The 60,948-nt window shown below is 40.8% G+C and overlaps 4 protein-coding genes and 3 pseudogenes across 4 annotated transcripts; all 7 read left to right on the top strand.

Moving 5' to 3' along the window:
• LOC100516093 (olfactory receptor 52N4) lies at window positions 3,034-3,993 on the top strand. The gene has a single exon (XM_003129444.1). It carries the CDS (start codon window positions 3,034-3,036, stop codon window positions 3,991-3,993), a length of 960 nt encoding a protein of 319 aa, XP_003129492.1.
• On the top strand, window positions 13,433-14,403 carry LOC100523456 (annotated as a pseudogene).
• Window positions 19,663-20,676, top strand: LOC110255334 (olfactory receptor 52N4-like). Its single transcript, XM_021062221.1, has one exon. It carries the CDS (start codon window positions 19,705-19,707, stop codon window positions 20,674-20,676), a length of 972 nt encoding a protein of 323 aa, XP_020917880.1. The 5' UTR covers window positions 19,663-19,704.
• On the top strand, window positions 25,951-26,964 carry LOC100523266 (olfactory receptor 52N4-like). The gene has a single exon (XM_003129483.4). The coding sequence runs from the start codon at window positions 25,993-25,995 to the stop codon at window positions 26,962-26,964; it is 972 nt and encodes a 323-aa protein (XP_003129531.1). The 5' UTR covers window positions 25,951-25,992.
• On the top strand, window positions 32,235-33,247 carry LOC100515910 (annotated as a pseudogene).
• Window positions 38,119-39,081, top strand: LOC100523079 (putative olfactory receptor 56B2). The gene has a single exon (XM_003129482.3). It carries the CDS (start codon window positions 38,122-38,124, stop codon window positions 39,079-39,081), a length of 960 nt encoding a protein of 319 aa, XP_003129530.1. The 5' UTR covers window positions 38,119-38,121.
• On the top strand, window positions 47,725-48,685 carry LOC100522886 (annotated as a pseudogene).

The raw sequence follows: 60,948 nt of genomic DNA, 5'->3' as shown, positions 1-60,948 counted from the left end.
TGACCCAGCAATATTTATGGAGAATACTGTGTTTCCTGCACAATTATAGTATTTCCTTTGTCATAACTTAGGTAGCTTAATGTATGCTTCAGAATTTGGTTTCTGGGCTCTGTACTTCCTACAACAGTATTTTTATCCATTTTTAAAAGGATGGATAATTTTCTTTTTAAAGTTACAACTTTGGCAACACGCCTGTCTTTAGAAATTGGAAAGACAGGGTTAGAGTCCACATTTATCACGAAGATTCTGCTCTTGTTTTCCTCACATGACCTTGGAGAAATTAAGAGGTCCAAAAACCTTGAAGAGATGAAGTGAATTACACAAATCAGTTCGAGATTCCAGGTTCTGTCTTACAAATTGGTGGGATTTCTACCATAGTAATTGACAATATGTCTATGAAAAATCCAATATACCATTGTGTATTCTTGGTAATTACAGGGTTAGTGGGAAGGTGTTTAATAGAAGCCAATTTTTTGGCTTAATCACAGAAGTATTTTCATTATACTACGTAATCGTGGGGGCTTTGGAGCCCACTGTCTAAATTACTGTCTGTGGTGCAATCAGCTTTAATATCCTATGATGCTTCTTTTACTCACCTGCTGAGCAGAGATTACAATAGCTCCATGATTTTTCCTTCCTCATCCTGACCTCACTCCTGGAGAATGCAGAAAATAGTTCTCAGAGTTCCCATCATGGCTCAATGGTTAATGAACCCAACTAGTATCCAAGGGGACATGGGTTCGATTCCCGGCCCCGCTCAGTGGGTTAAGCGTCCGGCATTGCCATGAGCTGTGGTGTAGGTCACAGACGTGGCTCAGATCCCACGTTGCTGTGGCTGTGGTGTAGGCTCTGATTCGACCCCTAGCCTGGGAACCTCCATATGCCGAGGGTGCAGCCCTAAAAGGACAAAAAGCCAAAAAAAAAAAAAAAAAAGAAGAAGAAGAAGAAGAAAGCAAATATTTCTTAAGGGAGGGATAGGAGAGATTCTGGCTTCTTCACTTCCCGAGGCAAGCACCATGGGGTTAATTCATGATCTCTGATTCTTGTGAATTACTATCACACATTCCTCAACACTGGTGAAAACCCTATTATCCAGTAGTCATAAGATTCTTTACGATCTAGCTCCTGGCCAAATGTCTAGCTTGTCCCTTTTCCCCTCCCCACCAGCAATGTCTCACAGCCTTGATGGCTTTGATTTCCATACTTTCACTCCTGGATTCTTCGCTCCGGAATTCCTTTTACAAACGTGCCTCCCTCACGAGGTGCCCTTCTTCAGACTATGCATCAGACAGCGTCTCTTCAACACAGGCTTTCTTTATCATCACCCCTTCCTACTCCCAACTCTCCACCGACAGCCGTGCACATGCCCTTCAACAGCCTAGTGCTCACTTAGGACAATGCCACATACGTCTATTTTAGTTCTTGTTACAATTTGCTGTGATTCTTTGTAGGCGTCTTGGTCTATACACTAACTCTGTGGTCTCTTAACAGGTGAAACTGTCTTGTTCTCCCTACTGTCACATTGCAGATGCTCAACACTTATATGTGAAAAGGTAGGAGATGAATTAAAGAATGAGGTAACCATGTATTCTTCCCAAATATTTAAATTGAAAATGAGGGCTAGGCCTGAGCACAGAACTTTGAATTAATTAATTTTTCCCTTGGAGGAGAAATACAATTGATGTGTGGTGAGAAATATCAAACATAAATGTGAGAGTTTCTGTTGTGGCTCAGTGGTAACGAATCTGACTCGTGTCCCCGAGGATGCAGGTTTGATCCCTGGCCTCACTCAGTGGGTTAAGTATCCAACATTGCGGTGAGCTGTGGTGTGGTTCACAGACAGGGCTTGGATGGTGCATTCCTGTGTCTGTGATGTAGGCCCGCAGCTGCAGCTCCAAGTTGACCCCTAGCCTGGGAACTTTCATCTGCTTCATGTGCAGCCCTAAAAAGCAAATAAATTTGTATATATATACAAAGTTGCATTTATATTGGCTCCCACTAGAACTCAACTAACACAGGTTCCATTGTGAAACATTTAAAAATGCAAACCTGAAAGGTCAAAGAAAACAGATGAGAAAACAATACAAACTGGAGATGTCTATATTACTAATGAAGAATATTACTGGAGAAACTAGCATAACTAAAGCAAAGTATAACAATGCCTGTAGTCAGATATAGGAGCGTGAAAGTAGTTTGTTTTCCTTTTGTATTTATTTTTTGCTGCGGACACCAGATCATCTCAGAAGGCAATGTTTAAAGGTAAAATGGAAAAATTGGTGGAAATACAGAAATAAAATACATGATTGATTATCATTGGTAAATGTATCATTCTAAGCAAAGTTAGCTGCTTCTTAGTTATTACTGGAAGTTTATTCTGAGTAGAAATTTAAAATCATTCTTATAAATGCATATAGACCATTATAAGAAATGATGAAATGAGGCAATTTTATAAGAAGACCAAATCAAAAATTTTACTGATTTGCGAGACTCTAATCTCCATTGAGAAATAAATGATTTAATATTTCCAAAAGGCTTAGAATGGTGCCTTAATAATTAAATTATAATGACTAGTTATTAACTAAGATTAAGAATCTTTAAAGTCCTCATACTTTTTGGGTCTTTGGTACATTGATCAAGGGACTCTACAATCATATCCATAGGGGGATGCGTATATTCATTAACAAATGAATTTAATGAAAATATCTTTTAGAAGGTAAAACAGAACTACATTTTATTATAAATCTATGAGGATAGGAAACATGTTTATTTAAAAAAAACTGAATCAGTGTCTGTGATGAGAACTCGAATTGCTTAATAAAAATTTATGAATGGAAAAGATGAATTAATCAATTAATAACAAATTAACAGAAGAACTACTCCACGTCACTCAGAAAATTTGGTTGTTTGATCATTAAAATGCACTACAGAATTTTAAAATACAGGGAGGAGAAAAAGTACCCATGAAGTATATATTCTCTCCTCTTTATCTTACTCTAGGAAAAAATCATACAAAGTTTAAGCCTGACTACTCTAATGCTGAATAAAACAGACCTGGTCCCATGCTCATTTGTTCTGGATGGAGTCCCAGGACTGGAGGACCTGCACCTCTGGATTTCCTTCCCTTTCTGCTCCATGTATGTCGTGGCTGTGGTGGGCAACTGCGGGCTCCTCTACCTCATCTGCTGTGAGGACTCCCTGCACAGGTCCATGTATTACTTCTTGGCCATGCTCTCCCTGACCGACCTTGTCATGTGCTCCAGTACAATCCCTAAAGCCCTCAGCATCTTCTGGTTCCATCTCAAGGAAATCAGCTTTGAAGAATGCCTGGTCCAAATGTTCTTCATTCACACCTTCACGGGGATGGAGTCCGGGGTGCTCATGCTCATGGCCCTGGACCGCTATGTGGCCATCTGCCACCCCCTGCACTATGCCACCATCCTCACCAATCCCGTCATCGCCAAGGCTGGGCTCTCCACCTTCCTCAGAGGGGTCTTCCTCATCATTCCCTTCACGCTCCTCGTCAAGCGCCTGCCCTTCTGCAGAGGCAATGTCATACCCCACACCTACTGTGACCACATGTCCGTGGCCAAGTTATCCTGTGGCAACATCAAAGTCAATGTTATCTATGGCCTGATGGTGGCCCTCCTGATCGGGGGCTTCGACATCCTGTGCATCACTGTCTCCTACACCATGATCCTCCGGGCGGTGGTCAGCCTCTCCTCGGCAGAAGCTCGGCAGAAGGCCTTCAGCACCTGCACTGCCCACATCTGTGCCATCGTCTTCTCCTACAGCCCAGCTTTCTTCTCCTTCTTTTCCCACCGCTTTGGGAGCCACACCATCCCTCCATCGTGTCACATCATTGTGGCCAATATCTACCTGCTCTTGCCTCCAACTATGAATCCTGTTGTCTATGGGGTGAAAACCAAGCAGATACGAGACTGTGTCATAAGGATCCTTTCAGGTTCTAAGAACATAAAATCCCATAGCGTATAAGTGGACATTCCCAGGAAAGAGAGGAGAAAGTTTTCTTCTAGTTGCCTGTTTAGGCGGGAGCTGATAAAATCTTCCTGCAAATGCGATTTTGGCCATGAAAATGGAGCTTATTGTCTAGTAGTGCATTGCCAAATATATGTCCTTGTGTGAGAATCTCAACGTTAACCACACACCCAACAATCTTGCTATGCATTTCTTTGCTTCTCGTTGCTGTGAAGGATTAGTCTAATAATTAACCCAATTTTCCTGAACAAAACCAAATTAGAAAATTTTTCATGAAAAAGTGAATAAAATGGAAGGAGATAATTCTCTTTCTAAATAGTGATTTTAATTTCTAGATAGAGAGACTTTCTCCTGGAAAATATGTGCTTTCTATTTTTAATCACTACAAAAATAACTTTTTCCCCACAATACAATATGGAGGGTGAGATAGGTAAATTTCTTAACTAAATGTGAAAAACAGCAAATTTTTTTTATAAGAACTGCATGACAGGGAATCAAAATTGACATGTTTCTTCTTATTTCCAATTTTAAATCTAATAAAATTAAACTTTCTGAACGTTAGGATTCTCCTTAATTAATAAACAAGAGAAAGACTGAAGGAAATGGTACTTTTTACCAGTGTTTCCTGAACTAAGCCAATTATATACAAGGAATTTAGAGAAAACTGAATTTTTATTCTCATCTCTCTATCCAACTGAAAAATAAATATGCGTTTTCTCTCCCCAGTTCAGTTAGTTATACCCAACAAATTGCATGCAATTATTTAATTGGTTCTTTTTTTTACCAGCTTGCAAAATCCTGCAAAACAATTTCACCCCCTAAACGGTAATTACCCTCCATGTATCACTCCCTTTCTTGGCTTACCTTAAGTTCAAAACTTCTAGAACAAGTTGTCAACATTCTCTCCCTATCCTTTTTCAGTGGGAGATCACTCTTTCCTAAGACTGTCCTTCCATCATGGCAGGCATTACCTGAAATTGCTTTTGTCTGTTTTGCTAGTGACTTCCCTGTTACCAAATTAAATAGGCTTCTTTTTGAGTTCATCCAATACTGTATCTCAGAAATACAGAATGCAGTTCTGCATTCCCAATATCTGAAACATTGCCTTTTTTTTTTTTTTACTTAAAACACATCATACATTTTCTTCATTCCTTTTTAACAGTAAGACATGCAAATGGCCAACAGATAAATAAGAAGACACTCGACAGCATTACTCATCAGAAAAATGCAACTAAAACTGCAGTGAGATGTTATCTCACACCCTGTTAGGATGGCAATAATAAAAACAAACAGATATCATTAGTGAGGATGTGGAGAAACTGGAACTCTGGAGCGCTGTCTGTGAGTATGTAAAATTATACAGCCACTATGGGAAGAGCATGGAGGCTCTTCAAACAATTGAAAATGAAATGACACTACAATCCCAGTTCTGGTTATTTACTCCCCAAAATTGAAAATAGGATCAGCGAGAGTCGCTCATGTTCACTGCAGCATTATTCACAATACCTAAGATACGGAAGCACCCTGTCTGTGCACGGATGGTTGGACCAGTAAAGAAGTGCGATGTGTACATATGAAGAAGTATTATTCAGGCATAAAAATAAGAAATCCTGTCATATATTACTTCATGGATAAAATCTGAAGACATTATGCTAAGTGAAATAAGCCAGTTACAGAAGGACAAAAACAATTCCACTTATATGAAGCATCTAATGTAGTCAAACTTACAGATGCTAAAAGCAGAATGGTTGCTATGCTTATATATTATTATAATATAATAATGTGTGTATTATATATTATTAAATGTAATAGAATTACATATGCCAGTGAAACAAATTATAAATATTCCAATTAAATGAGTACAGTGTTCACAGGAGGGGAGATGATCAATTCTCCTGAAACTGATATGCAAGTATGACGCAATTCCTATAAAAAAATCTCAGCAAGGTTTTTTTTGTTGATATAGACAAGATTACTTGAAAATTTGTTTGGAACATCAAAGGAATCATAATATCTGAAATAACTGAGAATGCATAAGAAGGTGAGAGAGACTCTTCAATTTCAAGATTTACTTGAACTGTAACCAAGACTGGTATTGCCACCAGAGAATAGCTCACCATTCAATGGAACCAAATAGAGAACCCGGAAACAGACTCACACAAATATGCCCAAATGCTATTTGATAAAAATGGGAGGCCAATTCAATTAAAGAAACACAGACTTTCCAAAAAAAAAAGCTGTTGGTATATTTTGGAATCTATAGGCAAACTCCTGACCTAAATCTCTAGGATCAAGGATGAGTAAGAGTTCTTAGACTTGACACCAAAACACAATTCATAAAAAAAAAAAGAAATGAAAAATTAGACTACATAAAAATATAAATAAAATATTTGCAAAAGACCCTACTAAGAAGGTGAAAACATAAGCAGTGGACTGGGAGAATAAATAAAAAGATGTAGCCAACATACATACAAAGACACATATTCACAAGGAACAGTAACAAAACAAAACAAAACACTGATTTGTACATTTTAAAATTGTTAAAATGATTAATGGTAATGTTATGACAGCTTCAAAAATAAAACTGAAAAGTTGAGCTAAAAGTTTTCTCTATACGTATATTTAATGTATCATTTCATGTACAGTAATAAAACAGCTGCCTAAGAAAACAGCATGTTTATGTTTTAATACCTTGTTGTCCAAGATTTTTGTCAAAAACTCATATGGCTAATGTATATTAAGAAATTTGATGAAGATTTATCAGAAAAGAAATATCTCAAGTTGCCTCTACATTATAGAATCTAATGGTGCTTTTAATCTCCTTCTAAAGTCATTTTTATTTTTAAAATTAATCAAAATACATGGTTATTCCTTTTGTTATATATTGAAGGAATTGTAAACTTAAAATTCGTTGTTGAATTCTGTTATTCCTACTATTATAATCACCCTCACTATTACATCAAGGTTGGGACATCCGGGCATCTGTCTAACTCAATATGCACGACAAGCCTGAACTTCCATAACATTCATTATCTACTTCAGTTGAAAGTAAACTGCTTGAAAACAAAGGGCCGTGGTATCTGATTTTGCATAGCTCCCGGCATGATTTGGGGTGTACTAAGGCTTCAGTGTAGTTATTTAGAGAAGTGGAAAAATAAACAAATGAAAGAAAAAATTGATGTGTCTAATCATTGAAACAGTCTGCATTTAAGTGCTTTCAAATTGTCTCCCAATGCCTTCCTTAGAAAAAAAATATTCTGCGATATATCCTAAAATCATTCACTTTTATTAAAATCATTTTAATTCCTGTTCACTGAACACATGCTCAAACATAAGCACATGCATAGATGCCAATATGTAGAATAAGTCACTTATTTATTTATTATTACTATTTTTAATCTTTTTTTTTTCTTTTCTAGGGCAGCTCCCGTAGCATATGGAGGTTCCCAGGCTAGGGGTCTAATTGGAGCTGTAGCCGCCGGTCTACACCACAGCCACAACAACGTGGGATCTGAGCTGCATCTGCAACCTACACCCCATCTCACGGCAACGCTGGATCCTTAACCCACTGAGCAAGGCCAGGGATCGAACGCACAACCTCATGGTTCCTAGGCAGGTTCGTTAACCACTGCGCCACGACGGGAACTCCAATAATTCACTTCTTTAAATATCATCATTAAGCAATAGGAATGGAAAGCTGCTACCCATTTTCTTCCAACCATAGTGGTAATCTTGACTGTTACCCAAGCCTCTGTTTCTCTAATGTTCTGAAATATCCCTCTGAGACCTATAGCACACGTTTTTCTTAAATAGTCAGCTCAGCAGTAGAGACATCAAGGGATTAGAAGTTGAAGGCTGTGCCTTGCGCATATTGTAGAGCCATGAGGTTTCCACCAAGATCCCGAGCACCTGGCAGACCACATTCCGCATGTGGCCCTCCCATCCAGAGCTAAGGTATTAACGGGAATAAACAGTGAGGGGAGGGACAGCATCTTTCAGGACAGTAAGATAAAGTGGAGGAAGATTTTGAACACAGAATTGTTTATAATATTTTCAGGAAAAGCAGCTTTGAGTCCATTCACTGTGTGTGAAAGCAGAAATATACAGGGAGGTCGGGAGTCTGGAAAATGTTTATTTCTCCAAGTCTCAGATTGCAATTCAGTGTAAACCTCCATCCTGATTACGAATAGCTATGTTGCTTCCCTAACCAAGAGGAATCTTTGGTTCAGCGGTGGTAGAAGCCAGGTATGGTTCACTCCCATGACAAGAAGAAAGAAGGACAGGCTGAGAACATTCCTCCATCACGGTCAGGACATTCTTGCTTTTTATCTGCCTTCCTACTGTTCTCAGAATCAGTCTAATTTTTCGTGGTTCCTTTCTAGAGAGACTTAGTTGCAAATATATGTCATTTATTTTAGGTAATAATGCTTGCCCTGGAGGAACCCATTGTCACTTGGAGAGAAAAACATGGGTCTTAAAGACCGAGGACCTCCTGGTGAGAAAACAAACTAATTGTCTCCAGGGTTTGGGGAGGGGAAGAGACAACAGATTATTCATGTGCAAATGTTACTATTCGAATAGATCTGTCCACATTCACAGCATAATATCAGTTGCCTTCCCCCGCAAGAAAAAATAACTTCTGATGTACTGAAGTCATTCTAAACTTGTTTTGGAAAATGTTTATTTATTTTGTGGTTCATACTATATTGCCTTGGTATAAGCATGGATCTCTGACAGTGCTGCAAATATACTGAAGATGGAAGTTTTGGTAATTAAAATATATATCTATGAAGCAAGCACAAGAGCTATAAACATGATATGTGTCTAATATTTAGGAAAGATATCCTTCACAATATAGCAACAGTAAATCAGTAATATGTGGTCTATTTTAAAATTATTGATACTTATACTTTTCCAGAATTCTCTACTGTTCAAATATATTAAGAAAGATAGATGAGTAATGATATTTTTAAACAATTTATGGCAGTTTGGCATACGCTAGTCAAATATTTATCAAAACAAATTTCAATGTCTATTTTATTTCAATGGAAATTTTACATATATCCTTAAAACGTATCCTTATATATGTACATATTTATGATTTTTTTATAGAATTACTATTTCTTTTAGTAACAGCTGTGAAAGTAATCTGAAAAAAATGTATTCAAACATAAATTGTACCTTTATAAGCCTGACAGGAAGAAAGTTTATGGAAATTTTGGTATTTGTGGGAACACAACTCTTTATTTTAAATCTATAGTATTCTTTATTTCTAAAGTTGTAATATTTTGTTAGCATTGCTATTAATAGTTTAAGGCAACACCAATGATGTTAAAATAGAAATTGAGGATCAACCAATAAGCCATGTTATGATTTAAGCAATTGCCCAGTTTTTTTAAATTTCAACTGAGGAGCAACAAAATGAGTAAGAGACCTTATTTCAGTACATTCTAATTTTTTGGTTATAGAGAATCCTTGCAAAACCTAAAAATGGAAACATTTGGCACTTTAACTTAAATTGCATTGCATCGTCTTCACTTATTTTCCTCAAAAGTGATATTTATCCAGAATTTTCTTGCTTTTATTTCTGTATTATCTGACATTAGTGTTTTCTCCCAAAATTTTTGGTGTGCTTCTGTTATTTTGGTGTTTTCTATCTACTATAAAAAGCTTTGTGCCTACTTTGAGTATGTTCTTTCTGATAGGCCTCCTTTTTTTAAATATATGCGTTTTTAAAAAATGGCTCTGAATTAAGATCAATTTGTTCTGTAATTTATTTTTATTTATTTATTTATTTGTTCTTTTCTTTTTCTGCCTTTTTGTCTTTTCTACGGTCGCACCTGCAACATATGGAGGTTCCCAGGCTAGGGGTCCAATCGGAGCCACAGCCAATGGCCTACACCAGAGCTCATGGCAACACTGGATCCTTAACCCACTGAGCAAGGCCAGGCATCAAACCCGCAACCTTGTGGTTCCTAGTCGGATCCGTTAACCCCTGAGCCATGACGGGAACGCCATGTTCTGTAATTTAAATGATCCTATTTCCAAACCAATATATTTATTTTGTCTACCTCATTATTTTTCTCGTTTCTTGGGATTTATTTTGTTTTCTCTTACTTTATTATGGGGTTTTTTGACATGTATAATTTCTGGTGATCTATGAGATGGACTTTATGATTTTTTTTCTTCTAGTGGTTCCTTTATATTTTCTTAGTAATAATGTTTATTTTTTATATTTTATTTATTTATTTATTTATTTATTTTTAGGGCTGCAGGTGTGGCATGTGGAAGTTCCCAGGCTAGGGGTCAAATCAGAGCTACTGCTGCTGGCCTATACCACAGCCACAGCAATGTGGGATCTGGGCTGCATCTGCAACCTACAAGACAACTCACCGCAACGCCAGATCCCCAACCTACTGAGTGAAGCCAGGGATCAAACTCACATCCTCATGGATACTAGCCAGGTTCATTTCTGCTGCTCCACAAAGGGAACTCCCTAAGTAAATATGTTTATATTACATCATTTAGTTTAATAATGCTTAAAGTCAAGTGTCAAAAGTATAAATCATTAATCTGTTCACTTGTTCAAAATATTTTATTGACACCTAATATGTACTAAGTGTCTTGCTATATATTGCAGGTATAAAGTGAAATCTATGCCAGTACTAAGGGTTTTATTAAATTGTGGATGATTCCAGAAGATAATAAGATTTTTGCAGTACCATGATGTTAAACTAGTGGAAAAAAATGATTTCATCAACAAATCTATTCCTTGACTATAAGCCTGGTATTTAGCTAATTATGTCATATCCAGAGGCTTTAGAGGTTGGCAGTCTCACCTCTCTGAGAGTTGAATCTTCCTGGAAATATCATTCTGGAGGCTATTTTGGTGGGGACAGGGAGAGTGCAAAAAGTGAGAGGATTGCCTATTCACAAAGCAAAAAATGTCAGTATGATTTGGGTGGGAAACAGAAACCAGCAACAAGAGAACATTACTCTGCCCATTTTGGTCTGTCAAAGATCTAAGCAAGTCTCAGGTCTAAGAAAATTGTCCGTTTTCTTAGAAAACGGTCATGATCTAACTCAAAATTTACTCAGTTGTCATTTCTATCTGCTCACATATGGCGCTAAGATTTTTGTAACGGCATGAAAAGAATACTTTAAAGGGTGCTTTTATGAACATGTTTATCTTTTGTTTTACTATTTCCAAAAATGTTTACTTTGCTTTATTATTTCCAAAAATGATTCCTTTTGCAGTCTTTACCCTGTCGTCCTAGGTGCAAACACATGAAGATAAAACCAAGATGTAGGTAGAAAAACTAAGGAACAATTTGGTATTTCTGATATATTCACCATTTTAAACAATATTACTTTCCTCTTGTAATGACTGGAAATTATTCCAGGAAGAAACTTTCTCAATACTATGAATGCATATATATCAGGTGTTGACAATGCCATCATTAAATATGATGGTTGAATCCAATATTCATAATTTAAGTGTGAGATTTTCTGTATCCTACTACTTAACTCCAAGATCATTGGCAGCCAATTATATAATCCTAGGACGTAGATTAATGGAATTTGTTCTTGAAAAATTGAAAGTCCCTGAGGGAAAAAAAGCTATGAACTTGATAACTAAGAATATCTCTAATGAAGCAGAGGTCCCTGCTTGAGCACACGAAGTAAATGCCAATTGATGGATTCATTCATCACTGGATTTTAGAATTAGAAATTTTATATAGCCTTTTTTTTAATTGTAAATTAGTAGTCAAGGGTTATCATATATTTAGGAACACCTCCAAATTAAAAGCCAAAATAAATCTATAAAAGAAACACATTGAGATTTAGACAATATGGAAATAATACATATGAAGCATATATATGTATAACATACACATTTATACATGAGTATACTATGCATTTATATAAATACTGTTGTCAGATTCACAAAATACAGAAAATGACTTGTTTATAATATTAGTCAAAAAGAACAAAAAAAATGCTGAGATATTCCGAAGATATAGTTGAGGAACTTTCTAGAAAATGGGTCCAAAAAATAAATTGGTGCAGTCTAAGAAAAATTTTCAAACAAAAAGAAGAGAAAAAGCCCAGAAGATCCAATATCTAGGAAAATAACAAGGTCCATGTTTGGGAAGAAATTATTCAAAGTTAATACGAGAACATTTCCTGGGAGTTCCCATCGTGGCTCAGCTGAAATGACTATGACTAGCATCCATGAGGACACAGGTTCAACCCTTGGCATCACTCAGTGGGTTAAGGATCTGGTGTTGCCGTGAGCTGTGGTGTAGGTTGCAGACATGGCTTGGACCTGGTTTTTCTGTGTCTGTGGTGTAAGCCAGCGGCTACAGCTCCAATTCAACCCCTAGCCTGGGAACCTCCACATGCCAGGAGTGCAGCCCTAAAAAGCAAAAAAAAAAAAAAAAGAAAAAAAGAAAGAAAATTTCCGAAAGCAAAGATCATAGATTTCCAGATTCAAAATGCCCAGTACGTGCCTTTACAATAAAAGATATAAATGCACGCACACACCTCTGTCGTCACCATTGTCAGCCTTAAACTTGAAAGCATGGACACCATAAAAATTTCCTAAATACTTCACAGCCAAAAAAATAAATAAATGAAAAAAGGCAGAAGAATAACGGTTAGTGTAAAAAGGATCAAAATCCTCTTAATGTTCATATCTGGATTTAGGAGACTGAGAAAAACTTTGAGATTTATATATGAAGAAGCCCCATCTACATAGAGTGCCTATTTATTCAATTATAAAGTACAGATTAATAAAAAATACTTCCCGAGCTTTAGTGAGGATTATATGAGGTAATAGCTATAAAATTCTAGAACTCTGCCTGGTGTATAGTAAGCATGAATATATGGAACCTTAATTAAGAATAAGTGCAATATTGAACACATCCTAACCACATCTGCTGTGTTACTGGTATCAATGAGATTTCCCTTAAGAAAACCCAAGGGGAGATATTCAAATAAGATATTACAGCAAAAGTCAATCAGAGAGATCGGAACCAATTACATAATTAAAATTGATAAGGATTTATTTATTTTGAGATTTTTATCTATTCATATATTATAAGCATTTTTCCCTTAAAATAATGTAGACCGTATTTGGGATAGGGTTTTGCATGTAGTAGGTGATAAATACATATTTGTTGAAAGAATTGATAAAGTAATGAGTTAAAGACTATATACTTAGTTTAAATTATGTATAAATAAAATTTCCTGGCATTAAAATTTTTGGTTCTTCGATTTAAACTGCAATATTTAACAGAGAGAAGAGACAGAGGGAAAGAAGAACCACGACTGAGACTTCTTTTTCTGTTTTTCCAAGTCTAGGAGGGTCACAAAACAAAGCAAAACAAAAATAAAACTAAAATGCTGCAAGCTTCTTAATGATTATACCAGAATGATCATGAAAATGCTGAACAAAACAGACCTGACACCAGCTTCCTTCCTTCTCACTGGGATCCCAGGACTGGAGGACCTGCACCTCTGGATTTCCTTCCCTTTCTGCTCCATGTATGTCGTGGCTGTGGTGGGCAACTGCGGGCTCCTCTACCTCATCTGCTGTGAGGACTCCCTGCACAGGCCATGTATTACTTCTTGGCCATGCTCTCCCTGACCGACCTTGTCATGTGCTCCAGTACAATCCCTAAAGCCCTCAGCATCTTCTGGTTCCATCTCAAGGAAATCAGCTTTGAAGAATGCCTGGTCCAGATGTTCTTCATCTATACCTTCACGGGGATGGAGTCCGGGGTGCTCATGCTCATGGCCCTGGACCGCTATGTGGCCATCTGCCACCCCCTGCGCTACGCCACCATCCTCACCAATCCCGTCATCGCCAAGGCTGGGCTTGCCACTTTCTTGAGAGGTGTGTTGCTTGTCATTCCCTTGATTTTCTTCACCAAGAGACTACCCTACTGCAGAGGCAATATCATACATCATACCTATTGCGATCAGCTATCTGTGGCCAAGCTCTCCTGTGGCAACATCAAGGCCAATGTTGTCTATGGCCTGATGGTGGCCCTCCTGATCGGGGGCTTCGACATCCTGTGCATCACCGTCTCCTACACCATGATCCTCCGGGCGGTGGTCAGCCTCTCCTCGGCAGAAGCTCGGCAGAAGGCCTTCAGCACCTGCACTGCCCACATCTGTGCCATCGTCTTCTCCTACAGCCCAGCTTTCTTCTGCTTCTTTTTTAATCGCTTTGGGAGCCACACCATCCCTCCATCGTGTCACATCATCGTGGCCAATATCTACCTGCTCTTGCCTCCAACTATGAACCCTATCGTCTATGGGGTGAAAACCAAGCAGATACGAGACTGTGTCATAAGGATCCTTTCAGGTTCTAAGGATACAAAATCCTATAGCACATGAAAGGTATGTTTTCAGAGAAGAGATGAACGGGAAAGGGAAAAAAAAGAAAGTGGTACATCTGATGGCTATGTGGTCATGATCTAAAAATGTCTTTCTAAAGGTACCATTTTGGCCACAAAAATGAAGGTGATGAGAGGGGCATTAAATGCCTTCAGAGTCCCCAAATCATTGACATGCGCCCACCCTACACACACTTTGTCAATGAAATTTTCACCTTCTCATCTCTGCAGAGGACTAGTATCATCATGAAGCCGAGTTCCTAGAAACAAAAGCACGGTGGGAAACTTAGCAATTCTCAAAAGAAATTAATAATTAAGAAAGTGCTATCTGCGGCCAGACACTAGCTTGTCTTGTTTTCAAAGAGTTATTGAAAATTTCAGGTGAAATAACTTAAAAATAATAATAATAAATTTGGCTACATGTATGAGCATAAAAAAAAAAAAGAAAATTTCAAGTGGAAACCTGAATGTTATCTCTCAACAACTGACGGAACAGTGATACAGAAAACCAGCAGTTACGTAGAACTCAACAAAACTTTAATCAACAGTATCTAATTGACCTTTATAAAACAATTTCCCTGACAGTACCAGAATATACATTCTTTTTCATGGGTACATGGAACATGTACCTATAATAAGACCTACCCTGTGGCGTAAAATAAACCTAAAATTTTCAAAAGAATCAAAAGCATGTGCTGTGTGTTTTCCAACTGCAAGAGAATCAGACAATAAATCAATAACAAAACAAGCTACAGGAAAATATACAAACACTTGGAAACTACGCAAGACACTTCTAGATAACACATGGTCAAAGAGAAAGTCTCAAGGGAAATTTAAAATATACGTTGACTAAATAAAATTACGATTCAATGTAGCAAAATTTCTGGAACACACTAAAATATTGTTGAAAGAGTAATTTAGAGCACTCAACACATACATTAGATAAGAGGAAAAATCTCCAAGTTATAATCAATTCTCTTGCCTCAGACGTCTAGAAAAAGAATGGCACTGTAACTCCAATACAAGTAGAAGGAAGGACATGATAAGGATGAGAGCTGGATTCAATAAAATTGAAAGCAGAAAAATAAAGAGAAAATCAATGAAGCACAGAGCTTGTTACTTGAAAAAAAATCATTAAATTTGACAAAATTCTATCAATATTGACAAAGAAAAAACAGAGAAGAAACAAATACCAGGAATGGAATGGAATATCATGTTAGACCCTGAAAATATGAAAGGGTCATAAGGGAATGCTACAAACAACTCTAAACAAATAAACTTGACAACTTAGATGAAATGAACCAGTTTATCAGAAAACACACCCTTACTCAAATATGAAAAACAGAATTTGAAAAGTCCTGTAACGATTAAGGACATTGAATTTTTACTTTAAAAAAAGGAATCTCCGACGCTTGATATTTCCATTGGAGAATTCTACCAAACGTTTAAGGAAGAATTGACACCAGTTTTATGGAATATCTCCTAGAAAATGGAATCGAAGGGAACCCTTCACATTTATTCTTATACAGTTAGTGTTATTCTGATACTCAAATCAGAGAAAGATAACAAAATCTGCAAAAACATTTCTCATGTATATAGATGCAAAAATCCCTTTAATGTATAACAAATAAAATTCAAAAATATATAAAAATCATATATGTTGTTAACATATTAGTCAAAAAAGGTTTTTATTCTCAGGGTGCAAGACTGCTTCCGTATTCCATATCCGACCACATTAGCAGGCTTATCAATTGATAAGGAAAAGGGATCTGACAAAATTCCAATCTATTATTTTATTATCGTGGTAAAAAAAGACATAACATAAAAATGACCATTTTAACAATTTTTCAGTTTATAGTGTGGTGATATTAACGTTATGCACATCGAAGGGTCACTCGCGTCTAGAATTTTTTATCTTGCATCCACCCTATATGTCCATTGAACCACTCCCCTTCCTCCTCCACATCAAAATTATGTATATATACACATCTATGAAATGTATCATAAGTTGCCTCTACATTATACAATTTAAGAACGATAATTATCTCACTACAAACTTATTTTTATTTTTCAAAAGCAGTCAAAACATAAAGCATAGCTTCCGTTATTATTATTGCTATTGCTACCACCACCATTGCTACCATATCAAGCTTTGGGCATCTAAGTGGTCTTAACCTAAGATATATGCATAACAAGCCTGTATTGTTGGTGTCTTTCAAGGATGCCGCAGCATTCCCCATCTACTTCAATTGAAACCAAACGTCTTGAAAACTAGGGGCCAATGCGCTCTGATTTTGCATAGTTCCTAGGATGATTTGGGGGATACTAAATCCGCAGCGATGTTATTTAGGGAGATGAAAAAATAAACAAACAAAAGGAAAAAGAGATGGATATGTGGATGATCAGAACATTCTGCACTTAAGTGATTTCAACTTGCGTCCCACGAGGCCTCCCAGAGAAATAACACTCTGCAATAAATATTAAAATCATTCTTTTTCACTTATAAAGTGTGTTTCTTCTTATGCCTCTCCCCTTTACATATGCTTCCACACAAAAAAATATGCATGCACGCGTACAAAATTATTTGCTTATTTAAGCACCATCATATCGGTAGTTAGAAGAGAAAGCTTCCATTAATGTCCATCTCCCCATGGGGTAAGCTTGATACTCACAAGAGCTCCTGTGTCGCTAATATTTTGAAATATCCCCTTGAGATTTACAACACATATTTTCCTTTAAAGACTCATTTCCAAAGTACGGAGAACGAAGGTTTAAGGTGTTGAGGAAGGTACGTGTACCTCTATCGTAGGTGTTTTTTGACCAAACTCTCGAACACCTGGAACAGACTGCAAGCAGCATATACTGTTTTCCTCACCAGAAATGAAGGTATTAAAGACATACACAAGTGGGAGTAGATATATATATATATATATATATATATTTTTTTTTTTTTTTTTTTTTTTTTTACTTTGTAAGCAGTAAAAACAAAAACAAAAACAAAAAAAACGTGGAGAGTTTGGGGATATCTATGAATTGATCCTTAGATTCTTACAACTTGAGGTTTCATTCCCTCTACCGAGCTGAAGGCAGAAATGATGTAAAAGATTGAGTTTTCCTGAAAATGTTTATTTCCCCACTTCTCAGATTGCAGTTCAGTCTAACTTACTATGAATTGCTAGTTATTTTCCTAAGCAAATAGGAATCTTTGGTTCTGTGATAGTGGAGTCAGGTACACCTTACTCCTGTGACAAGGAAAATGCGAGAATAACTAGAGAACAGTCCTTCGTGGTCACAGTCCTCTTGCTTCTTACCTGTCCTTCCATTCTTCTCAGAATGAGCATCTTAATTTACCTGTTTCCCTTCCAGAGGCACTTATCGGTCACTGGAGTTCATCCCTTTTAGATGGCAAAGCCTACTTGGAGGAATCCACTGTCACACCGAGAGGACAGCAGCTATAAAACAGAGGACAGTCTAGTTAAGGAAACAAAGTTATTGTGTGTGGAGACTGGGAACAAGAATATATGACAAACTGTATAAAACTGTACTAGATAAGGGGTGATATTCATGTACTGAAGTTACTACTTATCTATTTCTGTATAGTGTGGCTACACCTGCCCACCTACAACACAATAGGACTCTATGTTCCTCATAGAACAGTTAAGCTTAATGAATCAAAATCAGTTTAAATATAATATGGAAAAAAATCTAATTTAATTTGTGGTTATTATTTTGTTACTTGGTATAAGCTTTGATTTTTAATTAAGAGTTTTACAAATTTACAGAAAATAGGACCTTAACTCTTCACATAATGATAAAGTAGTTTCATTAATTGACACTAGAACTGTAGAATGAAAATACAAAGGACATAAATAGGATATTTATCTCATATTTAAGAATTATATTCTTAATAATAGAACACAAGTAATTTCAGAACATTTTCTATTTTCAATTTATGGATATCTATGCTTTTCCTAAATTTTTGAGATATCTACATCAAAGAGTAAGCCGCATGAAGGAAATTATCAACAAAAGGCAAAATATCAAATGGGGAAGAAAATATAATTGCCATTCATGTGACTTAACAAGCAATAATACCATAACAAACATTAAACCCAATTGTTTTTTTTTTGTTTTTTTTTTTTTGCTTTTTAGGGCCACATTCCCAGTATATGGAGATTCCCAGGCTAGGGGTCGAATCAGAACTACATTGCAGGATCTGAGCCACGTCTGTGACCTACACCACAGCTCATGGCAACGCCGGATCCTTAACCCACTGAGAGAGGCCAGAGGCATCCTCATGGTTCCTAGTTGGAAATGTTTCTGCTGTGCCTCGGTGGGAACTCCCCCTAATTAACAATTTTAACAGAGACAATTTTAAGGGAAAAAGGAAGAAAAAGGAAACTAGACAAATTTACAAATGCAAAGGTCAAGGCTACTGGAGATCTGAAATACAGGAAGGTTAACTTCAACAATCAAAATGATGGAGCTGGATACTTTTTATTTTCATTATTATCCTATGGAACTATTTTCTTTTTTTCTGACACACATTTCTTTGTCAAAATTTGGAAGAAATAAATTACTAAGAAGTGGTCAGAGAAGGCTCAATTTGGGAATTGAATGCACAGTAATTCAGATATAGTGCCTCCATTTGCTCAATTATAAAGTGTAGATTAATAAAAATATGTGCTGTGATTATAGTGAGGATTAGTGGGTTAATATTGGTAGAATTATTACAACATCATTTAGTGTAGCAGAAATATGACATTAAATAATAACAATAAAAACAATCTTATCATATCTGTTAGGTCATTGGACAGGTGATCAAAAAAAATTTGCCTTAAGAAAATACTCAAAAGGAGATGTGTATGGCAATTAACGTTTAAATAAGATACACTAACAAAAACCTCATTAGAAAGATCATAACATAATTACTTTTAATTATAAATTTCTGAGGATTTAAGCTCTGTCATGTTTTAGTTTTAAAACTGTATGGAAACAATACATTTGAAAGAACCTGGGAACATAGTGAGTGCTAAACATGTGTTGAATAAATTGATAAATTAACGAACCTAACTAACCATACATACGTGATTTTAACTTTAAGCATTCTATTACATTTAAATGGTTTGGTTGTTTGATATTAAAATGCACATTTGACAGAGATGGAAAAGGAGAGTAAGAGAGAGAGAGCGCAACTAAGATTTTTCTCCTCTTTTCCTCCTCCCTAATCCTGGAGGATCTGAAAACAAAAAAACAAAGAAACAGAGAAAAGTCCTATCAGCTGTTTAATGATTATACCAGAATGATCATGAAAATGCTGAACAAAACAGACCTGACACCAGCTTCCTTCCTTCTCACTGGGATCCCAGGACTGGAGGACCTGCACCTCTGGATTTCCTTCCCTTTCTGCTCCATGTATGTCGTGGCTGTGGTGGGCAACTGCGGGCTCCTCTACCTCATCTGCTGTGAGGACTCCCTGCACAGGCCCATGTATTACTTCTTGGCCATGCTCTCCCTGACCGACCTTGTCATGTGCTCCAGTACAATCCCTAAAGCCCTCAGCATCTTCTGGTTCCATCTCAAGGAAATCAGCTTTGAAGAATGCCTGGTCCAGATGTTCTTCATCTATACCTTCACGGGGATGGAGTCCGGGGTGCTCATGCTCATGGCCCTGGACCGCTATGTGGCCATCTGCCACCCCCTGCGCTACGCCACCATCCTCACCAATCCCGTCATCGCCAAGGCTGGGCTTGCCACTTTCTTGAGAGGTGTGTTGCTTGTCATTCCCTTGATTTTCTTCACCAAGAGACTACCCTACTGCAGAGGCAATATCATACATCATACCTATTGCGATCAGCTATCTGTGGCCAAGCTCTCCTGTGGCAACATCAAGGCCAATGTTGTCTATGGCCTGATGGTGGCCCTCCTGATCGGGGGCTTCGACATCCTGTGCATCACCGTCTCCTACACCATGATCCTCCGGGCGGTGGTCAGCCTCTCCTCGGCAGAAGCTCGGCAGAAGGCCTTCAGCACCTGCACTGCCCACATCTGTGCCATCGTCTTCTCCTACAGCCCAGCTTTCTTCTGCTTCTTTTTTAATCGCTTTGGGAGCCACACCATCCCTCCATCGTGTCACATCATCGTGGCCAATATCTACCTGCTCTTGCCTCCAACTATGAACCCTATCGTCTATGGGGTGAAAACCAAGCAGATACGAGACTGTGTCATAAGGATCCTTTCAGGTTCTAAGGATACAAAATCCTATAGCACATGAAAGGTATGTTTTCAGAGAAGAGATGAACGGGAAAGGGAAAAAAAAGAAAGTGGTACATCTGATGGCTATGTGGTCATGATCTAAAAATGTCTTTCTAAAGGTACCATTTTGGCCACAAAAATGAAGGTGATGAGAGGGGCATTAAATGCCTTCAGAGTCCCCAAATCATTGACATGCGCCCACCCTACACACACTTTGTCAATGAAATTTTCACCTTCTCATCTCTGCAGAGGACTAGTATCATCATGAAGCCGAGTTCCTAGAAACAAAAGCACGGTGGGAAACTTAGCAATTCTCAAAAGAAATTAATAATTAAGAAAGTGCTATCTGCGGCCAGACACTAGCTTGTCTTGTTTTCAAAGAGTTATTGAAAATTTCAGGTGAAATAACTTAAAAATAATAATAATAAATTTGGCTACATGTATGAGCATAAAAAAAAAAAAGAAAATTTCAAGTGGAAACCTGAATGTTATCTCTCAACAACTGACGGAACAGTGATACAGAAAACCAGCAGTTACGTAGAACTCAACAAAACTTTAATCAACAGTATCTAATTGACCTTTATAAAACAATTTCCCTGACAGTACCAGAATATACATTCTTTTTCATGGGTACATGGAACATGTACCTATAATAAGACCTACCCTGTGGCGTAAAATAAACCTAAAATTTTCAAAAGAATCAAAAGCATGTGCTGTGTGTTTTCCAACTGCAAGAGAATCAGACAATAAATCAATAACAAAACAAGCTACAGGAAAATATACAAACACTTGGAAACTACGCAAGACACTTCTAGATAACACATGGTCAAAGAGAAAGTCTCAAGGGAAATTTAAAATATACGTTGACTAAATAAAATTACGATTCAATGTAGCAAAATTTCTGGAACACACTAAAATATTGTTGAAAGAGTAATTTAGAGCACTCAACACATACATTAGATAAGAGGAAAAATCTCCAAGTTATAATCAATTCTCTTGCCTCAGACGTCTAGAAAAAGAATGGCACTGTAACTCCAATACAAGTAGAAGGAAGGACATGATAAGGATGAGAGCTGGATTCAATAAAATTGAAAGCAGAAAAATAAAGAGAAAATCAATGAAGCACAGAGCTTGTTACTTGAAAAAAAATCATTAAATTTGACAAAATTCTATCAATATTGACAAAGAAAAAACAGAGAAGAAACAAATACCAGGAATGGAATGGAATATCATGTTAGACCCTGAAAATATGAAAGGGTCATAAGGGAATGCTACAAACAACTCTAAACAAATAAACTTGACAACTTAGATGAAATGAACCAGTTTATCAGAAAACACACCCTTACTCAAATATGAAAAACAGAATTTGAAAAGTCCTGTAACGATTAAGGACATTGAATTTTTACTTTAAAAAAAGGAATCTCCGACGCTTGATATTTCCATTGGAGAATTCTACCAAACGTTTAAGGAAGAATTGACACCAGTTTTATGGAATATCTCCTAGAAAATGGAATCGAAGGGAACCCTTCACATTTATTCTTATACAGTTAGTGTTATTCTGATACTCAAATCAGAGAAAGATAACAAAATCTGCAAAAACATTTCTCATGTATATAGATGCAAAAATCCCTTTAATGTATAACAAATAAAATTCAAAAATATATAAAAATCATATATGTTGTTAACATATTAGTCAAAAAAGGTTTTTATTCTCAGGGTGCAAGACTGCTTCCGTATTCCATATCCGACCACATTAGCAGGCTTATCAATTGATAAGGAAAAGGGATCTGACAAAATTCCAATCTATTATTTTATTATCGTGGTAAAAAAAGACATAACATAAAAATGACCATTTTAACAATTTTTCAGTTTATAGTGTGGTGATATTAACGTTATGCACATCGAAGGGTCACTCGCGTCTAGAATTTTTTATCTTGCATCCACCCTATATGTCCATTGAACCACTCCCCTTCCTCCTCCACATCAAAATTATGTATATATACACATCTATGAAATGTATCATAAGTTGCCTCTACATTATACAATTTAAGAACGATAATTATCTCACTACAAACTTATTTTTATTTTTCAAAAGCAGTCAAAACATAAAGCATAGCTTCCGTTATTATTATTGCTATTGCTACCACCACCATTGCTACCATATCAAGCTTTGGGCATCTAAGTGGTCTTAACCTAAGATATATGCATAACAAGCCTGTATTGTTGGTGTCTTTCAAGGATGCCGCAGCATTCCCCATCTACTTCAATTGAAACCAAACGTCTTGAAAACTAGGGGCCAATGCGCTCTGATTTTGCATAGTTCCTAGGATGATTTGGGGGATACTAAATCCGCAGCGATGTTATTTAGGGAGATGAAAAAATAAACAAACAAAAGGAAAAAGAGATGGATGTGTGGATGATCAGAACATTCTGCACTTAAGTGATTTCAACTTGCGTCCCACGAGGCCTCCCAGAGAAATAACACTCTGCAATAAATATTAAAATCATTCTTTTTCACTTATAAAGTGTGTTTCTTCTTATGCCTCTCCCCTTTACATATGCTTCCACACAAAAAAATATGCATGCACGCGTACAAAATTATTTGCTTATTTAAGCACCATCATATCGGTAGTTAGAAGAGAAAGCTTCCATTAATGTCCATCTCCCCATGGGGTAAGCTTGATACTCACAAGAGCTCCTGTGTCGCTAATATTTTGAAATATCCCCTTGAGATTTACAACACATATTTTCCTTTAAAGACTCATTTCCAAAGTACGGAGAACGAAGGTTTAAGGTGTTGAGGAAGGTACGTGTACCTCTATCGTAGGTGTTTTTTGACCAAACTCTCGAACACCTGGAACAGACTGCAAGCAGCATATACTGTTTTCCTCACCAGAAATGAAGGTATTAAAGACATACACAAGTGGGAGTAGATATATATATATATATATATATATATATATATATTTTTTTTTTTTTTTTTTTTTTTTTTTTTTTTTACTTTGTAAGCAGTAAAAACAAAAACAAAAACAAAAAAAACGTGGAGAGTTTGGGGATATCTATGAATTGATCCTTAGATTCTTACAACTTGAGGTTTCATTCCCTCTACCGAGCTGAAGGCAGAAATGATGTAAAAGATTGAGTTTTCCTGAAAATGTTTATTTCCCCACTTCTCAGATTGCAGTTCAGTCTAACTTACTATGAATTGCTAGTTATTTTCCTAAGCAAATAGGAATCTTTGGTTCTGTGATAGTGGAGTCAGGTACACCTTACTCCTGTGACAAGGAAAATGCGAGAATAACTAGAGAACAGTCCTTCGTGGTCACAGTCCTCTTGCTTCTTACCTGTCCTTCCATTCTTCTCAGAATGAGCATCTTAATTTACCTGTTTCCCTTCCAGAGGCACTTATCGGTCACTGGAGTTCATCCCTTTTAGATGGCAAAGCCTACTTGGAGGAATCCACTGTCACACCGAGAGGACAGCAGCTATAAAACAGAGGACAGTCTAGTTAAGGAAACAAAGTTATTGTGTGTGGAGACTGGGAACAAGAATATATGACAAACTGTATAAAACTGTACTAGATAAGGGGTGATATTCATGTACTGAAGTTACTACTTATCTATTTCTGTATAGTGTGGCTACACCTGCCCACCTACAACACAATAGGACTCTATGTTCCTCATAGAACAGTTAAGCTTAATGAATCAAAATCAGTTTAAATATAATATGGAAAAAAATCTAATTTAATTTGTGGTTATTATTTTGTTACTTGGTATAAGCTTTGATTTTTAATTAAGAGTTTTACAAATTTACAGAAAATAGGACCTTAACTCTTCACATAATGATAAAGTAGTTTCATTAATTGACACTAGAACTGTAGAATGAAAATACAAAGGACATAAATAGGATATTTATCTCATATTTAAGAATTATATTCTTAATAATAGAACACAAGTAATTTCAGAACATTTTCTATTTTCAATTTATGGATATCTATGCTTTTCCTAAATTTTTGAGATATCTACATCAAAGAGTAAGCCGCATGAAGGAAATTATCAACAAAAGGCAAAATATCAAATGGGGAAGAAAATATAATTGCCATTCATGTGACTTAACAAGCAATAATACCATAACAAACATTAAACCCAATTGTTTTTTTTTTGTTTTTTTTTTTTTGCTTTTTAGGGCCACATTCCCAGTATATGGAGATTCCCAGGCTAGGGGTCGAATCAGAACTACATTGCAGGATCTGAGCCACGTCTGTGACCTACACCACAGCTCATGGCAACGCCGGATCCTTAACCCACTGAGAGAGGCCAGAGGCATCCTCATGGTTCCTAGTTGGAAATGTTTCTGCTGTGCCTCGGTGGGAACTCCCCCTAATTAACAATTTTAACAGAGACAATTTTAAGGGAAAAAGGAAGAAAAAGGAAACTAGACAAATTTACAAATGCAAAGGTCAAGGCTACTGGAGATCTGAAATACAGGAAGGTTAACTTCAACAATCAAAATGATGGAGCTGGATACTTTTTATTTTCATTATTATCCTATGGAACTATTTTCTTTTTTTCTGACACACATTTCTTTGTCAAAATTTGGAAGAAATAAATTACTAAGAAGTGGTCAGAGAAGGCTCAATTTGGGAATTGAATGCACAGTAATTCAGATATAGTGCCTCCATTTGCTCAATTATAAAGTGTAGATTAATAAAAATATGTGCTGTGATTATAGTGAGGATTAGTGGGTTAATATTGGTAGAATTATTACAACATCATTTAGTGTAGCAGAAATATGACATTAAATAATAACAATAAAAACAATCTTATCATATCTGTTAGGTCATTGGACAGGTGATCAAAAAAAATTTGCCTTAAGAAAATACTCAAAAGGAGATGTGTATGGCAATTAACGTTTAAATAAGATACACTAACAAAAACCTCATTAGAAAGATCATAACATAATTACTTTTAATTATAAATTTCTGAGGATTTAAGCTCTGTCATGTTTTAGTTTTAAAACTGTATGGAAACAATACATTTGAAAGAACCTGGGAACATAGTGAGTGCTAAACATGTGTTGAATAAATTGATAAATTAACGAACCTAACTAACCATACATACGTGATTTTAACTTTAAGCATTCTATTACATTTAAATGGTTTGGTTGTTTGATATTAAAATGCACATTTGACAGAGATGGAAAAGGAGAGTAAGAGAGAGAGAGCGCAACTAAGATTTTTCTCCTCTTTTCCTCCTCCCTAATCCTGGAGGATCTGAAAACAAAAAAACAAAGAAACAGAGAAAAGTCCTATCAGCTGTTTAATGATTATACCAGAATGATCATGAAAATGCTGAACAAAACAGACCTGACACCAGCTTCCTTCCTTCTCACTGGGATCCCAGGACTGGAGGACCTGCACCTCTGGATTTCCTTCCCTTTCTGCTCCATGTATGTCGTGGCTGTGGTGGGCAACTGCGGGCTCCTCTACCTCATCTGCTGTGAGGACTCCCTGCACAGGCCCATGTATTACTTCTTGGCCATGCTCTCCCTGACCGACCTTGTCATGTGCTCCAGTACAATCCCTAAAGCCCTCAGCATCTTCTGGTTCCATCTCAAGGAAATCAGCTTTGAAGAATGCCTGGTCCAGATGTTCTTCATCTATACCTTCACGGGGATGGAGTCCGGGGTGCTCATGCTCATGGCCCTGGACCGCTATGTGGCCATCTGCTACCCCCTGCGCTACGCCACCATCCTCACCAATCCCGTCATCGCCAAGGCTGGGCTTGCCACTTTCTTGAGAGGTGTGTTGCTTGTCATTCCCTTGATTTTCTTCACCAAGAGACTACCCTACTGCAGAGGCAATATCATACATCATACCTATTGCGATCAGCTATCTGTGGCCAAGCTCTCCTGTGGCAACATCAAGGCCAATGTTGTCTATGGCCTGATGGTGGCCCTCCTGATCGGGGGCTTCGACATCCTGTGCATCACCGTCTCCTACACCATGATCCTCCGGGCGGTGGTCAGCCTCTCCTCGGCAGAAGCTCGGCAGAAGGCCTTCAGCACCTGCACTGCCCACATCTGTGCCATCGTCTTCTCCTACAGCCCAGCTTTCTTCTGCTTCTTTTTTAATCGCTTTGGGAGCCACACCATCCCTCCATCGTGTCACATCATCGTGGCCAATATCTACCTGCTCTTGCCTCCAACTATGAACCCTATCGTCTATGGGGTGAAAACCAAGCAGATACGAGACTGTGTCATAAGGATCCTTTCAGGTTCTAAGGATACAAAATCCTATAGCACATGAAAGGTATGTTTTCAGAGAAGAGATGAACGGGAAAGGGAAAAAAAAGAAAGTGGTACATCTGATGGCTATGTGGTCATGATCTAAAAATGTCTTTCTAAAGGTACCATTTTGGCCACAAAAATGAAGGTGATGAGAGGGGCATTAAATGCCTTCAGAGTCCCCAAATCATTGACATGCGCCCACCCTACACACACTTTGTCAATGAAATTTTCACCTTCTCATCTCTGCAGAGGACTAGTATCATCATGAAGCCGAGTTCCTAGAAACAAAAGCACGGTGGGAAACTTAGCAATTCTCAAAAGAAATTAATAATTAAGAAAGTGCTATCTGCGGCCAGACACTAGCTTGTCTTGTTTTCAAAGAGTTATTGAAAATTTCAGGTGAAATAACTTAAAAATAATAATAATAAATTTGGCTACATGTATGAGCATAAAAAAAAAAAAGAAAATTTCAAGTGGAAACCTGAATGTTATCTCTCAACAACTGACGGAACAGTGATACAGAAAACCAGCAGTTACGTAGAACTCAACAAAACTTTAATCAACAGTATCTAATTGACCTTTATAAAACAATTTCCCTGACAGTACCAGAATATACATTCTTTTTCATGGGTACATGGAACATGTACCTATAATAAGACCTACCCTGTGGCGTAAAATAAACCTAAAATTTTCAAAAGAATCAAAAGCATGTGCTGTGTGTTTTCCAACTGCAAGAGAATCAGACAATAAATCAATAACAAAACAAGCTACAGGAAAATATACAAACACTTGGAAACTACGCAAGACACTTCTAGATAACACATGGTCAAAGAGAAAGTCTCAAGGGAAATTTAAAATATACGTTGACTAAATAAAATTACGATTCAATGTAGCAAAATTTCTGGAACACACTAAAATATTGTTGAAAGAGTAATTTAGAGCACTCAACACATACATTAGATAAGAGGAAAAATCTCCAAGTTATAATCAATTCTCTTGCCTCAGACGTCTAGAAAAAGAATGGCACTGTAACTCCAATACAAGTAGAAGGAAGGACATGATAAGGATGAGAGCTGGATTCAATAAAATTGAAAGCAGAAAAATAAAGAGAAAATCAATGAAGCACAGAGCTTGTTACTTGAAAAAAAATCATTAAATTTGACAAAATTCTATCAATATTGACAAAGAAAAAACAGAGAAGAAACAAATACCAGGAATGGAATGGAATATCATGTTAGACCCTGAAAATATGAAAGGGTCATAAGGGAATGCTACAAACAACTCTAAACAAATAAACTTGACAACTTAGATGAAATGAACCAGTTTATCAGAAAACACACCCTTACTCAAATATGAAAAACAGAATTTGAAAAGTCCTGTAACGATTAAGGACATTGAATTTTTACTTTAAAAAAAGGAATCTCCGACGCTTGATATTTCCATTGGAGAATTCTACCAAACGTTTAAGGAAGAATTGACACCAGTTTTATGGAATATCTCCTAGAAAATGGAATCGAAGGGAACCCTTCACATTTATTCTTATACAGTTAGTGTTATTCTGATACTCAAATCAGAGAAAGATAACAAAATCTGCAAAAACATTTCTCATGTATATAGATGCAAAAATCCCTTTAATGTATAACAAATAAAATTCAAAAATATATAAAAATCATATATGTTGTTAACATATTAGTCAAAAAAGGTTTTTATTCTCAGGGTGCAAGACTGCTTCCGTATTCCATATCCGACCACATTAGCAGGCTTATCAATTGATAAGGAAAAGGGATCTGACAAAATTCCAATCTATTATTTTATTATCGTGGTAAAAAAAGACATAACATAAAAATGACCATTTTAACAATTTTTCAGTTTATAGTGTGGTGATATTAACGTTATGCACATCGAAGGGTCACTCGCGTCTAGAATTTTTTATCTTGCATCCACCCTATATGTCCATTGAACCACTCCCCTTCCTCCTCCACATCAAAATTATGTATATATACACATCTATGAAATGTATCATAAGTTGCCTCTACATTATACAATTTAAGAACGATAATTATCTCACTACAAACTTATTTTTATTTTTCAAAAGCAGTCAAAACATAAAGCATAGCTTCCGTTATTATTATTGCTATTGCTACCACCACCATTGCTACCATATCAAGCTTTGGGCATCTAAGTGGTCTTAACCTAAGATATATGCATAACAAGCCTGTATTGTTGGTGTCTTTCAAGGATGCCGCAGCATTCCCCATCTACTTCAATTGAAACCAAACGTCTTGAAAACTAGGGGCCAATGCGCTCTGATTTTGCATAGTTCCTAGGATGATTTGGGGGATACTAAATCCGCAGCGATGTTATTTAGGGAGATGAAAAAATAAACAAACAAAAGGAAAAAGAGATGGATGTGTGGATGATCAGAACATTCTGCACTTAAGTGATTTCAACTTGCGTCCCACGAGGCCTCCCAGAGAAATAACACTCTGCAATAAATATTAAAATCATTCTTTTTCACTTATAAAGTGTGTTTCTTCTTATGCCTCTCCCCTTTACATATGCTTCCACACAAAAAAATATGCATGCACGCGTACAAAATTATTTGCTTATTTAAGCACCATCATATCGGTAGTTAGAAGAGAAAGCTTCCATTAATGTCCATCTCCCCATGGGGTAAGCTTGATACTCACAAGAGCTCCTGTGTCGCTAATATTTTGAAATATCCCCTTGAGATTTACAACACATATTTTCCTTTAAAGACTCATTTCCAAAGTACGGAGAACGAAGGTTTAAGGTGTTGAGGAAGGTACGTGTACCTCTATCGTAGGTGTTTTTTGACCAAACTCTCGAACACCTGGAACAGACTGCAAGCAGCATATACTGTTTTCCTCACCAGAAATGAAGGTATTAAAGACATACACAAGTGGGAGTAGATATATATATATATATATATATATATATATATTTTTTTTTTTTTTTTTTTTTTTTTTTTTTACTTTGTAAGCAGTAAAAACAAAAACAAAAACAAAAAAAACGTGGAGAGTTTGGGGATATCTATGAATTGATCCTTAGATTCTTACAACTTGAGGTTTCATTCCCTCTACCGAGCTGAAGGCAGAAATGATGTAAAAGATTGAGTTTTCCTGAAAATGTTTATTTCCCCACTTCTCAGATTGCAGTTCAGTCTAACTTACTATGAATTGCTAGTTATTTTCCTAAGCAAATAGGAATCTTTGGTTCTGTGATAGTGGAGTCAGGTACACCTTACTCCTGTGACAAGGAAAATGCGAGAATAACTAGAGAACAGTCCTTCGTGGTCACAGTCCTCTTGCTTCTTACCTGTCCTTCCATTCTTCTCAGAATGAGCATCTTAATTTACCTGTTTCCCTTCCAGAGGCACTTATCGGTCACTGGAGTTCATCCCTTTTAGATGGCAAAGCCTACTTGGAGGAATCCACTGTCACACCGAGAGGACAGCAGCTATAAAACAGAGGACAGTCTAGTTAAGGAAACAAAGTTATTGTGTGTGGAGACTGGGAACAAGAATATATGACAAACTGTATAAAACTGTACTAGATAAGGGGTGATATTCATGTACTGAAGTTACTACTTATCTATTTCTGTATAGTGTGGCTACACCTGCCCACCTACAACACAATAGGACTCTATGTTCCTCATAGAACAGTTAAGCTTAATGAATCAAAATCAGTTTAAATATAATATGGAAAAAAATCTAATTTAATTTGTGGTTATTATTTTGTTACTTGGTATAAGCTTTGATTTTTAATTAAGAGTTTTACAAATTTACAGAAAATAGGACCTTAACTCTTCACATAATGATAAAGTAGTTTCATTAATTGACACTAGAACTGTAGAATGAAAATACAAAGGACATAAATAGGATATTTATCTCATATTTAAGAATTATATTCTTAATAATAGAACACAAGTAATTTCAGAACATTTTCTATTTTCAATTTATGGATATCTATGCTTTTCCTAAATTTTTGAGATATCTACATCAAAGAGTAAGCCGCATGAAGGAAATTATCAACAAAAGGCAAAATATCAAATGGGGAAGAAAATATAATTGCCATTCATGTGACTTAACAAGCAATAATACCATAACAAACATTAAACCCAATTGTTTTTTTTTTGTTTTTTTTTTTTTTGCTTTTTAGGGCCACATTCCCAGTATATGGAGATTCCCAGGCTAGGGGTCGAATCAGAACTACATTGCAGGATCTGAGCCACGTCTGTGACCTACACCACAGCTCATGGCAACGCCGGATCCTTAACCCACTGAGAGAGGCCAGAGGCATCCTCATGGTTCCTAGTTGGAAATGTTTCTGCTGTGCCTCGGTGGGAACTCCCCCTAATTAACAATTTTAACAGAGACAATTTTAAGGGAAAAAGGAAGAAAAAGGAAACTAGACAAATTTACAAATGCAAAGGTCAAGGCTACTGGAGATCTGAAATACAGGAAGGTTAACTTCAACAATCAAAATGATGGAGCTGGATACTTTTTATTTTCATTATTATCCTATGGAACTATTTTCTTTTTTTCTGACACACATTTCTTTGTCAAAATTTGGAAGAAATAAATTACTAAGAAGTGGTCAGAGAAGGCTCAATTTGGGAATTGAATGCACAGTAATTCAGATATAGTGCCTCCATTTGCTCAATTATAAAGTGTAGATTAATAAAAATATGTGCTGTGATTATAGTGAGGATTAGTGGGTTAATATTGGTAGAATTATTACAACATCATTTAGTGTAGCAGAAATATGACATTAAATAATAACAATAAAAACAATCTTATCATATCTGTTAGGTCATTGGACAGGTGATCAAAAAAAATTTGCCTTAAGAAAATACTCAAAAGGAGATGTGTATGGCAATTAACGTTTAAATAAGATACACTAACAAAAACCTCATTAGAAAGATCATAACATAATTACTTTTAATTATAAATTTCTGAGGATTTAAGCTCTGTCATGTTTTAGTTTTAAAACTGTATGGAAACAATACATTTGAAAGAACCTGGGAACATAGTGAGTGCTAAACATGTGTTGAATAAATTGATAAATTAACGAACCTAACTAACCATACATACGTGATTTTAACTTTAAGCATTCTATTACATTTAAATGGTTTGGTTGTTTGATATTAAAATGCACATTTGACAGAGATGGAAAAGGAGAGTAAGAGAGAGAGAGCGCAACTAAGATTTTTCTCCTCTTTTCCTCCTCCCTAATCCTGGAGGATCTGAAAACAAAAAAACAAAGAAACAGAGAAAAGTCCTATCAGCTGTTTAATGATTATACCAGAATGATCATGAAAATGCTGAACAAAACAGACCTGACACCAGCTTCCTTCCTTCTCACTGGGATCCCAGGACTGGAGGACCTGCACCTCTGGATTTCCTTCCCTTTCTGCTCCATGTATGTCGTGGCTGTGGTGGGCAACTGCGGGCTCCTCTACCTCATCTGCTGTGAGGACTCCCTGCACAGGCCATGTATTACTTCTTGGCCATGCTCTCCCTGACCGACCTTGTCATGTGCTCCAGTACAATCCCTAAAGCCCTCAGCATCTTCTGGTTCCATCTCAAGGAAATCAGCTTTGAAGAATGCCTGGTCCAGATGTTCTTCATCTATACCTTCACGGGGATGGAGTCCGGGGTGCTCATGCTCATGGCCCTGGACCGCTATGTGGCCATCTGCTACCCCCTGCGCTACGCCACCATCCTCACCAATCCCGTCATCGCCAAGGCTGGGCTTGCCACTTTCTTGAGAGGTGTGTTGCTTGTCATTCCCTTGATTTTCTTCACCAAGAGACTACCCTACTGCAGAGGCAATATCATACATCATACCTATTGCGATCAGCTATCTGTGGCCAAGCTCTCCTGTGGCAACATCAAGGCCAATGTTGTCTATGGCCTGATGGTGGCCCTCCTGATCGGGGGCTTCGACATCCTGTGCATCACCGTCTCCTACACCATGATCCTCCGGGCGGTGGTCAGCCTCTCCTCGGCAGAAGCTCGGCAGAAGGCCTTCAGCACCTGCACTGCCCACATCTGTGCCATCGTCTTCTCCTACAGCCCAGCTTTCTTCTGCTTCTTTTCCCACCGCTTTGGGAGCCACACCATCCCTCCATCGTGTCACATCATTGTGGCCAATATCTACCTGCTCTTGCCTCCAACTATGAACCCTATCGTCTATGGGGTGAAAACCAAGCAGATACGAGACTGTGTCATAAGGATCCTTTCACGTTCTAAGGATACAAAATCCCATACCATATAAAAGGATATGTATCAGAGAAAGGAAGAGGAATGAAGGGAAGAGGGGAAGCACTGGAAGCCAGGGGAGGAACTGGAAAGAAAGTGACTTCTGTTGGTGATATAGGTGGGGTCTAATAATGCCTTCCTTGAGAGAACAATTTTGGCCACGACAGGGGAGAGTGTCCCGTGGTGCATTCCCATTTAGTGACTCCAGAATCCCAGCGTCACAGGCATGCCCACAACCCTTCCTAAGAATCCCAGCATCACAGGCATGCCCACAACCCTTCCTAAGAATCCCAGCATCACAGGCATGCCCACAACCCTTCCTAAGAGTTTTTCAGCTTCTCACCCTGTGAAGGATCGATCTCATTATTAATCCATATTTCTGCAAATAAAAACATACTAGGCTGCCAAGACCATTGAAAGAAACAAAATTAGCTGAGATGAATGCTTGGGTGTAGACGAATTCATCTACAGCCAGATGCTTCTTTGTCCTATATCCAAATGAGGATGGGATTTCCAGTTTGAAAAATATTTTTTTTCAGCATCCGATGATGTTTTATTGTTGTGATGTGATTATTTCCGCCACACCCCCACCGTCATTCCTTCAAGTACTTAACACACTCTTCTCTCAGCCACTCTAACCTCCTCATGAATGATACAAAAATCATAGACACATAAACTGTGGGATCCTCCTCCAATACTTAACATAAAAATATATACTGAGTGCCTATTACATGCCAAGCTCTCAGGTTAAACCAGTGACATAAATGGAAAATATATCATGCCTTGGTTCTTTGAGAGATATGCATATTGACAATGAGAAATAAAATACTGCCTGCCGTATCAGTATACAGAGGATGTCAGCGTCATTAGCATTGCAGCTATTCTGCGCGGGTGGGCCCTGAGGGAGCACAGGAAGGCCACAAAGAGTTCCAAGCCATCTAGTAGCCATTAGACTGCAGCCACGCACCATGGTTGGAAACTCAGGATGTGAAAACACAAGATACTGGCCCCAGACAGCTGAGGTGCATAGGAAAGGAATCATTGCAGTGAACACAGACAATGCATCTTCCTATACATTGAAAAGCACTCAACTCCTTAACTTGAGATATCGTGTTTTCTATTATTAGCAGTAATCTTGTGTTCCTACTACCTGCCCTTGGTTGCTAAACTCCTACATGTCCTACCTCCCCACTCACTTCCTTAGAGCAGTTTTCTCAGGTTTACTCCTAGCCTAAAGTCCTATTTTAGACAAAGAAAAATCAAATCCTCTCTTTCAGGTTGTGCATAGTTTTTTAATCAACTTAATGACTCAGGCATTGATACACATCTTTTTTCCTTCTTTAGACAGCTAAAAACCATCTTTCTAATGGCTCGTTTTAGTCAGCTTGATCACTTTAAATTGATGAAGCAATCTCACTATCAGGACCCAATATATCATGCCTAAGACACCAAAGGCTACCTGTTGGATGAATTCAGTTTCATGAAATCTCCAGAATAGGTAATCCATTGAATCAAAAAACAAATTTGTTGTTGGCAGGGACTGGAGGGGCAGGTCAATACGTGGTGACTGAGTAACAGTTGTGGAGGGTTTCTTTTTAAGCAATGGAAGTGCCCTGCTGTTACATCGTGCGAATGGTTGCACAACGTTTTGAATGAATTAACAGCCACTCGGTTATACATTTTTAAGTGAGTTAAATTGTTATTTTATGGTATGTGAAATTTACTTTGATAAAAAATGACAAAGTGTAAAAAACACTGTGCTAAAACTGTTCTCTCTCCTTCCTATGTATGTACATATATGAGGAAAATGTTTAAAGAAATTGTGTAAATACATATGATGCACATTTATTTAATCATAAGGTTGCTGAATAATCATCAGTGGAATTAATATCATTTAAGGTCAATTAAAAAGATAGAATTCATGTTTTAATGTGGCATTAACCTAATTTTCGTCAAAAAATATATATAGAAAATATATATAAAGAAAGGCATCGGCAGTTACCACTACATCACATAATTTAGAGTGTTCCATTTATCTACTCCCAAAATCATGATTATTTTTCCCATTAATGAAAAATACAGGCATTGCTTTCAAGAACTTATTAAGGCATATAAAACTAGAATCAGCATGTTTTATTATTATTTTTGCTATTATCATTATTATCGCAAAATATAGGCATCTAAATATCCATAACAGTATTTATATCTGAACTGCTGGCAAACTCCCACAAAGCCACCACGTTCGTCCCCATCCTCACGTGAACGAAAATGTTGGCGAGTCAAATGACGTGTGGACGTGTGTGAGTGAAACTAAAACCTTCTGAAACACCGTCAGTGCTTTCCAGGTGTGTCCCACACAGCCTTTGTTCCCACCAGGAAAGAGACAAACCACCTTAAGAAACATTAACGTCCTTCGTACTCATTCAAAGGCAATTGGGTTCACTCTCACTCTCACGCAAGCACAGAGATATCGAAACACACAGATAAATTGCGTCTCTCCTTCGTCCAGTAGGTGAGAGGCTGCAAATGGGACTTTCCACTCTTCCTCCTCCACGAGGGCCGCTTAATTCCCAGACCAGCACCAGCATCTCTGGTGTTTTGTGATACTCGCCTGGGGACAGAGAACACATGTTAAAGCTTTTCGTTCACCAGGACAAACATCAGGAGACGTAGTAGCCCAAGACTGCAAATGTACATATCCTGCAGAGTCGTACTTTCTTCATCAGGATCCGGCACAGCTGGAGCAGGTGGCCTTCAGCTCACAGGTCTGCCATCCAGAGACAAAGGTACTAAAGAAACACAATAGGGGAGTGGAGATGAGCCTTTTCTCATTCTGTGGACAGAGAATACATGGGGATTGTTCCTGGAAGTACATGAATTGACTATTTGCATGACTTAAGATTGGATTCCCTCTCCCTATCTGGAGGCAGAAGGATTAAGGAAGAGTGGGTTTTCATGGGAAAATGTTCAATTCCCCAGGTGTCCAGTTGCAATGAACACACTTTGGTTTTCCAGGCTTATTATAAATACCTACTTATTTTCCTAAGCAAGTAGGAGACTTTGGTTAGGTTGTACTGAGTGTTAAGTGTAAGTCACCCCCACGACGAGAAGAGTGAAGCGATAGCCACGACGAGTTCATGGTTGAAGGTTAAAAGAGTCGCCAGGTGTGCATCAGCATTGCCCCCCTCTGCATACCAGAATTTTGAACCACAGAATGTTCAAGTGTTGTGGCTTTGTGTGGTGTACTTACTATTTAGGGCTTGCAGAGAAAAGAAAGTAAACAGCATGTTTCTGGTAGAAAGAGATCATAAAACTATGCCTTCGGTTTTCAAGTTCAAGTGTTGATGTTTACATCAGGTGTACCTATGTACAATATGAGAGCTATAGTGGGCCTTCCGTCATAACACCGATCTCAGACTCAGTGTGTTTTGATTTCATGTCTTCTGTACTGATGACGAGGTGACTGTCTGGACTGTTCCAAGAAGCAAACGTATGTCCACGTAGGGGAAACTGACTCAAAGCCAGAATCAACTGGACTCAGAATACTGAGATCTATCAACTACTCTTGTTCTCTGTTGGCGCAGTTTGTCTTTAGAATGTTCATGCGCATTTTTTAGACATTTTATAGTTTCCTCATTGGAGAACATAAGTTACGCTGACTACGCTAACATAACCCAGAGTTTCATGAAAATTAACTCATATTTATGAGTATCGTCAAATTCCCAAGGTCTTTGATGAAAAGAGGTTTTCTGATGTTCTATCAACTAATATGTTACTAAACTATTTTCGGACAGAAAAGCTACTGCTCTGAGTCTATGCATTGGTAGCAATGTCAAACTTAAGAAGCAGGCTCTGGCATCAGAGGGCTTTCCTCTTGTCCATCCCCAGTGTGGTACCCGGTGGAAGATAACGACCAAGGTTCTGACTTTCCTTGATACTCTGTATCTTAATTTTGACAAGGTGCATGTAACGTTGTCGCCACAAATGCAGGCTCTGTACACCGGCACCAATTAAGTCTCAGAGACCGAGTTCTTTGAGGAAGAGAAAGGACAGGCTTGTTGCTTTGCGAGGCAGAGGAGGACACAGCAGGCTAGTACCTCAGAACCATGTCCTCTCTTGCAAAGAGAAAGCAAAGAGGGACAGAGGCTGAGCTCAGAAGACAGGGTTACTGACCGCGGTGTCTGTCGTAGTTTTCATCCACAGCTCATTTCAGAGTCGTCAACTCTGGGGCCAGTCGGTCCGGGGAGGGCTTCTGGTTGTCTGTGGGAGTATCGCTTCCTGACCTTCTGTCTGGAATGAAGCTCACTTGTAGGGAAGGGGTGTCAGGGAGGGGTTCAATGACAAAAGGCAGCGCTGGGAGGGACACAGCTCTAAGTAGAAAGTAACCATTAGGAAAAGAAAGCAGTTGAGCCAGGAAGAGGTCATTGGGGGAACCCAGACATCAGGTGCCATCTAACTCTAACTAGAAGGTACATCTGAGTAGGAAGGTAGGGCGCCAAGGCAGGACATGACAAAATGAAGGCTGCATTAACCCGTTGTTAGCTCTACCTGTATTTCCTAATAGTTAACTCCTGAGTCAGCCTTTTAAGACTTGGGGGCCAGGCAGGACGGAGAGGCTAAAGGAAAGAACTTGTGGTTAAAAACTCAAAGAGCTATGGTCTGGAGCATGGTTTCAACATGACCTGCTTATGGAGTTTTTGTGATAATTAGCGCAGCTAACACACAAACTGCGTTATCCCAGGTTCTGTTTCATTAGAAGAGTCCAGGAAATGTTCATGGTAAGATGAGAACTGCAAGGATGAGCACTCCTCTCCTTCAAGACCAGGAAACAGGCAACGTCAGGGAGAGTATTCAGAGTCCTCACCCTGAATGTTTTTCCTCTTGGTGAAGATGTTCCAGGAGCTCAGCGGTGCCAACAGCTCGAAGGGCCAGGTCTCTGAGTTCGTTCTGATGGGTTTCCCAGGCATTCACACCTGGCAGCACTGGCTCTCTCTGCCCCTGGCGTGGCTCTACCTCTTAGCTCTCAGTGCCAACATCCTTATCCTGATCATCATCAGTCACGAGGCAACCCTGCACCAGCCCATGTACCACTTCCTGGGCATCCTGGCGGTGGTAGACATGGGCCTGGCCACCACCATCATGCCCAAGATTTTGGCCATCTTGTGGTTTGATGCCAAGGCCATCAGTCTCCCTGAGTGCTTTCTGCAGATGTATGTCATCCATTGCTTTGTAGGCATGGAGTCAGGCGTCTTTGTCTGCATGGCTATGGATAGATATGTAGCCATTTGTCGACCACTACACTATACATCCATAGTTACACGATCTTTTGTGGCCAAAGCAACAGTGTTCATGGCACTGAGAAACTGCTTACTTACCATCCCAGTGCCTGTGTTGGCTGCCCAGAGACAATACTGCTCCAGAAACGAAATTGAGCACTGTCTGTGCTCGAATCGTGGGGTCACCAGCCTCGCCTGTGATGACAGGACCATCAACAGCATGTACCAGCTCCTTCTGGCTTGGACACTCATGGGAAGTGACTTGGGTTTGATTATGTTGTCATATGCTTTGATACTTCACTCTGTGCTGAAGCTGAACTCAGCCGAAGCTGCATCCAAGGCCCTAAGCACCTGCACGTCCCACCTCATCCTAATCCTGTTCTTCTACACAGTCATCGTTGTCATTTCCGTCACCCACAGTGCAGCAATGACGGTTCCCCTCATCCCAGTCCTACTCAATGTGCTCCACAATGTCATTCCTCCTGCCCTCAACCCCGTGGTCTATGCACTCAAGAACAAGGAGCTCAGACACGGCTTGTATAAGGTTCTTAAGCTGAAAGTCAAGGACAACTAACTCATAGAAGATACTCACGTTTTGATGTCTCCAGATACCTGCCCAATAGGACATCTAATGAGTGCCTAATGGAGAAGAACAGAGCCGTGGTCACTCTGAAGCTTTTTGCTTCCTATAATGAATCTGTGGCACCGCCTCAAGGTTAAAATAAAGCAACGGTGATGGTCCTATTTGAAATCCTTGGGTTTCAAGCAAGGGTTTACACAAAAGGAGGAAGGTGTTGATGTTTGTTGAGATGTGTATTTAACCCAAGGGAAACGGACGTGAACTATGACACCTGCGTCTCCTCATTGCTCTCTTTTCACCTCCCTTACCCTTTCTGTGTCTGGTCCGCCTTCTTGTTTGTGCTTTGCAATGGCCTTCTCCATTCTTCACCTGACCAGGACTAAAACGCTCATTGTGAAAAACGTTCCCATTCCAGACTTCAAAATATTATAGAATCAGTTAGAATTTTTCCCCCTTTACAGAGGCCTAGCCAAGCATGTTCCATGGTTGCTTTGTGAATGCCTTGAGGACTTGAGACGCTGGGCGTGAGGACTCGGAAATGCTCCGAGGAGGGAGAATAACAGCGACGCCTTAGTCTTTCACCCTGTCTTTCAGTGTAACCCTGGAAGACCCCTTGCTGGTCCCGCTCAAGGAGGACACAGCTTGGAGGCATTAGCCTGCGGTGGCCTCTCTTGCCCGGGAAAGCAACAAAGCTCTTCTTTCTGTTTCACCCACAACTCTGTCTCTGAGACCTAACTGGGGCTGGGGTACAGAGGCCACTTTTAGGCTCCAGAGTTTGGGGGCTTGTCCTGGATCTTGCTTGTGGTCAGGAGGCCCCCACAGGGGTCCCCTGGCTTGATCAGATGCTCCGAGTTCGTCCTCCTCGCAGCCAGCCTCTTTCAGGAAGGCAGAGGGTTGGAGGCCTCCTTCAGAGGCCGGAGGGCCTGGGACACTTGGGGAAAGGCCATGCCCTAGTCATGCCCATTCTGCCATGCGGGAAGTAGGAACTCCAGCGTGGGGATGGCAGGCGGAGGAGAGAGCACCCTAGCAGCTGCCAAGGCCCCCTTGGCCTCAGGGATGCACCTCTCTTCCTCCCACCCACATGAGCCCTACATCCCCCTCTGGGTGATTATTTGAGGGCAGGAGGAAAACAGTGTCTGAAACCTTGCAGCGGCTCTGTCGGCATCTGGGTAAGTCCGCCAGTGTGCACTCTGGGGCCCCTGGGACATGGCTCTGTCTGGGCAACTCTTGGTCCCATGTGGGCATTTGTTTGTTTGTTTGCTTCTGACATTCCACCTGATCTGTAAGGTACCATTTGGGCTGCGGTCCCGGGCTTAGAGGGACTTGGAAGCCAATCTGAGCCTTGTGCTGTCTGACTCTGCTTTTCGGGCTTGAGGCTTCCATCTGCTGGTGAGGATTCTGGGTTTCTTCCCATGTGCATGTAGATTGGACTTCAAGGAAATGTGGGAATCACTTCCTCTTCAAGTCCGTCGGATAGCCCCTTGTGAAAAACCGTGGCAACCTGTAGTGATAAATGTAAGAATAAGGAGAAATTCAACTTAAACTCTGTGGCTACGATATCCTTTAGACTCCAGAAAAGATCGGTTGAGGTAAAACGCGTCTGAAATTTTAAAACTTGCTCTTTTTAGATACGCATTAGAGAAATCTTGCTTGATAACTTCTTTTTCAGAGTTCTGACCCTGAGAGAGCAATAGATGCTTGGGGGAAAGCATGCAGTTAACCCTTGTCATGCCCTCGGTATCCCAACACAGCCAACTTTGCCTAAGACTTTGAGTTAATTAGTAGATGTTCCAAGCAGAAGGGAAAAGAGAGAGAGAAAGGAGAGGGAAGAGGCTTTTCCATTCAAGGAGGTAAATTCAGCTTATTCCAAGGGCTATTTTTGGTCTTGCCTTCGCCAGGTGAATTGCCACGTCAAGTGCAACCACGAGTCCCTATGTTTCCATGGGCATGTTCCTTACTGTTAAAAAGAGGAAGTTGCATTTGAAAAAATAGTGGAGGAAACTGTTAGATGTCACCGTTTTGACTTTCTCCTGCAGGAATCAGATTTTGTTCTGTGTGGGTATATTTGCATTTGTCTTGTAGGCACATGCGTGTGCCAGCTATGGGGAACTCCGTTTTGTCTCCTAAAGACAGCCCCTTGAGCTGCAGTCTTCAGAATGAAACCACTTGCAATTACAAACCAGTGAAATGTATGAAAGATGGCTTTCCTTTGTAAGACAGCCTGGGCATGATACATCCTAGATCAAATTTTAAAATAAGCTCCAAGCTCTCTCTCTGCTGACATATATGTATGTCTCTGAATGTACCTTTGTGATACAATGAGCTCTATCTCCTTGGCTTAAAGACAAGTAAACACAAAGAAGCAGTTCTAAATAAAAGAGAAACGAAGCTAAATGAACTTAAGATTTCCATGATCTGGGAAGTACTTAGCGTAAATGTCTGGTATTAACATGAGTCCAAGTTTGTTGCTGAAGCACATTTTTCTTAATACAGACATGTTTTTAGAGTCATCAGGGTTAAGTATAATACTTTTGCTGTACCTAAGTTTACTGAGAGTCAGGAAGTTCATACCACATCTGTCACCGCATTTGTCTGCCAGGACATTGATTTGGTGTAATGACGTTGTAGAGTAATGAAATGGAGATCAATGAGAGGAAACTCTTCAATGAACACGTTAAAATAAAATAATTGTGTTTGAGAAATATCGACTTTAATCCGTTTTTCCAGATTTGTGGTAACTTGAAATGCTACACTTTTACTCAATGAGCAGGTGATGAAGACTCAGCAAAGGTCTGGGTCACGTAGGAGATGAAATGCTGGACACTGACTGCTGCACAGATTCCAGCTTGTCTACCTTTGTTTTCTAGCAAGAGGGAAGCTAAAGACGTCTGTTTATTGAATATGCATCTGTACCTCATAAAGGAGACATTTGGTTTGGGAAAATGCCCGTTGTGAGAGATTATGGACTATGTTCTGAAGTTTGCTAATCGGAGGATGCCAATATCACATCAAGTTTGCAGTTGCTTTCTTCTTGGCTTTCACTAAAGCTTACATTTTTAAAAGGTAAAAATTGTAATATGTGCTTAAAACGACCAAACTAGTCAAGGAAGCATTTCAGTGTGTAAAACCAATAAAATATATGCTTGTGTGTAATAGGAGACACAAAGATTGAAATTTGTTTGTGTGTTGACCTCTCGGTCACGAGAAGCAAGTTTTCTTGGAACATGCTGTCTCTGGGAGCAAACTGTGTGAATTTCTTCATCGTTGGGTGATTCCTACTTGCTTTCAAATCCTTCATGACTTTGATCATGTGAGTGTATCATTCCACAATGTGACCAAATATTATACATGTTTTGATATTTTTAACAAACTTCCCAAGTGTCAAGTTCTAATTAAATTTCTTCTCCAGCGAATTCTGAGGTAACTCAGAGGGCCACCGAAGCATTTCAGAACAATTTGAAAAAGTCACCTGGATGTTTTGGACAGCTTTTATTACAGGCAGAGCATTATCAAGTAAAAGGTAACAACCGCAGGAGAGTTCAAGATTATACCACATGCAGATAAAGTCCACTCCACTTGCACAAAAGAAGGAAAACCAGTCGACCCCTCCTTGTCAGACCGGTGCCATCCTGACGTCCTTGTGACATGGTCCCAGTCTCCTCCCAAACCAGAAAACTTAGAGTGGGTCACCGACAGCTATAAAGAAGCAGTAAGGGCCAGGAAAAATCCAAGAAGGCCCCTTGGCTTTTCCTGGCTCCCGGCAAACCTCGTCTTTATCGGACGGGTTAAAACGTTCCTTGGCTGTTGGGCTGATGCCCTCCCAGGAAAAAGGGAAGTGGTTACAAACTGGACTCCGAACAGAACTCACTTAGGAGAGAGTCCATACACTGCTCAATATGAACTCAATTCCCATGACTCTTGGTCTGGCCTATTACTGGTTTTAATCTATGCTTTTCAGCTGCAGAGAGTCTATTCCCCTCAAGGCGTCTATGACTTATAGCAAGTTGAGAATTCACAGGTGTGGGTGGAAATAGAAGACTTTTCTTTTCTCTCTGCCTAGTCGCTCCAGAAACCGGAAACCACTGGGTTCCGAGCAGCTTCATCAGGGACTTGAAAGACTGTCTCCTGACTTGTACGGGAATCTCCAGATACGTGGGCCACCTCTACAAGGAAAACATCTGCCCAGGCAAAATCTAATGTCAAGCACTAGGTGTGGCTTCATGACCTTGAGAGCCTTTGGGGGATGTCGTCTGAGAATCGTTTTGAAGAATTACTGCGGAGTTGGTATAGGGTCAACGGGCCAAACCTATTTTGAAAATGAATTAGTCTTTGTTTAACTCTGTTTAATGGATATGAGGATAATTTTTTTAAAAACGAAATTGTTTCAATGGCATTAAATTCTAGGTCTATTCATTGGAGTCTGGGTTTGTGAAAGTGACTGTGTCAGCCACACTTTGCCCTGATGTTCAGAAGGAAAAAGAGTTACCTGGGGGAGATTTGATCCATGAGGATAACCACTCATGGTGTGTTTCTGCCTGTCTTAGGTCTATTGCTAAAAGCACCTGGCCACTGTGTGTGTGTGACCATTGGGTGTCTACCTGCCCTTCCTCGCTAAAGGCCTCCATATCCCAGCCCCTCCCTCGCTTCCTTAGAGCGGTTTCCTCAGGGTAGCTGGAGATGCTGCCTCCTGGACTTAGGGCTTCCTTCTGCCCCAAATAACAGTGAACTCTCAACTCTCAGGTTGCGCATATTCTTTCAGTCAGCAACTTAGGAATGAGGCCTTGATGCAGCTCTCTTTTCCCTTCTGCAGACACCTAGAAACAGCCTTTCTAATGGCTCCTTTAGTCAGCTTGGTCACTTTACACCAATGAGGCCATCTCGCTCTCAGGACCCCATGTGCCATAGGCCCAAGACACCAGAGGCTGCGGGTTCAAATACTTGAACTCTCCCGAATAGGTGATCCGTGGAATCAAAACCCAACTTCGTTGTTGGCAGGGGCTGGAGGGGCAGGTCAATACGTGGTGACTGAGTAACAGTTGTGGAGGGTTTCTTTTTAAACAATGGAAGTGTCCTGCTGTTACATCGTACGAATGGTTGCACAACGTTTTGAATGAAATAACAGGCACTCAGTCACACATTTTTTTGGTCTTTTTTAGGGCTGTACCTGTGGCCTATGGAGGTGCCCAGGCTAGGGGTCAAATCGGAGCTGTAGCCGCAAGCTTATGCCACAGCCACAGCACCACAGGATCCAAAGTGCATCTGTGACCTACACCCGAGCTCACAGCAGTGCCAGGTCCCTAACTCACTGAGCAAGGCCAGGGATCAAACCCACATCCTCATGGCTACTCACCTGGTTTGCGAACCACTGAGCCACGAGGGGAACGCCTCAATTATACCTTTTTAGTGATTTAAATAATTATTCTATGGCAAGAGACTTTTGCTTTAATAACAACTGATACAGTGTAAAGAGCGCTGTGCTAAAACTCTTCTCTCTCTCTGGTCACGTGCACACACACACGTATTAGGAATGTGCTGCAATGGATTGTGTAACTACATATTATGCACATTTATTAAATCATGATATTGCTGAATAATCACCCCTTGAAGTACTTACCTGTGAAGGTCTTTTATAATGACAGCATTTATGTTTCAATATGGCACTGCCCCCATTTTTGTCCAAAATCATATGTAGGAAGGTTATACCAAGAAATGTATCAGCAGTTACCTCCACATTACGTAATTTCAAAGGTGCAATTTATCTCCTTCCAAAATCATGTGTATTTTTCCAGCGAATGAACACTATAGGTCCTGCTTTCAATATCTTGCTACAGGTTACAAGACTAGAATCAGCATGGGTTTTATTGGTTCTTTGCTCTCATCACATCATCATTACTCCATATACACTTAGGCATCTCTTCTAAATACCCCCAGCTTAATATTTGTACGAGTACATGCGAACTGCTGGCAAACTCCCACAAAGCCACCACGTTCGTCCCCATGCTCACGTGAACGAAAATGTTGGCGAGTCAAATGACGTGTGGACGTGTGTGAGTGAAACTAAAACCTTCTGAAACACCGTCAGTGCTTTCCAGGTGTGTCCCACACAGCCTTTGTTCCCACCAGGAAAGAGACAAACCACCTTAAGAAACATTAACGTCCTTCGTACTCATTCAAAGGCAATTGGGTTCACTCTCACTCTCACTCTCACGCAAGCACAGAGATATCGAAACACACAGATAAATTGCGTCTCTCCTTCGTCCAGTAGGTGAGAGGCTGCAAATGGGACTTTCCACTCTTCCTCCTCCACGAGGGCCGCTTAATTCCCAGACCAGCACCAGCATCTCTGGTGTTTTGTGATACTCGCCTGGGGACAGAGAACACATGTTAAAGCTTTTCGTTCACCAGGACAAACATCAGGAGACGTAGTAGCCCAAGACTGCAAATGTACATATCCTGCAGAGTCGTACTTTCTTCATCAGGATCCGGCACAGCTGGAGCAGGTGGCCTTCAGCTCACAGGTCTGCCATCCAGAGACAAAGGTACTAAAGGAAACACAATAGGGGAGTGGAGATGAGCCTTTTCTCATTCTGTGGACAGAGAATACATGGGGATTGTTCCTGGAAGTACATGAATTGACTATTTGCATGACTTAAGATTGGATTCCCTCTCCCTATCTGGAGGCAGAAGGATTAAGGAAGAGTGGGTTTTCATGGAAAATGTTCAATTCCCCAGGTGTCCAGTTGCAATGAACACACTTTGGTTTTCCAGGCTTATTATAAATACCTACTTATTTTCCTAAGCAAGTAGGAGACTTTGGTTAGGTTGTACTGAGTGTTAAGTGTAAGTCACCCCCACGACGAGAAGAGTGAAGCGATAGCCACGACGAGTTCATGGTTGAAGGTTAAAAGAGTCGCCAGGTGTGCATCAGCATTGCCCCCCTCTGCATACCAGAATTTTGAACCACAGAATGTTCAAGTGTTGTGGCTTTGTGTGGTGTACTTACTATTTAGGGCTTGCAGAGAAAAGAAAGTAAACAGCATGTTTCTGGTAGAAACAGATCATAAAACTATGCCTTCGGTTTTCAAGTTCAGGTGTTGATGTTTACATCAGGTGTACCTATGTACAATATGAGAGCTATACGGGCCTTCCGTCATAACACGATCTCAGACTCAGTGTGTTTTGATTTCATGTCTTCTGTACTGATGACGAGGTGACTGTCTGGACTGTTCCAAGAAGCAAACGTATGTCCACGTAGGGGAAACTGACTCAAAGCCAGAATCAACTGGACTCAGAATACTGAGATTTATCAACTACTCTTGTTCTCTGTTGGCGCAGTTTGTCTTTAGACTGTTCATGCCCATTTTTTAGACACTTTATAGTTTCCTCACTGGAGAACATAAGTTATCGCTAACTACGCTAACATAACCCAGAGTTTTATGAAAATTAACTCATATTTATGAGTATCGTCAAATTCCCAAGGTCTTTGATGAAAAGAGGTTTTCTGATGTTCTATCAACTAATATGTTACTAAACTATTTTCGGACAGAAAAGCTACTGCTCTGAGTCTATGCATTGGTAGCAATGTCAAACTTAAGAAGCAGGCTCTGGCATCAGAGGGCTTTCCTCTTGTCCATCCCCAGTGTTTACCCGGTGGAAGATAACGACCAAGGTTCTGACTTTCCTTGATACTCTGTATCTTAATTTTGAGAAGGTGCATGTAACATTGTCGCCACAAATGCAGGCTCTGTACACCGGCACCAATTAAGTCTCAGAGACCGAGTTCTTTGAGGAAGAGAAAGGACAGGCTTGTTGCTTTGCGAGGCAGAGGAGGACACAGCAGGCTAGTACCTCAGAGCCATGTCCTCTCTTGCAAAGAGAAAGCAAGAGGGACAGAGGCTGAGCTCAGAAGACAGGGTTACTGACCGTGGTGTCTGTCGTAGTTTTCATCCACAGCTCATTTCAGAGTCGTCAACTCTGGGGCCAGTCGGTCCGGGGAGGGCTTCTGGTTGTCTGTGGGAGTATCGTTTCCTGACCTTCTCTCTGGAATGAAGCTCACTTGTAGGGAAGGGGTGTCAGGGAGGGGTTCAATGACAAAAGGCAGCGCTGGGAGGGACACAGCTCTAAGTAGAAAGTAACCATTAGGAAAAGAAAGCAGTTGAGCCAGGAAGAGGTCATTGGGGGACCCCAGACATCAGGTGCCATCTAACTCTAACTAGAAGGTACATCTGAGTAGGAAGGTAGGGGGCCAAGGCAGGACATGACAAAATGAAGGCTGCATTAACCCGTTGTTAGCTCTACCTGTATTTCCTAATAGTTAACTCCTGAGTCAGCCTTTTAAGACTTGGGGGCCAGGCAGGACGGAGAGGCTAAAGGAAAGAACTTGTGGTTAAAAACTCAAAGAGCTATGGTCTGGAGCATGGTTTCAACATGACCTGCTTATGGAGTTTTTGTGATAATTAGCGCAGCTAACACACAAACTGCGTTATCCCAGGTTCTGTTTCATTAGAAGAGTCCAGGAAATGTTCATGGTAAGATGAGAACTGCAAGGATGAGCACTCCTCTCCTTCAAGACCAGGAAACAGGCAACGTCAGGGAGAGTATTCAGAGTCCTCACCCTGAATGTTTTTCCTCTTGGTGAAGATGTTCCAGGAGCTCAGCGGTGCCAACAGCTCGAAGGGCCAGGTCTCTGAGTTCGTTCTGATGGGTTTCCCAGGCATTCACACCTGGCAGCACTGGCTCTCTCTGCCCCTGGCGTGGCTCTACCTCTTAGCTCTCAGTGCCAACATCCTTATCCTGATCATCATCAGTCACGAGGCAACCCTGCACCAGCCCATGTACCACTTCCTGGGCATCCTGGCGGTGGTAGACATGGGCCTGGCCACCACCATCATGCCCAAGATTTTGGCCATCTTGTGGTTTGATGCCAAGGCCATCAGTCTCCCTGAGTGCTTTCTGCAGATGTATGTCATCCATTGCTTTGTAGCATGGAGTCGGGCGTCTTTGTCTGCATGGCTATGGATAGATATGTAGCCATTTGTCGACCACTACACTATACATCCATAGTTACACGATCTTTTGTGGCAAAGCAACGGTGTTCATGGCACTGAGAAGCTGCTTACTTACCATCCCAGTGCCTGTGTTGGCTGCCCAGAGACAATACTGCTCCAGAAACGAAATTGAGCACTGTCTGTGCTCGAATCGTGGGGTCACCCGCCTCGCCTGTGATGACAGGACCATCAGCAGCATGTACCAGCTCCTTCTGGCTTGGACACTCATGGGAAGTGACTTGGGTTTGATTATGTTGTCATATGCTTTGATACTTCACTCTGTGCTGAAGCTGAACTCAGCCGAAGCTGCATCCAAGGCCCTAAGCACCTGCACGTCCCACCTCATCCTAATCCTGTTCTTCTACACAGTCATTGTTGTCATTTCCGTCACCCACAGTGCAGCAATGACGGTTCCCCTCATCCCAGTCCTACTCAATGTGCTCCACAATGTCATTCCTCCTGCCCTCAACCCCGTGGTCTATGCACTCAAGAACAAGGAGCTCAGACACGGCTTGTATAAGGTTCTTAAGCTGAAAGTCAAGGACAACTAACTCAAGAAGATACTCACATTTTGATGTCTCCAGATACCTGCCCAATAGGACATCTAATGAGTGCCTAATGGAGAAGAACAGAGCCGTGGTCACTCTGAAGCTTTTTGCTTCCTATAATGAATCTGTGGCACCGCCTCAAGGTTAAAATAAAGCAATGGTGATGGTCCTATTTGAAATCCTTGGGTTTCAAGCAAGGGTTTACACAAAAGGAGGAAGGTGTTGATGTTTGTTGAGATGTGTATTGACCCAAGGGAAACGGACGTGAACTATGATACCTGCGTCTCCTCATTGCTCTTTTCACCTCCCTTACCCTTTCTGTGTCTGTCCGCATTCTTGTTTGTGCTTTGCAATGGCCTTCTCCATTCTTCACCTGACCAGGACTAAAACGCTCATTGTGAAAAACGTTCCCATTCCAGACTTCAAAATATTATAGAATCAGTTAGAATTTTTCCCCCTTTACAGAGGCCTAGCCAAGCATGTTCCATGGTTGCTTTGTGAATGCCTTGAGGACTTGAGACGCTGGGCGTGAGGACTCGGAAATGCTCCGAGGAGGGAGAATAACAGCGACGCCTTAGTCTTTCACCCTGTCTTTCAGTCTAACCCTGGAAGACCCCTTGCTGGTCCCGCTCAAGGAGGACACAGCTTGGAGGCATTAGCCTGTGGTGGCCTCTCTTGCCCGGGAAAGCAGTAAAGCTCTTCTTTCTGTTTCACCCACAACTCTGTCTCTGAGACCTAACTGGGGCTGGGGTACAGAGGCCACTTTTAGGCTCCAGAATTTGGGGGCTTGTTCTGGATCTTGCTTGTGGTCAGGAGGCCCCCACAGGGGTCCCCCGGCTTGATCAGATGCTCCGAGTTCGTCCTCCTAGCAGCCAGCCTCTTTCAGGAAGGCAGAGGGTTGGAGGCCTCCTTCAGAGGCCGGAGGGCCTGGGACACTTGGGGAAAGGCCATGCCCTAGTCATGCCCATTCTGCCATGCGGGAAGTAGGAACTCCAGCGTGGGGATGGCAGGCGGAGGAGAGAGCACCCTAGCAGCTGCCAAGGCCCCTTGGCCTCAGGGATGCGCCTCTCTTCCTCCCACCCACATGAGCCCTACATCCCCCTCTGGGTGATTATTTGAGGGCAGGAGGAAAACAGTGTCTGAAACCTTGCAGCAGCTCTGTCGGCATCTGGGTAAGTCCGCCAGTGTGCACTCTGGGGCCGCTGGGACATGGCTCTGTCTGGGCAACTCTTGGTCCCATGTGGGCATTTGTTTGTTTGTTTGCTTCTGACATTCCACCTGATCTGTAAGGTACCATTTGGGCTGCGGTCCCGGGCTTAGAGGGACTTGGAAGCCAATCTGAGCCTTGTGCTGTCCGACTCTGCTTTTCGGGCTTGAGGCTTCCATCTGCTGGTGAGGATTCTGGGTTTCTTCCCATGTGCATGTAGATTGGACTTCAAGGAAATGTGGGAATCACTTCCTCTTCCATTCCGTCGGATAGCCCCTTGTGAAAAACCGTGGCAAACTGGTCAACCTGTAGTGATAATGTATGAATAAGGAGAAATTCAACTTAAACTCTGTGGCTACGATATCCTTTAGACTCCAGAGAAACTGGTTGAGGTAAAACGCGTCTGAAAGTTCAAAACTTGCTCTTTTATATATGCATTAGAGAAATCTTGCCTGATAACTTCTTTTCCAGACTTCTGACCCTGAGAGAGCAAATAGATGCCTGGGGGAAAGCATGCAGCTCACCCTTGTCATGCCCTCGGTATCCCAACACAGCCAACTTTGCCTAAGACTTTGAGTTAATTAGTAGACGTTCCAAGCAGAAGGGAAAAGAGAGAGAGAAAGGAGAGGGAAGAGGCTTTTCCATTCAAGGAGGTAAATTCAACTTATTCCAAGGGCTATTTTTGGTCTTGCCTTCGCCAGGTGAATTGCCACGTCAAGTGCAATCACGAGTCCCTATGCTTCCATGGGCATGTTCCTTACTGTTAAAAAGAGGAAGTTGCATTTGAAAAAATAGTGGAGGAAACTGTTAGATGTCACCGTTTTGACTTTCTCCTGCAGGAATCAGATTTTGTTCTGTGTGGGTATATTTGCATTTGTCTTGTAGGCACATGCGTGTGCCAGCTATGGGGAACTCCGTTTTGTCTCCTAAAGACAGCCCCTTGAGCTGCAGTCTTCAGAATGAAACCACTTGCAATTACAAACCAGTGAAATGTATGAAAGATGGCTTTCCTTTGTAAGACAGCCTGGGCATGATACATCCTAGATCAAATTTTAAAATAAGCTCCAAGCTCTCTCTCTGCTGAATTATGTATGTCTCTGAATGTACCTTTGTGATACAATGAGCTCTATCTCCTTGGCTTCAAGACAGGTAAACACAAAGAAGCAACTCTAAATAAAAGAGAAACGAAGCTAAATGAACTTAAGGTTTCCATGATCTGGGAAGTACTGAGCGTAAATGTCTGGTATTAACGTGAGTCAAGTTTGTTGCTGAAGCACATTTTTCTTAATACAGACATGTTTTTAGAGTCATCAGGGTTAAGTATAATACTTTTGCTGTACCTAAGTTTACTGAGAGTCAGGAAGTTCATACCACATCTGTCACCGCATTTGTCTGCCAGGACATTGATTGGTGTAATGACGTTGTAGAGTAATGAAATGGAGATCAATGAGAGGAAACTCTTCAATGAACACGTTAAAATAAAATAATTGTGTTTGAGAAATATCGACCTTAATCCGTTTTTCCAGATTTGTGGTAATTGAAATGCTACACTTCTACTCATGAGCAGGTGATGAAGACTCAGCAAAGGTCTGGGTCACGTAGGAGATGAAATGCTGGACACTGACTGCTGCACAGATTCCAGCTTGTCTACCTTTGTTTTCTAGCAAGAGGGAAGCTAAAGACGTCTGTTTATTGAATATGCATCTGTACCTCATAAAGGAGACATTTGGTTTGGGAAAATGCCCGTTGTGAGAGATTATGGACTATGTTCTGAAGTTTGCTAATCGGAGGATTGCCAATATCACATCAAGTTTGCAGTTGCTTTCTTCTTGGCTTTCACTAAAGCTTACATTTTTTAAAGGTAAAAATTGTAATATGTGCTTAAAAGACCAAACTAGTCAAGGAAGCATTTCATGTGTAAACCAATAAATATATGCTTGTGTAATAGGAGACACAAAGATTGAAATTGTTTGTGTGTTGACCTCTCGGTCACGAGAAGCAAGTTTCTTGGAACATGCTGTCTCTGGAGCAAACTGTGTGAATTTCTTCATCGTTGGGTGATTCCTACTTGCTTTCAAATCCTTCATGACTTTGATCATGTGAGTGTATCATTCCACAATGTGACCAAATTTATACATGTTTTGATATTTTTAACAAACTTCCCAAGTGTCAAGTTCTAATTAAATTTCTTCTCCAGCGAATTCTGAGGTAACTCAGAGGGCCACCGAAGCATTTCAGAACAATTTGAAAAAGTCACCTGGATGTTTTGGACAGCTTTTATTACAGGCAGAGCATTATCAAGTAAAAGGTAACAACCGCAGGAGAGTTCAAGATTATACCACATGCAGATAAAGTCCACTCCACTTGCACAAAAGAAGGAAAACCAGTCGACCCCTCCTTGTCAGACCGGTGCCATCCTGACGTCCTTGTGACATGGTCCCAGTCTCCTCCAAACCAGAAAACTTAGAGTGGGTCACCGACAGCTATAAAGAAGCAGTAAGGCCAGGAAAATCCAAGAAGGCCCTTGGCTTTTCTGGCTCCGGCAAACCTCGTCTTTATCGGACGGTTAAAACGTTCCTTGGCTGTTGGCTGATGCCCTCCCAGGAAAAAGGGAAGTGGTTACAAACTGGACTCCGAACAGAACTCACTTAGGAGAGAGTCATACACTGCTCAATATGAACTCAATCCCATGACTTGTCTGGCCTATTACTGGTTTTAATCTATGCTTTTCAGCTGCAGAGAGTCTATTCCCCTCAAGGCGTCTATGACTTATAGCAAGTTGAGAATTCACAGGTGTGGGTGGAAATAGAAGACTTTTCTTTTCTCTCTGCCTAGTCGCTCCAGAAACCGGAAACCACTGGGTTCCGAGCAGCTTCATCAGGGACTTGAAAGACTGTCTCCTGACTTGTACGGGAATCTCCAGATACGTGGCCACCTCTACAAGGAAAACATCTGCCCAGGCAAAATCTAATGTCAACCACTAGGTGTGGCTTCATGACCTTGAGAGCCTTTGGGGAGTCGTCTGAGAATCGTTTTGAAGAATTACTGCGGAGTTGGTATAGGGTCAACGGGCCAAACCTATTTTGAAAATGAATTAGTCTTTGTTTAACTCTGTTAATGGATATGAGGATAATTTTTTAAAAACGAAATTGTTTCAATGGCATTAAATTCTAGGTCTATTCATTGGAGTCTGGGTTTGTGAAAGTGACTGTGTCAGCACACTTTGCCCTGATGTTCAGAAGGAAAAAGAGTTACCTGGGGGAGATTTGATCCATGAGGATAACCACTCATGGTGTGTTTCTGCTGTCTAGGTCTATTGCTAAAAGCACTGGCCACTGTGTGTGTGACCATTGGGTGTCTACCTGCCCTTCCTCGCTAAAGGCCTCCATATCCCAGCCCTCCCTCGCTTCCTTAGAGCGGTTTCCTCAGGGTAGCTGGAGATGCTGCCTCCTGGACTTAGGCTTCCTTCTGCCCAAATAAAGTGAACTCTCAACTCTCAGTTGCGCATATTCTTTCAGTCAGCAACTTAGGAATGAGGCTTGATGCAGCTCTCTTTTCCCTTCTGCAGACACCTAGAAACAGCCTTTCTAATGGCTCCTTTAGTCAGCTTGGTCACTTTACACCAATGAGGCCATCTCGCTCTCAGGACCCATGTGCCATAGGCCCAAGACACCAGAGGCTGCGGTTCAAATACTTGAACTCTCCCGAATAGGTGATCCGTGGAATCAAAACCCAACTTCGTTGTTGGCAGGGCTGGAGGGGCAGTCAATACGTGGTGACTGAGTAACAGTTGTGGAGGGTTTCTTTTAAACAATGGAAGTGTCCTGCTGTTACATCGTCGAATGGTTGCACAACGTTTTGAATGAAATAACAGGCACTCAGCACACATTTTTTGGTCTTTTAGGCGTACTGGCCTATGGAGGTGCCCAGGCTAGGGGTCAAATCGGAGCTGTAGCCGCAAGCTATGCCACAGCCACAGCACCACAGGATCCAAAGTGCATCTGTGACCTACACCCGAGCTCACAGCATGCCAGGTCCCTAACTCACTGAGCAAGGCCAGGGATCAAACCCACATCCTCATGGCTACTCACCTGGTTTGCGAACCACTGAGCCACGAGGGAACGCCTCAATATACCTTTTTAGTGATTTAAATAATTATTCTATGGCAAGAGACTTTTGCTTTAATAACAACTGATACAGTGTAAAGAGCGCTGTGCTAAAATCTTCTCTCTCTCTGGTCATGCACAGATACACGATAGGAATGTGCTCAATGGATTGTGTAACTACATATTATGCACTTTATTAAATCATGATATTGCTGAATAATCACCCTGAAGTACTTACCTGTGAAGGTCTTTATAATGACAGCATTTAGTTTCAATATGGCACTGCCCCCATTTTGTCCAAAATCATATGTAGAAGTTATACAGAAATGTATCAGCATTACCTCCACATACGTAATTTCAAAGGTGCATTTATCTCCTTCCAAAATCATGTGTATTTTTCAGCGAATGAACACTATAGGTCCTGCTTTCAATATCTTGCTACAGGTTACAAGACAGAATCAGCATGGGTTTTATTGGTTCTTTGCTCTCATCACATCATCATTACTCCATATACACTTAGGCATCTCTTCTAAATACCCCCAGCTTAATATTTGTACAGTACATCGAACTGCTGGCAAACCCACAAAGCCACACGTTCCCCATGCCACGTGAACGAAAATGTGCGATCAAATGACTGGGGTGTTGATGAAACTAAAACCTCTGAAAACCGTCAGTGCTCAGGTGTTCCCACAGCCTTTGTCCAAGAAAAGACAACCACTAAGAAACAAACGTCCTCGTACTCATTCAAAGGCATTGGTTCACTCTCACTCCACGCAAGCACAAGAGATACAAACAATAATGCGTCTCTCCTTCGCATAGGTGAGAGCGAAAGGACTCCACCTCTCCTCCACAGGCCCTAATCCAGACAGCACCAGCATCGTGGTGAACCGCCTGGGAAGAGAAAATGAAGCTTTCTCACCAAAAACAAGAGAGACCAACGCAAATTCATACCTGCAGAGTCGACTTTCTTCATCAGATCCGCACAGCGGAGAGTGCTCACTCACAGGCTGCATCAGAGACAGGTAAAGGAAACATAGGGATGGGATACCTTTCTCATCGTGGACAGAATACATGGGATGCGAGAATGAATTGACTATTTGCATGACTTAAGATTGGATTCCCTCTCCCTATCTGGAGGCAGAAGGATTAAGGAAGAGTGGGTTTCATGGAAAAAAGTTCAATTCCCCAGGTGTCCAATTGCAATGAACACACTTTGGTTGTCCAGGCTTATTATAAATACCTACTTATTTCCTAAGCAAGTAGGAGACTTTGGTTAGGTTGTACTGAGTGTTAAGTGTAAGTCACCCCCACGACGAGAAGAGTGAAGCGATAGCCACACGAGTTCATGGTTGAAGGTTAAAAGAGTCGCCAGGTGTGCATCAGCATTGCCCCCTCTGCATACCAGAATTTTGAACCACAGAATGTTCAAGTGTTTGTGGCTTTGTGTGGTGTACTTACTATTTAGGGCTTGCAGAGAAAAGAAAGTAAACAGCATGTTTCTGGTAGAAACAGATCATAAAACTATGCCTTCGGTTTTCAAGTTCAGGTGTTGATGTTTACATCAGGTGTACCTATGTACAATATGAGAGCTATAACGGGCCTTCCGTCATAACACCGATCTCAGACTCAGTGTGTTTTGATTTCATGTCTTCTGTACTGATGACGAGGTGACTGTCTGGACTGTTCCAAGAAGCAAACGTATGTCCACGTAGGGGAAACTGACTCAAAGCAGAATCAACTGGACTCAGAATACTGAGATCTATCAACTACTCTTGTTCTCTGTTGGCGCAGTTTGTCTTTAGAATGTTCATGCGCATTTTTTTAGACATTTTATAGTTTCCTCATTGGAGAACATAAGTTACGCTGACTACGCTAACATAACCCAGAGTTTCATGAAAATTAACTCATATTTATGAGTATCGTCAAATTCCCAAGGTCTTTGATGAAAAGAGGTTTTCTGATGTTCTATCAACTAATATGTTACTAAACTATTTTCGGACAGAAAGCTACTGCTCTGAGTCTATGCATTGGTAGCAATGTCAAACTTAAGAAGCAGGCTCTGGCATCAGAGGGCTTTCCTCTTGTCCATCCCCAGTGTGGTACCCGGTGGAAGATAACGACCAAGGTTCTGACTTTCCTTGATACTCTGTATCTTAATTTTGACAAGGTGCATGTAACGTTGTCGCCACAATGCAGGCTCTGTACACCGGCACCAATTAAGTCTCAGAGACCGAGTTCTTTGAGGAAGAGAAAGGACAGGCTTGTTGCTTTGCGAGGCAGAGGAGGACACAGCAGGCTAGTACCTCAGAACCATGTCCTCTCTTGCAAAGAGAAAGCAAAGAGGGACAGAGGCTGAGCTCAGAAGACAGGGTTACTGACCGTGGTGTCTGTCGTAGTTTTCATCCACAGCTCATTTCAGAGTCGTCAACTCTGGGGCCAGTCGGTCCGGGGAGGGCTTCTGGTTGTCTGTGGGAGTATCGCTTCCTGACCTTCTGTCTGGAATGAAGCTCACTTGTAGGGAAGGGGTGTCAGGGAGGGGTTCAATGACAAAGGCAGCGCTGGGAGGGACACAGCTCTAAGTAGAAAGTAACCATTAGGAAAAGAAAGCAGTTGAGCCAGGAAGAGGTCATTGGGGGACCCAGACATCAGTGCCATCTAACTCTAACTAGAAGGTACATCTGAGTAGGAAGGTAGGGCGCAAGGCAGGACATGACAAAATGAAGGCTGCATTAACCCGTTGTTAGCTCTACCTGTATTTCCTAATAGTTACTCCTGAGTCAGCTTTTAAGATTGGGGCAGCAGGAGAGGCTAAGAAAGATTGTGTTAAACTCAAGAGTATGTCTGAGCATGGTTTCAACTACTGTTTGGAGTTTTGTGATTTAGCGCAGCTAACACCTGCGTATCCAGGTTTGTCATTAGAGAGTAGAAATGTTCATGTAAATAGAACTGCAAGGAAGCACTCTTCCTTCAGACAGAACAGGCAACGTCAGGGGGTATCAAGTCTCACCCTGAATGTTTCTCTTGGTGAAGATGTTCAGGAGCTCACGGTGCCAACAGCTGAAGGGCAGGTCCTGAGTCGTTCTGATGGGTTCAGGCATTCACACCTGGCAGCCTCTCTCTGCCCCGGCGGTCTACCTTAGCTCTCAGTGCCAACATCCTTATCCTGATCATCATCAGTCACGAGGCAACCCGCACCAGCCCATGTACCACTTCCTGGCATCCTGGCGGTGGTAGACATGGCCTGGCCACCACCATCATGCCAAGATTTTGGCCATCTGTGGTTTGATGCAGGCCATCAGTCTCCCTGAGTGCTTTCTGCAGATGTATGTCACCATTGCTTTGTAGGCATGGAGTCGGGCGTCTTTGTCTGCATGGCTATGGATAGATATGTAGCCATTTGTCGACCACTACACTATACATCCATAGTTACAACGATCTTTTGTGGTCAAAGCAACGGTGTTCATGGCACTGAGAAACTGCTTACTTACCATCCCAGTGCCTGTGTTGGCTGCCCAGAGACAATACTGCTCCAGAAACGAAATTGAGCACTGTCTGTGCTCGAATCGTGGTCACCAGCCTCGCCTGTGAGACAGGACCATCAACAGCATGTACCAGCTCCTTCTGGCTTGGACACTCATGGGAAGTGACTTGGGTTTGATTATGTTGTCATATGCTTTGATACTTCACTCTGTGCTGAAGCTGAACTCAGCGAAGCTGCATCCAAGGCCCTAAGCACTGCACGTCCACCTCACCTAATCCTGTTCTTCTACACAGTCATCGTTGTCATTTCCGTCACCCACAGTGCAGCAATGACGGTTCCCCTCATCCCAGTCCTACTCAATGTGCTCCACAATGTCATTCCTCCTGCCCTCAACCCCGTGGTCTATGCACTCAAGAACAAGGAGCTCAGGACACGGCTTTATAAGGTTCTTAAGCTGAAAGTCAAGGACAACTAACTCATAGAAGATACTCAGTTTTGATGTCTCCAGATACCTGCCCAATAGGACATCTAATGAGTGCTAATGGAGAAGAACAGAGCCGTGGTCACCTCTGAAGCTTTTTGCTTCCTATAGAATCTGTGGCACCGCCTCAAGGTTAAATAAAGCAACGGTGATGGTCCTATTTGAAATCCTTGGTTTCAAGCAAGGGTTTACACAAAAGGAGGAAGGTGTTGATGTTTGTTGAGATGTGTATTTAACCCAAGGGAACGGACGTGAACTATGACACCTGTGTCTCCTCATTGTCTCTTTTCACCTCCCTTACCTTCTGTGTCTGGTCCGCATTCTTGTTTGTGCTTTGCAATGGCCTTCTCCATTCTTCACCTGACCAGGACTAAAACGCTCATTGTGAAAAACGTTCCCATTCCAGACTTCAAAATATTATAGAATCAGTTAGAATTTTTCCCCTTTACAAAGGCCTAGCCAAGCATGTTCCATGGTTGCTTTGTGAATGCCTTGAGGACTTGAACGCTGGGCGTGGGACTCGGAAATGCTCCGAGGAGGAGAATAACAGCGACGCCTTAGTCTTCACCCTGTTTTCAGTCTAACCTGGAAACCCCTTGCTGGTCCGCTCAAGGAGGACACAGCTTGGAGCATTAGCCTGCGGTGGCCTCTCTTGCCCGGAAAGCAACAAAGCTCTTCTTTCTGTTTCACCCACAACTCTGTCTCTGAGACTAACTGGGCTGGGGTACAGAGGCCATTAGGCTCCAGAATTTGGGGCTTGCCTGGATCTTGCTTGTGGTCAGGAGCCCCACAGGGGTCCCCCGCTTGATCAATGCTCCGAGTTCGTCCTCCTCGAACCAGCCTCTTTCAGAAGGCAGAGGGTTGGAGGCTCCTTCAGAGGCCGGAGGGCCTGGGACACTTGGGGAAAGGCCATGCCCTAGTCATGCCACTTCTGCCATGCGGAAGTAGGAACTCCAGCGTGGGATGGCAGGCGGAGGAGAGACACCCTAGCAGCTGCCAAGGCCCCTTGGCCTCAGGGATGTGCCTCTTTCCTCCGCCACATGAGCCTACATCCCCTCTGGGGATTATTTAGGGCAGGAGGAAAACAGTGCTGAAACCTTGCAGCAGCTCTGTCGGCATCTGGGTAAGTCCACCAGTGTGCACTCTGGGGCCGCTGGGACATGGCTCTGTCTGGCAACACTTGGTCCCATGTGGGCATTTGTTTGTTTGCTTCTGACATTCACCTGATCTGTAAGGTACCATTGGGCTGCGGTCCGGGCTTAGAGGGACTTGGAAGCCAATCTGAGCCTGAGCTGTCCGACTTGTTCGGGCTTGAGGCTTCCATCTGCTGGTGAGGATTCTGGTTCTTCCCACGTGCATGTAGATTGGACTTCAAGGAAATGTGGAATCACTTCCTCTCAAGTCCGTCGGATAGCCCTTGTGGAAAACCGTGGCAAACTGGTCAACCTGTAGTGATAATGTATGAATAAGGAGAAACTCAACTTAAACTCTGTGGCTACGATATCCTTTAGACTCCAGAGAAGATCGGTTGAGGTAAAATGCGTCTGAAATTTAAAACTTGCTCTTTTATATATGCATTAGAGAAATCTTGCCTTTTAATTCTTTTCCAGAGTTCGACCGAGAGAGCAGAGGGGGGAAAGTGAGCTCACCTTGATGCCCTGTATCCACAGCACTGCTAAGACTTGAGTTAATTAGTAACTTCCAAGGAAAAAGAAGAGAAAGAGAGGAAGAGTTCCATTCAAGGAGGAAATTCATTATCCAGGCTATTTTTGTCTGCTTCGCCAGGTGAATTGCCACGTCAAGTGCAACCACGAGTCCTATGTTTCCATGGGCATGTTCCTTACTGTTAAAAGAGGAAGTTGCATTTGAAAAATAGTGGAGGAAATGTTAGATGTCACCGTTTGACTTTCTCCTGCAGGAATCAGATTTGTTCTGTGTGGTATATTGCATTTGTCTTGTAGGACATGCGTGTGCCAGCTATGGGGAACTCGTTTTGTCTCCTAAAGACAGCCCCTTGAGCTGCAGTCTTCAGAATGAAACCACTTGCAATTACAAACCAGTGAAATGTATGAAGATGGCTTCCTTTGTAAGACAGCCTGGGCATGATACATCCTAGATCAAATTTAAAATAAGCTCCAAGCTCTCTCTCTGCTGACATATATGTATGTCTCTGAATGTACCTTTGTGATACAATGAGCTCTATCTCCTTGGCTTAAAGACAAGTAAACACAAAGAAGCAGTTCTAAATAAAAGAGAAACGAAGCTAAATGACTTAAGTTTCCATGATCTGGGAAGTACTGAGCGTAAATGTCTGGTATTAACTGAGTCCAAGTTTGTTGCTGAAGCACATTTTTCTTATACAGACATGTTTTTAGAGTCATCAGGGTTAAGTATAATACTTTTGCTGTACCTAAGTTTACTGAGAGTCAGGAAGTTCATACCACATCTGTCACCGCATTTGTCTGCCAGGACATTGATTTGGTGTAATGACGTTGTAGAGTAATGAAATGGAGATCAATGAGAGGAAACTCTTCAATGAACACGTTAAATAAAATAATTGTGTTTGAGAAATATCGACTTAATCCGTTTTTCCAGATTTGTGGTAACTTGAAATGCTACACTTTACTCAATGAGCAGGTGATGAAGACTCAGCAAAGGTCTGGGTCACGTAGGAGATGAAATGCTGGACACTGACTGCTGCACAGATTCCAGCTTGTCTACCTTTGTTTTCTAGCAAGAGGAAGCTAAAGACGTCTGTTTATTGAATATGCATCTGTACCTCATAAAGGAGACATTTGGTTTGGGAAAATGCCCGTTGTGAGAGATTATGGACTATGTTCTGAAGTTTGCTAATCGGAGGATGCCAATATCACATCAGTTTGCAGTTGCTTTCTTCTTGCTTTCACTAAAGCTTACATTTTTAAAAGGTAAAAATTGTAATATGTGCTTAAAACGACCAAACTAGTCAAGGAAGCATTTCAGTGTGTAAAA

This window comes from Sus scrofa, chromosome 9 (assembly GCF_000003025.6).
Source record: "Sus scrofa isolate TJ Tabasco breed Duroc chromosome 9, Sscrofa11.1, whole genome shotgun sequence".
Taxonomy (NCBI): domain Eukaryota; kingdom Metazoa; phylum Chordata; class Mammalia; order Artiodactyla; family Suidae; genus Sus; species Sus scrofa.
The sequence above is the reverse complement of the archived record's forward strand: the minus strand, read 5'-3'. Positions and strand labels throughout refer to the sequence as shown.

What these genes read in the sequence shown, in the direction of transcription:
- LOC100516093 (XM_003129444.1), top strand. Translation starts at nt 3,034, where the DNA reads ATGCTGAATAAAACAGACCTGGTCCCATGCTCATTTGTTCTGGATGGA.
- LOC110255334 (XM_021062221.1), top strand. Translation starts at nt 19,705, where the DNA reads ATGATCATGAAAATGCTGAACAAAACAGACCTGACACCAGCTTCCTTC.
- LOC100523266 (XM_003129483.4), top strand. Translation starts at nt 25,993, where the DNA reads ATGATCATGAAAATGCTGAACAAAACAGACCTGACACCAGCTTCCTTC.
- LOC100523079 (XM_003129482.3), top strand. Translation starts at nt 38,122, where the DNA reads ATGTTCCAGGAGCTCAGCGGTGCCAACAGCTCGAAGGGCCAGGTCTCT.